This window comes from Staurois parvus, unplaced genomic scaffold (genome assembly GCF_062004578.1).
Source record: "Staurois parvus isolate SC_StPar_1 unplaced genomic scaffold, SC_StPar_1.0 ptg001008l, whole genome shotgun sequence".
Classification (NCBI taxonomy): Eukaryota; Metazoa; Chordata; class Amphibia; order Anura; family Ranidae; genus Staurois; species Staurois parvus.
This window is the reverse complement of record NW_028318804.1, coordinates 233,994-306,082: the sequence shown is the minus strand read 5'-3', so window position 1 is coordinate 306,082 and position 72,089 is coordinate 233,994. Positions and strand designations below refer to the sequence as shown.

At 47.1% G+C, this 72,089-nt stretch overlaps 1 protein-coding gene across 1 annotated transcript; it reads right to left on the bottom strand.

Annotated features, from left to right (window-relative positions):
• Nucleotides 1-22,352: 22,352 nt before the first annotated feature.
• PPP1R27 (protein phosphatase 1 regulatory subunit 27) lies at nt 22,353-71,208 on the bottom strand. The gene is made up of 3 exons (XM_089657511.1): nt 70,802-71,208; nt 65,706-65,856; nt 22,353-26,719 (listed from the first exon to the last, which is right to left on the bottom strand). The coding sequence occupies exons 1-3, from the start codon at nt 70,965-70,967 to the stop codon at nt 26,596-26,598; spliced, it is 441 nt and encodes a 146-aa protein (XP_089513637.1). The 5' UTR covers nt 70,968-71,208; the 3' UTR covers nt 22,353-26,595.
• Nucleotides 71,209-72,089: the final 881 nt, after the last annotated feature.

Genomic DNA, 72,089 nt, shown 5'->3' with positions numbered 1-72,089 from the left:
TCCATCCGTGACATTTCCTGGCTACTAAATATTCCACGCTCAACTGTTAGTGGGATTATAACAAAGTGGAAGCAACTGGGAACAACAGCCACTCAGCCACCAAGTGGTAGGCCACGTCACATGACAGAGCGGGGTCAGCGCATGCTGAAGCGCACAGTGCGCAGAAGTTGCCAACTGTCTGCAGAGTCAATAGCTAAAGACCTCCAAACTTGGTGTGGCCTTCAGATGAGCCCAACAACAGTGTGTAGAGAGCTTCATGGAATGGGTTTCCATGGCCGAGCAGCTGCATCCAAGCCTTACATCACCAAGTACAATGCAAAGCGTTGGATGCAGTGGTGTAAAGCACGCCGCCACTGGACTCTAGAGCAGAGGAGACGAGTTCTCTGGAGCTTCCTTTCATGCCATAAATTGTATGCAATTGTGTCACTAGCTGTGATTGGTCACAGTGATCACATGTACAGACTGGGCCAATCACAGCCCATCTGTGTCATGTAATTAGCCGTGGCCAATCACAGCTAATCACAACAAAAAAACCTGGTTGAATCGATTTTATTCAGTTAAATGCTTGCTTATAGCAAATAAATTATTGGGATAAAGGTTTTTCATAAATGAATAAAAGCTGATTATTGTGAGCACCCCTGTCAGTGGTTTGTCCCATACTTGTTAAAGTGTTACTAAACCCACAACAGTACAATCAGTCTGTAGATGCAGTAAAGCATGCTTGTTATACTCACTGTGGTACCTAAGGGGTTAATCCTCTGCATCCTCATGTGTAAAAAGGATGTTTGATCCTGTCTTCCTCCTGGACATCCATTGTAATAAGATATAGATTGAGTCTGTATCAGGAGGTCATTTCAACAAGAAGAGGAGCAGAGAAGTCAGGATCAAACAGCCTTTTTACACAATGCAGAGGATTAACCCCTTAGGTTCCACAGTGAGTATAACAAGCATGCTTTACTGCATCTACAGAGTGATTGTAATGTTGTGGGTTTAGTAACACTTTATCAGGGGCGGACTGACAACTCATGGGGCCCCCGGGCAATAGGGGATCATGGGGCCCCTGTATCCTCGCCCAAACTCAAACCACACCCAAAAAAGCCTATGAAAGGTACCAGGGGCATCTCATGGGGCCCCCTACTGACCCCAGGCCCTCGGGCAGTGCCCGAGTTCCCAAATGGTCAGTCCGCCCCTGCACTTTATGGATTAGTGAACTGCCACAGATTCTGTTTTTCTTTTCTGATTTAGATACGCTTTAATGGCAGACTTTCTCTTTGTTTTTATAGGGCCATTGGGCGAATCCACAGTGAAAGCAGTAGAACCTATTAATTAAAAACAGAAAAAAAAACTCCTTTTCATGTTCAGAACAGCATTTTATTACAATCGATGTCCAGGAGGAAGAACAGGTGTGTTAATCGGTGACATTTCAACAGAGACATATGTGTTACATTGTTACCCCTGTGATCCTGTTACATTGTTACCCCTGTGATCCTGTTACATTGTTATCCCTGTGATCCTTTTACATTGTTACCCCTGTGATCCTGTTACATTGTTACCCCTGTGATCCTTTTACATTGTTACCCCTGTGATCCTGTTACATTGTTACCCCTGTGATCCTGTTACATTGTTACCCCTGTGATCCTGTTACATTGTTACCCCTGTGATCCTTTTACATTGTTACCCCTGTGATCCTGTTACATTGTTACCCCTGTGATCCTGTTACATTGTTACCCCTGTGATCCTGTTACATTGTTACTCTGCACAAGCAATTACCGTACATGATATTTATCGCACAAGTCAAAATATTTCAAAGCCTACTTTACATATTCTGTATTCAGATGTGTCTTATGGTTTGTAATTTAAGCCCGGGTTCACACTGATGCGGTGCAGAATTCTCAGAGTTTTCAGTGCAAATTCCACGCCGCATCAGAATCGCACCCCGTTCGTGCGAACCGGTGCGGGTGTGTATGTTAAGTTAACAACACCCCGAAAGCGGTCCGCAAAACACGGTGCGATGTGCAGAATCGGATCGCATAGGTGTGAGTACCCATGCGATCCGATTCTAGTGCGGACCATAAAAAAGGGTTCTGTACCTTTTTGGTGCGGGTGCGGTGTGAATAGATCCATACAAAATGTACGGCTCCGATCGCACCACACACAGATCGCATGTGATTTGCGCAGGAATGTGGTGCGGTTCCTATGCGAATCACATGCGATATATCGCACCGCATATATATGAACCCAGGCTTAAGGTTTACCTTAAAGGCTTTACTGTAGTCTAAAAAGCATTCCATGGTGGATCACTTTTCAGGCAGTGGTTGACAGATTGAGTACAGCCATTCACGAGGAGATACTGCCGCCTCCTGAATGTCTATTTGTTTTTGTCGCTCACCAGGGGGATTTTTCTATCCCATTGAGTTTTAGTATTTGATTACCATGCTGCAACCGCCATAGCCGTGTTGTGGTGTGGTCCAAATAAACGTGGCGGGTTGAGATTGCTGCGATGTGAAGCCAAGTATTGCTGCTGCAAAAATGTGAGCTCACCTCTCCTGCTGCCATTTAAATTTGGAGGTGGGTGGTAAAAACATGGATCAACCTCCTGCTTTTATAGTCCTGCCGTTATAGTTTGCTGCCAGTGTGAAGTAAGCCTTAGGCACCTTGTACTGTTACCAAAATAATATCCCCCATTCTTAACCTGTTGCTAACACATATCTGCGGGGGGGGGGGTAAAAGTGTGAGCTTTAAGACTGACACGCCGCACATAGGCGTCACTGAGAGCGCGCTCACTGTGTGCTCCCAGTACAGAGACTGAGCTGTCAAGAACAGCTCTCAGGCCCCACTAACAATCAATAGCCAATGGGACCGGCTCCCGATCATGTGACCACTGTGACAGCCAACCAGGGACGGACTGACAATTCATGGGGCCCCCGGGCAACAGGGGATCATGGGGTCCCTGTGTCCTTGCCCAAACTCAAAAAAGCCTATGAAAAAGGTACCAGGGGCATCTCATGGGGCCCCCTACTGACCCCGGGCCCTCGGGCAGTGCCCAAGTTTCCAAATGGTCAGTCCGCCCCTGCAGCCAACCACAGCTGTCACATGATGGCCGAGGGACACCGGGGCTGGACAGGAAGGGGTTAAGCAGGCCATACACTAGTAGAAATTTCTCAGTACCTTCGATACATTTTTGAATGTCATTTGACAGTACTTCAGTTGCATTTAACATTTGATTTTGGAACAAATGGACTTTACCAAACGAAAGCCACATACACCGTTAGGCGCCTTTCACACAGGCGGTCCAGTCAGGTCCATTTTTCAAACAGACCTAACCAGACCCTCCATTCTCCTCTATGGGCAGTTGGATGTAAGCAGATCTAATCAATCAAAAACTGCGCAAATGCCCAAACCCGATTGTGTACAAAGCAGCAAACACACCAAGAGGATATCTTCTCTAAATCACAAATACAAATAAATCTCTGGTGTTGCGCTTAATTGAAAACAAAAACAAAATAATCCACAAATTGTGTACAGATATTACATAAAAAAAACAACAATGAACAGTGAATAAAGTGCTCAATAGTGAACCAATGGCAGAAATGAAAGTGCAAATAAAGTTAACATATGTGTAACAGTCCCTGTGGGGTATATAGAACAGTCCCCTTGTTTGGTGGTGAATAGTCGAAACTCTTCATTCCGATATAAACACCAACGTGAACACTGCACCACCATGATGACGTATTGGAGGCTTACCAGACCCCTTGACTATAGGGGGGGTCAACAAACGTCTTTTTTTTAAATTAGTTCCATCCAGACTCATGTATCCCAAGCCAGACCACATGTATCATCAAAGGCTCTTCAGACCTGCTCCCTTGTGACGTCATCGCGTAAGAATTGCCAGTTTTACTGTTCCTTGCTGTTTGAGGATTTTATGATTGCTGAAAAGTTCATGATGCTTGTAAGCGCGTTTCTCTCTGTTCAATAAATGGTTTTTTAAACTATCTGCACTATGAGAGGCACTTTTATATATATATATAAATATATATATATATATATATATGCCAACCCTATGAGATTGGGACGGTCAGAGGAGCCTTTGAAGATACATGTGGTCTGGCTTGGGATACATGAATCTGGATGGAACTAATTTACAAGAGGTCGTTTGTTGACCCCCTATAGTCAAGGGGTCAAAGGATCTGGTAAGTCTCCAGTTTGTCATCATGGTGGTGCAGTGTTCACGTTGGTGGTTATATTGGAATGAAGAGTTTCGATTCATCTATCCCAAGCCAGACCACCTGCATCATCAAAAGCTCCTCAGACCGTCTTGATCTCGTAGGGTTGCCTTATACTCATATAAAAAAAAGGTGCCTCTCATAGTGCAGATAGTTTAAAAAAACATTTATTGAACAGAGAGAAACGCGCTTACAAGCATCATGAACTTTACAGTGATCACAAAATCCTCAAACAGCAAGAAACAGTAAAACCGGCAATTCTTACGCGATGACGTCACAAGGGTCTGAAGAGCCTTTGATGATACCTGTGGTCTGGCTTGGGATACATGAGTCTGGATGGAACTAATTTTAAAAAAAGGTGTTTGTTGACCCCCTATAGTCAAGGGGTCAAAGGATCTGGTAAGCCTCCAATTTCTCATCACGGTGGTGCAGTATTCACGTTGGTGGTTATATCGGAATGAAGAGTTTCAACTATTCATCACAAAACAAGGGGACTGTTCTATATACCCCACAGGGACTGTTACACATATGTTAACTCTATTTGCACTTTCATTTCTGCCATTGGTTCACTTCCCTGCAGGAGCAAATTGGGTCGTGCTTTGCTGGGTTTTCTGCCTTCCTCTGGATCCAACTGTGGGTGTAGGATTATAACTTTTTTTTTTTTTTAATGGGTGAACTGGATGGACTTTTGTCTTTTTTCACCCAGACTAACTATGTAACTATGTAATTGAGCATTTTATTCACTGTTCATCATTGTTTTTATGTAATATCTGTACACAATTTGTGGATTATTTTGTTTTTGTTTAAATTTAGCGCAACACCAGATATTTATTTGGATGTAAACAGATCGCCTATCCATTTACATCGAGCTACCTCCGATCTGGTCCAAGAACCAACAAACGGAAGGGGATCCGTTCCACTCCGTCTGGCCGGATCGGATTGAATGGCAGTCGGGGGTAAATGGACAGGTGGCCTGTTTACATCCGACTGCCCATAGAGGAGAGTGGGCTTTGTCCCTGTCATTAGCCTGCTCAGTGGGGAATCAGAGGACAGATTCCCTGCCAAGCATGTGGATTGCAGGCAAAGTCCGCCCCATTGTAAAAGGGACCTTTAAAATTTGTTCGTTCTTGAAAGCGTTTCCATCCTGCTTCTATGGACTTCCTCATCACTGCAATTGAAAATGAATGTTGATTCGAATCCAGTAATGCTTAGAAAATCAAACGAACGTTCTTAACCTCTTGGCGCCAGTCGCATGAAAATGTGCGGCCTCCCGGTGTCTGGGCCTTGACGCCAAGCGGCCGCACATTTGCGGGCAATTAAGAAAAACATATGTGCTGAGAGTGCGCTCCGAACACACGTCTGGTACTCAAGGAAAGGTGCTGATCTCCTCTTTCGATCGGCACCTTTCCCAATCATGTGACTGCCGTGACAGCGAATCACGGCGGTCACATGACCCTAAAACCCCGCCCCGCCTCCCAGCTTCTGAAACCCTTAAAGGGCCGGGAGACGCCAGCGCCAAGGGGTTAAAATTAAAAATTCGGAATAAAATTTTACTAATGTATAACCAGCTGTACTTCTCCACCGGGGAAGTGTTTGTTGCCTGACTTCTGGAAGGATTCTCTGTGTGTTCTCCGGCATGCAGTACTGCAGCTCGTTAAGGACTTCTCTGTTACTTTAAAAAAATGAAAGCCAACCTATAAGAGAAGAGTAATAATACCTACCTGCCTACCTACCTGCCTTATCCAGTGCCAGGACAAGATCATCCAATGCCCAGGGTAGAGATGCCAAACTGCTATTGCAGGGAGGAGGGAGTAGAATCCTCTCTTCAGCAGCTATCATGACCCCCTGCTGTATGGTCTGTTCTCCAGCTGCCTTAATGACAGCAGTGACGGCTCACTCCTGTCATTCAGCCAGATGGAGAATGGGGTACTGACAAGCTCTCAATGCCTTCCCCTCCACATAACAACACTGCATCCAGGACAGGTGCCCTTCTGCCCCCCCCCCCACACACACACACACACACATGTTCCGGCCCTGTGCTCATCACCAGTGACTGCAACCTTCGCTCTCCTCAGTATCTGACACTTCCAGGTGTGTTGGATACCTGCACAATGTGGTTCCTCTCGCTAGATATTACAGCTCTATAGGGACATGGTAGTGACATGGCGTCTAGCAGGTGGAACTGCAGCAGGGGTCTGTTCTCCAGCTGCCTTAATGACAGCAGTGACGGCTCCCCCCTCCACATAACAACACTGCACCCAGGGCAGGTGCCCCTTCTGCCCCCCCACGTCCTGGCCCTGTGGCCATCACCAGCGACTGCAACCTTCACTCTCCTCAGTGTCTGACACTTCCAGGTGTGTTGGATACCTGCACCCTCCTCTGCACACTGTGGTTCCTCTCGCTAGATGTTACAGCTCTATAGGGACATGGTAGTGACATAGAGTCCAGCTCTATAGGGACATGGTAGTGACATAGAGTCCAGCTCTATAGGGACATGGTAGTGACATAGAGTCCAGCAGGTGGAACTGCAGCAGGGGAGTCAGACTTCCCATAGAAGTGTCAGATGATGAAGATTTGGTTGGAAGAAGATCGCAGTGAGGCAAATATTATTACTCATATTTTACAGGATGCTGTTTATTTAAAGAATATATCAACCAAACATTTCATATGCCTGATATGTGCCTGCTGTACTATGTACTTGTATGAAAAAGTATCCGGCTCTCTTTGTATTGCTTCCTTTGTGTGAAATCCCCAGTGTTCCTGCCAGTCCCTCTACTTTCCTATTCAAAGCTGACTACACTAGGCATGAGAGCACAGCGTGGTCAGTTCTCTTGTTATACTGGGAACTTGATGTGCTGTCCTGCAATGCTCAGACTTCTGCTCTCAACCTGCTCTCCCCCACCCCCCTCCCCGCACAACTATTCACTGAGAAGACCAGTGTCCTGCTGTTTCTCATGTCCCAGCTCTTTGTTCTCAGCTGCATAAGAATCTTAGAGGATGTTAGAAATGTGAACATTTATAACACAGAGGGAAACAATGTTATTTGTAATTTTTTTAATAGAGTAGCTATACACAAATGTTTTGCCTTTCGTTTCTTTCTAACTGAATGGGTTGTTTGACAAGGTGAGGGTTTACATCAGGGGTGCTCAACCCCTTGAAGAGCGAGGGCCACGTAAAGTGGAAGTAAAGTCAAAATTTTAAAAGTTGCTGACATGCAGGGTATTTATTATACAAGAGACCCTATTGGTCTCTTCTGCCATAAATGCATTCTCCTGCCTGTCAGCTGTCATGCGCAGCTCAGCAAACATTTACATCTCCGATCCAAAAGTCACATCCGCGCGGTGATGTGACTCCTGTGCGCATGTGCGCACTATCGGGGCCCGGCTATCACACCTGTTATGTTGGTTTGGCTTTATGGCCTTGTTCACACAGAGTGTAGTACAGGGGCAGACTGACAACTCATGGGGCCCCCGGGCAATAGGGGATCATGAGGCCTAAGCCTTAGGCACCTTGTACTGTTACCAAAATAATATCCCCCATTCTTAACCTGTTGCTAACACATATCTGCGGGGGGGGGGGGGCAAAAGTGTGAGCTTTAAGACTGACACACCGCACATAGGCGTCACTGAGAGCGCGCTCACTGTGTGCTCCCAGCACAGAGACTGAGCTGTCAAGAACAGCTCTCAGGTCCCACTAGCAATCAGTAGCCAACGGGATCGGCTCCCGATCATGTGACCACTGTGACAGCCAACCAGGGACGGACTGACAACTCATGGGGCCCCTGAGCAATAGGGGATCATGGGACCCCTGTGTCCTTGCCCAAGCTCAAAAAATCCTATGAAAAAGGTACCAGGGGCATCTCATGGGGCCCCCTACTGACCCCGGGCCCTCGGGCAGTGCCCGAGTTTCCAAATGGTCAGTCCACCCCTGGTGTACTAAAACATACGCCTGTGGAGGCCTGGGTTTACCCGCATGGGGATGCAGAGGTGTTCTGTGCTTTCCCCTGCAAGCAGTTCCATTGATGTCAGTGGGATGCAGCTGCTGCATGGATACAACCACAGCAACTACTCCCAACTTGACATCTGTTTAGTTGCGGGTACATGCAGGTGCGCGTTCCTGAACTCGCACAGTGTGCATTTGGGGAGACCAGGGGCGGACTGACAACTCATGGTGCCCCCGGGCAATAGGGGATCATTGGGCCCCTGTGTCCTTGCCCAAACTCAAAAAAGCCTATTATTATTATTATTACTACGAGTTTATATAGCGCCAAAGGGTTTGCTCAGCGCTGTACAATAGGGGGGACAATACATGGCACAGTACAACAACAACAAACAACGTACGAGGGGTAAGAGGGCCCTACTCTTACGAGCTTACAATCTAGGAGGGAGGGGGTAAAGGTACAGTAGGAAGTGGCTGAGGGGGATGAAGTGGTGGGAGGAATGAGGGAGGATGGCCGTTAGGTGAGGGTGGGGTAGGCTTCCCTGAAGAGATGGGTTTTGAGGCAGCGCCTGAATGTGAATAGGGAAGGCGACAGTCTGATGGATTGGGGCAGTGAGTTCCAGAGGATGGGGGAGGACCTGGAGAAGTCCTGCAGTTGTGCATGGGAGGAGGATCCAGGGAGCAAGATAGAAGGAGGTCCTGTGAGGAGCAAAGGGTACGGGTAGGGTGGTACTTGGTGATCAGGTTGGTGAGGTAGTCAGGGGCAGTGTTGTGAATGGCTTTGTAGGTCAGGGTTAGGAGTTTAAATTTGATGCGTTGGGCAATCGGGAGCCAGTAGAGGGAGAGGCAGAGGGGGGTGGCAGAGGTGGAGCGGGTGGTGAGGTGGATGAGTCTGGCAGCTGAGTTCAGGATGGTCTGGAGCGGGGAGAGCCTGCACTTGGGTAGGCCAGTGAGGAGGGAGTTGCAGTAGTCAGTAGTCAGTTGCAAAGCCTATGAAAAAGGTACCAGGGGCATCTCATGGGGCCCCTTACTGACCCCGGGCCCACGGGCAGTGCCCGAGTTTCCAAATGGTCAGTCTGCCTCTGGGGGACACGCGGCAGCACACATTCACACAGATGTCAAACTGAGAGCAGTGGCTGTGTCCGTGCAGCTGCTGCATCACAATTGACATCAATGGGACTGCCTGCAAGGGGATGCACAGAAGACCACCACACTCCCGTACGGGCACACACGGCCGTCCACAGGCATATGCTTTAGTATGCTCAGTGTGAACAAACCCTAATACTATCTGGGACACTGACCAGACAAAGGTATAGGGGTAGAGACTTCTATATTTTCTTTGGCTTGGATCTGTAAATCAGAAGTTTTAAAGCCAGACACAGCCAGGCTACTAGCATTATCAGATGGCAGCCAGCTATAGCAGCTTCCATTTTCTCCCCTGACAGTTGTACTTTAGGGTTTGTTCATACAGCCGTTTAGGGCCATACAAGAAGAGTAATAATAATTAGATAAGAGAGAGAGTCTTTGTATATCGGGGATCACCAGTGACTGCAATCAGCTGCGGCTGTGTGAATGAGCCCTTAAAGTGAATGTGTGTTCACTTTAATGAATCCATGTAATCCATGTAAGTAATCCATGTGTTAAACATAAGGCCTGCGGGCTGAATCTGGTCCTCTAGGCCATTTCATGTGGCCCTCGCACCTCTACTGCAGCTGTGGCACCCCCTCATCCCTGTCCGAACCTTGTCTCAGCAGTCAGCAGCAGAGAGGAGGACAGAACTCCTCTGCCAGTTCCTGCACTTCTCTGTGCATCTGCGGAGAGGCTCGTCTCTGCCCCCGCCTGTCAGGGATCCCCTCGATCCCCGCCGCGTTGGTCCCGGCGCAGGCGCAGTATGCCGCCCGGCGCAGGGACTCGAGCACTGGTTCCGGGCCGGCCGCGGCGTTCGAGTTCGCGCATGCGCAGTAGAAGCCGCGGCCGCCCGCTGGGCACCAATGGCAGCGCAGGGCGGGATATTTAAACGACCCTGAGCTGTCATTCAGTGCCTTCTGGTCTTTCCTGCATTCTGAATCCTGTGAACCTGTACCCTGTAAGTTATTGACCCGGATTGAACCTGACCTTGCTGTTTTCGCCTGTTCTGACCCTTGCTTTGCCTGACCTCTCTCCTGAATGCCCCCTATTGGATTTGACCTGCTGTTGCTGACCTGGCGTGTGACCCGACCATTCTATGCCCGCTGCCTTGTACCTTGCCGCCCTCTCTGTTACCGACCCGGCCCGTCTGACCCTGCTCATCCATCCATCCATCCCGTGCAGTGGGGTCTTCTGACCTCCTCACATCAGACTCTTCCCCGTGGGAGCCCCTTGCGCATACTACTACCACTGACGGACGCACCCGGTAGTCACGACCTGGTCTCAGGGAGCTCCAAGTCCATCCCCACCATCAGGGGCCCTGGTGAACAAGCACCCTGGGACTTAGACTCCGTGCGCTGGGGACGCCTATTCAGTGGAGTGCTAGTAGTACCGCCGGGCGGTCCATTACAGTACCAGAAGGCCATGACTGAGTCTAGAGGAGGTCCCTCGCCGCTGGAGGAGATCTGCAGGCACCTATCCAATTTGACACAGGCCGTATCGGCCCTGCAGGATAGATGTCAGCAGATTGAAACTCAATTCCAGGCCTGCACTATATCCGTTCCTGCCCCACAGGCCGCGGTCCCCACACCTCCAGCAGCCCCTGTGCTGGTGTCTGGGGCACTCGCACCACTCCCGGCGGCCGACCCCCGAGTACCCTTACCAGAACGTTTCCACGGGGACCGCACACGGTTCAGAGCATTCCGCGAGTCCTGCCTCCTCTATTTTGAGCTACAACCCCGAACCTTCGTGACTGAATCCGTGAAGGTGGGGTTCGTCATATCCCTCCTGCAGGGTGAACCCCAAGACTGGGCCCATCGATTACGGGGAAAAAATGACCCTCACCTTGGTTCGGTTGACAGTTTTTTTGATGCTATGGCCATCCTTTATGATGACCCGCAGCGGGCAGCTTCTGCTGAAGCTACTCTGTACACACTCCGGCAAGGCCGCCGAGCGGCGGAGGAGTACGCATCTGAATTTAGGCGGTGGATGGGGGATACTCGCTGGAACGAGTTCGCACTCCTGCATCAGTTCCGTGTTGGCCTATCAGACGGCCTGAAAGACGAGCTCGCCCGGGTGGAGGTACCTGAGACTTTAGAGGACCTAATAGCACTGACCATTAAAATTGACCGTAGACTGCGGGAACGCAGGTTTGAGAGGTCCGGCCAGGGTCATGGAAATCCCTGGGGATCATTTCAGGGTCCCAGTCAAACACCTAGGCCAGTCATCCAAAACCGGCCACCTGGAGACAACCCCGAACCCATGCAGCTCGGCCTGGCACGGCCTAAACTATCCCCAGAGGAACATCTGCGCAGACGATCCCAGAACCTGTGCCTCTATTGTGGAGAAGCTGGTCATATGGCGCGTTCCTGCCCGCAGAAACTGAGTAAGTGCACCTCTTCTTCCTTATCCCTTGGCAATGTTGGTCCATCCCAATACTTAGTGGTGCCCCTTTCCTTTCAGCTTCCAGAAAGGACCGTGGAAGTATCGGCCATAATTGACTCTGGGGCATGCAGCTGCTTCATGGATATTAATTTTGCTCACCAGCAGGGTATTCCCCTTCAATTGAAACAAAAGGGGTTCAATATTTATTTGGCCGACGGTTCCCGAATAAAATCGGGGGTAGTGAACCAGGAAACCCCCTCCATCACCACTGTCATTGCCGGCCAGCACCAGGAACTCCTCCGCCTGGATGCTATAGCTTCACCCCTCTTCCCAGTCATTCTGGGGCTCCCATGGTTACGGGCCCATAACCCCCAGATTGACTGGGAAACCGGAGTAATCACGTTCCCTTCCCCATACTGTCGGATATACTGCCGCACTTCGGGCCCGGGGACCCCCCAAATCCTCCTGTGCTCTGAGGTGGAAGCTGAATTAAAACAAGTAATCCCTGCGGCCTACCATGGGTTTCTAGATGTGTTCAGCAAACGGGGAGCTGATACTCTACCCCCCCACCGCCCTTATGACTGCCCCATTGACCTGTTACCCGGCTCAGAAATTCCTTTTGGGCGAATCTTCCCCCTTTCAGAGCCCGAATTGGGGGCCCTAAAGGAATATATCGAGGACAGCCTCCAGAAGGGGTTCATCCGCCACTCCACTTCACCGGCGGGGGCGGGAATCTTCTTTGTTGAAAAGAAGGACAAAACCTTAAGGCCATGTATCGATTACAGGGAATTGAACAGGGTCACGATAAAAAACCGTTACCCACTACCGTTAGTACCTGAACTGTTCCAAAGTTTAAAGTCAGCAGTAGTTTTTACCAAGCTGGATCTGAGGGGGGCGTACAACTTGATTCGCATAAGGGAGGGGGACGAGTGGAAGACGGCCTTCCGCACCCGCTTCGGTCATTTTGAATATCTGGTCATGCCGTTCGGGTTGTGTAATGCTCCGGCCACGTTTCAACATTTTGTAAATGATATTTTTAGAGATTTTCTGGATGTCTTTGTGATCGTTTATTTAGACGACATTCTGATTTTTTCCCCGTCTCTGGGGGAACACAGAATACATGTAGCAAAAGTATTGGGGCGGCTGCGGCAGCATGGGTTGTACGCCAAGGCAGAAAAATGTTGTTTTGAACAATCCAGCATTGCCTTCTTGGGCCTGATTATCTCCACCGCGGGGGTCGCGATGGATCCCCAGAAGGTCGCTGCAATACTGGATTGGCCTGAACCCACAGACAGGAAAGGCGTCCAGCGATTCATCGGCTTTGCAAATTTTTACCGGAAGTTCATCAAGAACTTCTCGGGTCTGGTCTCCCCCATTACTCAGCTAACCAAGCTGGGGACCCGATTCAGATGGACACCAGAAGCGCAGGAAGCTTTCGATGCCTTAAAGAAGCTGTTCACTTCGGCACCCATTTTGGGTCACCCAGACGCCGCTCTGCCCTACATCTTGGAGGTAGATGCATCGGAGAATGCGGTAGGCTCCATCCTCTCCCAACGAAAAGGCACCAAGGAACTGCTCCACCCGGTAGCGTTCTTCTCACGGAAACTGACCCCAGCGGAGAGGAACTATGATATCGGTGACCGTGAGCTACTAGCGATCAAAACGGCGTTAGAGGAATGGAGGTACCTGCTGGAAGGTGCGGTGCACCCCATCTTAATATTTACTGACCATAAGAACTTAGAGTATCTGAGAACTGCCAAGCGTCTACGCCCGCGACAGGCGAGATGGGCACTATTCTTTTCAAGATTCAACTTCCATATTACGTACCGGCCGGGATCAAAGAACACTAAGCCGGATGCGTTATCACGGATGTACGAAGACGCCAAGGAGACCCCAGTACCTGACACCATCCTATCCTCGGGTAACTTCTTGGTCCTTCAGTCGGACCTTCGTTCCAGGCTAATGGAGGCATCCACAAACTTCTCTACCCCAGGCGGAGGGCCACTCCAGAACAAGGGGGGACTCCTATGGAGGGAAGATCGAATTGTGGTGCCGGAAGAAGCTCGAACCCTGGTCTTGGGGCATTGCCACGACCACCCAATGGCGGGGCACTTTGGCCCAGAAAAGACCCTGGAACTTCTCCGACGCTCATTCTGGTGGCCAGACATGGCTAAAGATTGTAAGGGCTATGTCAGGTCCTGTGTCACCTGCCAGAAGAACAAGCCCTCAAGAAACAAGGTTTGGGGTCTGCTGCGACCCTTACCTATTCCTGAACGGCCTTGGCAAAAGATCTCACTAGACTTTATAGTCGAGCTTCCGCCATCCCGAGACCACACGGCAATCCTGGTAGTCGTGGACCGCTTGTCCAAGATGGCCCACTTCATCCCGTTGAAGAAGACCCCCTCGGCGGCCGAGACCGCGCGAGTCTTCATTCGTGAGGTAGTCAGGTTGCATGGGGTCCCCGAAGACATTGTCTCGGACCGAGGGGTCCAGTTCACGTCCAGATTCTGGAGAGCACTGTGCAAAGCCCTGGACATCAAATTATCTCTCTCTTCTGCGTTCCACCCTCAAACTAACGGTCAAACCGAAAGGACCAATCAGACCTTAGAGCAATATTTGAGATGCTATACCTCATTTACTCAAGATGACTGGCTGCCACTTCTTCCTTTAGCGGAATTTGCGTATAACAACGCCCGCCACTCAGCAACAGGGCAGTCCCCGTTCTTCGCCAACTATGGCTTTCACCCAGTCTTCCTCCCGGATTTGGTGTCGGAATGCCCAGTACCAGCAACACAAGATGTGGTAACGTTCTTCGCTGCGAACAATGAGAAGCTTCAAGTGGCCATCAGTCGGGCCCAGGAAGACTACAGGAAAGCATTCAACAGGAAACGGAGAGGAGATCTGGTATTGCAGCCTGGGGAGAAGGTTTGGCTGGCGACGTCCAATCTAAAGATGCTTTGCCCATCGAAGAAATTGGGACCCAAATTTATAGGCCCCTTCTGCATTAAACGGATGGTTAACGAAGTAGCCTATGAACTCGCCCTCCCTGACACGCTCAAGATCCACCCGGTCTTTCATGTGTCCCTTCTGAAGCCTGTGGTCCCAGATGCCTTCCCTGACCGGGAATCTAGACCCCCGGAAGCGGTAACGGTCGAAGGAGAAGAAGAATTTGAGGTTGAAACAATCCTGAAGTGTCGAAGGAGGGGAGGCCAGACCCAATTCCTTATCAAATGGAAGGGCTATGGTCCTGAGGACAATTCTTGGGAACCAGCCCATAATGTCCATGCACCCAGACTTGTCCGGAGGTTCTTTCGCGATCACCCGTGGTGGAGAGATCGGATGGGCATCCGGAGGTTGCCCGTAGGGGGGGGGCAATGTCAGGGATCCCCTCGATCCCCGCCGCGTTGGTCCCGGCGCAGGCGCAGTATGCCGCCCGGCGCAGGGACTCGAGCACTGGTTCCGGGCCGGCCGCGGCGTTCGAGTTCGCGCATGCGCAGTAGAAGCCGCGGCCGCCCGCTGGGCACCAATGGCAGCGCAGGGCGGGATATTTAAACGACCCTGAGCTGTCATTCAGTGCCTTCTGGTCTTTCCTGCATTCTGAATCCTGTGAACCTGTACCCTGTAAGTTATTGACCCGGATTGAACCTGACCTTGCTGTTTTCGCCTGTTCTGACCCTTGCTTTGCCTGACCTCTCTCCTGAATGCCCCCTATTGGATTTGACCTGCTGTTGCTGACCTGGCGTGTGACCCGACCATTCTATGCCCGCTGCCTTGTACCTTGCCGCCCTCTCTGTTACCGACCCGGCCCGTCTGACCCTGCTCATCCATCCATCCATCCCGTGCAGTGGGGTCTTCTGACCTCCTCACATCAGACTCTTCCCCGTGGGAGCCCCTTGCGCATACTACTACCACTGACGGACGCACCCGGTAGTCACGACCTGGTCTCAGGGAGCTCCAAGTCCATCCCCACCATCAGGGGCCCTGGTGAACAAGCACCCTGGGACTTAGACTCCGTGCGCTGGGGACGCCTATTCAGTGGAGTGCTAGTAGTACCGCCGGGCGGTCCATTACAGTACCAGAAGGCCATGACTGAGTCTAGAGGAGGTCCCTCGCCGCTGGAGGAGATCTGCAGGCACCTATCCAATTTGACACAGGCCGTATCGGCCCTGCAGGATAGATGTCAGCAGATTGAAACTCAATTCCAGGCCTGCACTATATCCGTTCCTGCCCCACAGGCCGCGGTCCCCACACCTCCAGCAGCCCCTGTGCTGGTGTCTGGGGCACTCGCACCACTCCCGGCGGCCGACCCCCGAGTACCCTTACCAGAACGTTTCCACGGGGACCGCACACGGTTCAGAGCATTCCGCGAGTCCTGCCTCCTCTATTTTGAGCTACAACCCCGAACCTTCGTGACTGAATCCGTGAAGGTGGGGTTCGTCATATCCCTCCTGCAGGGTGAACCCCAAGACTGGGCCCATCGATTACGGGGAAAAAATGACCCTCACCTTGGTTCGGTTGACAGTTTTTTTGATGCTATGGCCATCCTTTATGATGACCCGCAGCGGGCAGCTTCTGCTGAAGCTACTCTGTACACACTCCGGCAAGGCCGCCGAGCGGCGGAGGAGTACGCATCTGAATTTAGGCGGTGGATGGGGGATACTCGCTGGAACGAGTTCGCACTCCTGCATCAGTTCCGTGTTGGCCTATCAGACGGCCTGAAAGACGAGCTCGCCCGGGTGGAGGTACCTGAGACTTTAGAGGACCTAATAGCACTGACCATTAAAATTGACCGTAGACTGCGGGAACGCAGGTTTGAGAGGTCCGGCCAGGGTCATGGAAATCCCTGGGGATCATTTCAGGGTCCCAGTCAAACACCTAGGCCAGTCATCCAAAACCGGCCACCTGGAGACAACCCCGAACCCATGCAGCTCGGCCTGGCACGGCCTAAACTATCCCCAGAGGAACATCTGCGCAGACGATCCCAGAACCTGTGCCTCTATTGTGGAGAAGCTGGTCATATGGCGCGTTCCTGCCCGCAGAAACTGAGTAAGTGCACCTCTTCTTCCTTATCCCTTGGCAATGTTGGTCCATCCCAATACTTAGTGGTGCCCCTTTCCTTTCAGCTTCCAGAAAGGACCGTGGAAGTATCGGCCATAATTGACTCTGGGGCATGCAGCTGCTTCATGGATATTAATTTTGCTCACCAGCAGGGTATTCCCCTTCAATTGAAACAAAAGGGGTTCAATATTTATTTGGCCGACGGTTCCCGAATAAAATCGGGGGTAGTGAACCAGGAAACCCCCTCCATCACCACTGTCATTGCCGGCCAGCACCAGGAACTCCTCCGCCTGGATGCTATAGCTTCACCCCTCTTCCCAGTCATTCTGGGGCTCCCATGGTTACGGGCCCATAACCCCCAGATTGACTGGGAAACCGGAGTAATCACGTTCCCTTCCCCATACTGTCGGATATACTGCCGCACTTCGGGCCCGGGGACCCCCCAAATCCTCCTGTGCTCTGAGGTGGAAGCTGAATTAAAACAAGTAATCCCTGCGGCCTACCATGGGTTTCTAGATGTGTTCAGCAAACGGGGAGCTGATACTCTACCCCCCCACCGCCCTTATGACTGCCCCATTGACCTGTTACCCGGCTCAGAAATTCCTTTTGGGCGAATCTTCCCCCTTTCAGAGCCCGAATTGGGGGCCCTAAAGGAATATATCGAGGACAGCCTCCAGAAGGGGTTCATCCGCCACTCCACTTCACCGGCGGGGGCGGGAATCTTCTTTGTTGAAAAGAAGGACAAAACCTTAAGGCCATGTATCGATTACAGGGAATTGAACAGGGTCACGATAAAAAACCGTTACCCACTACCGTTAGTACCTGAACTGTTCCAAAGTTTAAAGTCAGCAGTAGTTTTTACCAAGCTGGATCTGAGGGGGGCGTACAACTTGATTCGCATAAGGGAGGGGGACGAGTGGAAGACGGCCTTCCGCACCCGCTTCGGTCATTTTGAATATCTTGTCATGCTGTTCGGGTTGTGTAATGCTCCGGCCACGTTTCAACATTTTGTAAATGATATTTTTAGAGATTTTCTGGATGTCTTTGTGATCGTTTATTTAGACGACATTCTGATTTTTTCCCCGTCTCTGGGGGAACACAGAATACATGTAGCAAAAGTATTGGGGCGGCTGCGGCAGCATGGGTTGTACGCCAAGGCAGAAAAATGTTGTTTTGAACAATCCAGCATTGCCTTCTTGGGCCTGATTATCTCCACCGCGGGGGTCGCGATGGATCCCCAGAAGGTCGCTGCAATACTGGATTGGCCTGAACCCACAGACAGGAAAGGCGTCCAGCGATTCATCGGCTTTGCAAATTTTTACCGGAAGTTCATCAAGAACTTCTCGGGTCTGGTCTCCCCCATTACTCAGCTAACCAAGCTGGGGACCCGATTCAGATGGACACCAGAAGCGCAGGAAGCTTTCGATGCCTTAAAGAAGCTGTTCACTTCGGCACCCATTTTGGGTCACCCAGACGCCGCTCTGCCCTACATCTTGGAGGTAGATGCATCGGAGAATGCGGTAGGCTCCATCCTCTCCCAACGAAAAGGCACCAAGGAACTGCTCCACCCGGTAGCGTTCTTCTCACGGAAACTGACCCCAGCGGAGAGGAACTATGATATCGGTGACCGTGAGCTACTAGCGATCAAAACGGCGTTAGAGGAATGGAGGTACCTGCTGGAAGGTGCGGTGCACCCCATCTTAATATTTACTGACCATAAGAACTTAGAGTATCTGAGAACTGCCAAGCGTCTACGCCCGCGACAGGCGAGATGGGCACTATTCTTTTCAAGATTCAACTTCCATATTACGTACCGGCCGGGATCAAAGAACACTAAGCCGGATGCGTTATCACGGATGTACGAAGACGCCAAGGAGACCCCAGTACCTGACACCATCCTATCCTCGGGTAACTTCTTGGTCCTTCAGTCGGACCTTCGTTCCAGGCTAATGGAGGCATCCACAAACTTCTCTACCCCAGGCGGAGGGCCACTCCAGAACAAGGGGGGACTCCTATGGAGGGAAGATCGAATTGTGGTGCCGGAAGAAGCTCGAACCCTGGTCTTGGGGCATTGCCACGACCACCCAATGGCGGGGCACTTTGGCCCAGAAAAGACCCTGGAACTTCTCCGACGCTCATTCTGGTGGCCAGACATGGCTAAAGATTGTAAGGGCTATGTCAGGTCCTGTGTCACCTGCCAGAAGAACAAGCCCTCAAGAAACAAGGTTTGGGGTCTGCTGCGACCCTTACCTATTCCTGAACGGCCTTGGCAAAAGATCTCACTAGACTTTATAGTCGAGCTTCCGCCATCCCGAGACCACACGGCAATCCTGGTAGTCGTGGACCGCTTGTCCAAGATGGCCCACTTCATCCCGTTGAAGAAGACCCCCTCGGCGGCCGAGACCGCGCGAGTCTTCATTCGTGAGGTAGTCAGGTTGCATGGGGTCCCCGAAGACATTGTCTCGGACCGAGGGGTCCAGTTCACGTCCAGATTCTGGAGAGCACTGTGCAAAGCCCTGGACATCAAATTATCTCTCTCTTCTGCGTTCCACCCTCAAACTAACGGTCAAACCGAAAGGACCAATCAGACCTTAGAGCAATATTTGAGATGCTATACCTCATTTACTCAAGATGACTGGCTGCCACTTCTTCCTTTAGCGGAATTTGCGTATAACAACGCCCGCCACTCAGCAACAGGGCAGTCCCCGTTCTTCGCCAACTATGGCTTTCACCCAGTCTTCCTCCCGGATTTGGTGTCGGAATGCCCAGTACCAGCAACACAAGATGTGGTAACGTTCTTCGCTGCGAACAATGAGAAGCTTCAAGTGGCCATCAGTCGGGCCCAGGAAGACTACAGGAAAGCATTCAACAGGAAACGGAGAGGAGATCTGGTATTGCAGCCTGGGGAGAAGGTTTGGCTGGCGACGTCCAATCTAAAGATGCTTTGCCCATCGAAGAAATTGGGACCCAAATTTATAGGCCCCTTCTGCATTAAACGGATGGTTAACGAAGTAGCCTATGAACTCGCCCTCCCTGACACGCTCAAGATCCACCCGGTCTTTCATGTGTCCCTTCTGAAGCCTGTGGTCCCAGATGCCTTCCCTGACCGGGAATCTAGACCCCCGGAAGCGGTAACGGTCGAAGGAGAAGAAGAATTTGAGGTTGAAACAATCCTGAAGTGTCGAAGGAGGGGAGGCCAGACCCAATTCCTTATCAAATGGAAGGGCTATGGTCCTGAGGACAATTCTTGGGAACCAGCCCATAATGTCCATGCACCCAGACTTGTCCGGAGGTTCTTTCGCGATCACCCGTGGTGGAGAGATCGGATGGGCATCCGGAGGTTGCCCGTAGGGGGGGGGGCAATGTCAGGGATCCCCTCGATCCCCGCCGCGTTGGTCCCGGCGCAGGCGCAGTATGCCGCCCGGCGCAGGGACTCGAGCACTGGTTCCGGGCCGGCCGCGGCGTTCGAGTTCGCGCATGCGCAGTAGAAGCCGCGGCCGCCCGCTGGGCACCAATGGCAGCGCAGGGCGGGATATTTAAACGACCCTGAGCTGTCATTCAGTGCCTTCTGGTCTTTCCTGCATTCTGAATCCTGTGAACCTGTACCCTGTAAGTTATTGACCCGGATTGAACCTGACCTTGCTGTTTTCGCCTGTTCTGACCCTTGCTTTGCCTGACCTCTCTCCTGAATGCCCCCTATTGGATTTGACCTGCTGTTGCTGACCTGGCGTGTGACCCGACCATTCTATGCCCGCTGCCTTGTACCTTGCCGCCCTCTCTGTTACCGACCCGGCCCGTCTGACCCTGCTCATCCATCCATCCATCCCGTGCAGTGGGGTCTTCTGACCTCCTCACATCAGACTCTTCCCCGTGGGAGCCCCTTGCGCATACTACTACCACTGACGGACGCACCCGGTAGTCACGACCTGGTCTCAGGGAGCTCCAAGTCCATCCCCACCATCAGGGGCCCTGGTGAACAAGCACCCTGGGACTTAGACTCCGTGCGCTGGGGACGCCTATTCAGTGGAGTGCTAGTAGTACCGCCGGGCGGTCCATTACACCGCCTCAATAGTTTGCAGCCGAAAGGAGGACAGAACTCCTTCTAAAGATCCTGTGCCTCTCTGTGCAGCTGCAGCACCCTCTCATCTCCACATCTCCTGGTCTCAGAATTCAGCTGACTCCAGCCCTCCTCTGGTCCTCCTCCACTTTCTGCTTCCCTGCTACACCTCCAGTTTCTTCCCAGCAGCAGCACAAGGTAAGGGGGCGCACTGTACTGTAAGGGAGGGTGGACCAGCTACACCTCCAGCCAGGGGCGGACTGACAACCCATGGAGCCCCCGGGCAATAGGGGATCATGGGGCCCCTGTGTCCTTGCCCAAATTCAAAAAAGCCTATGAAAAAGGTACCAGGGGCATCTCATGGGGCCCCTACTGACCCCGGGCCCTTGGGCAGCGCCCGAGTTTCCAAATGGTCAGTCCGCCCCTGCCTCCAGCTTCTTCCCAGCAGCAGCACAAGGTAAGGGGGCGCACTGTACTGTAAGGGAGGGTGGGCCAGCTACACCACCAGCTTCTTCCCAGCAGCAGCACAAGGTAAGGGGGCGCACTGTACTGTAAGGGAGGGTGGACCAACTACACCACCAGCTTCTTCCTAGCAGCAGCACAAGGTAAGGGGGTGCACTGTAATGTAAGGGAGGGTGGACCAGCTACACCTCCAGCTTCTTCCTAGCAGCAGCACAAGGTAAGGGGGCGCACTGTAATGTAAGAGAGGGTGGGCCAGCTACACCACCAGCTTCTTCCCAGCAGCAGCACAAGGTAAGGGGGCGCACTGTAATGTAAGGGAGGGTGGACCAGCTACAGCTTCTTCCCAGCAGCAGCACAAGGTAAGGGGGCGCACTGTAATGTAAGAGAGGGTGGGCCAGCTACACCACCAGCTTCTTCCCAGCAGCAGCACAAGGTAAGGGGGCGCACTGTAATGTAAGAGAGGGTGGGCCAGCTACACCACCAGCTTCTTCCCAGCAGCAGCACAAGGTAAGGGGACGCACTGTACTGTAAGGGAGGGTGGACCAGCTACACCTCCAGCTTCTTCCCAGCAGCAGCACAAGGTAAGGGGGTGCACTGTAATGTAAGGGAAGGTGGGGATTCTTGACTTCTGATGGTGGGGGGCTCTTGATATCTGAAGGGGGGGTGTGGAGTGCTCTGGACATCTAGTCTTACAGATACAACCACAGCCATAATGCTGATGTGGCCCATGATGCAGTTGAGTTTGACACCCGTGCTCTAATCTATTAAAGTAGGCACTATTAAAGTCCATCTCTGGGCTGTACCTATAATTGACCCCCATGGCACTATTTTTTCCTTTGTTTCTTTCTAAACCTACCTCTTTCAGGTGCCTTCAGGCCAACCATGTGCCAAGCAGGTTCTTCCTCCACCCCTTCTCCAGCGCTGGGTGGTCAGCAATGAAGCAGACGTGACATCAATGCTGCTCTCTGCACTGTTACACTGTAAGTACACAGTGCCTTGGTGACTGCACTCACAGTATGTCCTCAGTGGATCAAATCAGATGCTTCATGGACTGTCTCTCAGTTTTTGGGCACCCCTTGAACACAAAAGAAGCTTTTGACAAATTTAAAGGTAGTAGCAAACACCTAGTATTACCTGTTTTGCTGGGATCGTGTCAGTTTAATCGTTTTGGGGATGCCACAGGTTTACATTTGTACAACTTTTTTTGTTTAACATTGTCACGGCAAAAAACATAAGAAAACAAACAGTAGGAAACAATGTCTATGATTTGTAGCAACAAAATGTATTAAAGAATAATTCCAGGCATTGGCATGTTATATATAGTTACACTGGTCCAGATTGAATCAATAGAACTATATATATGACATATCAATTCAATCCGCCTGGAAGCTGAAAATCACTGAAATAGATAGACACCGTTACTCCAGTGATCTCCGCTTGCTTCCTGCACCAAGTGGTCACTCTCTTTCATTGTGAACACTGCTGGTGAGCCGCTCAGCACAGACAATTTTGCATTTTCTGAATGGATGCTAAGCATTCTCTAATCTATGTAGAGAGGCGGGGCGATGATGTATGCTCCCCTCCTCATCCAATCAGAAAATGCTTTGCATCCATTCAGAGGATGCAAAGCATTCTCTGAATTGCACCCATGTGGAGCTGCCAACCTTCTATATTCACAATGCATTAGGCCAACTGCTCAGCAAGGGACCCAGAATCAAGTGGAGATCACTGGAACAGTGGTGTCCTCTTCCAGGGACATTGGCCAAGTATTTCATATACATGCAGGGGCTGGACAAAAATATGAAAACACTACATGATTTGCAGGCGTGAAAGTGACAACATGTATAGCATTGAAAGTGATGTAACATTCTTTTGCTTCCGCTGTGTGATGAGACACCTAGCTAACAGGTGGGAAGCCTCACTTTCATCATTCACTGCGTGTGCTGCTAGTAATACAGAGTCATGTCAGAGCTTACTGAGCTTCAAAGAGGGCAAATTCTTGGTGCCGCATAGCTGGTGCCTCTGTGACTGTAGTTGCCAATTTATTTGCCGTGTTGCAAGGTACAGGATCAAAGATTATGAGGGCATATACAGATTCTGGGAAAACTTTGTCTGATATGCATAAGTGCGGTCAACATGGTCAATTGACCGAAAGAGAGAGAAGGAAGAAGGACATTGTGCAGAATTGTGACCCAGGATAAGAAAACAAGTGCTGCAAAAGTGTAACTGCAGAGCTCAATCTCAGTCTTCCAAAGCCTGTGTCCACAAAAACTGCGGAGGAAACCCCATAACAAAAATATTCACAGACAAGCTGCAATTGCCAAACCACTAGTGACCGATATTAATGCTCGGAAGAGGAGAGAGTGGTGCAACACCCATAAATCATAGATTATCGAACAATGGAAGACTGTAATATGGTCCCAACCACCGGACGTGTTTATTTGTGAGGAACGTCATCCCAAGTTTACAACCAGGACTATTTTGTGCCAATTGAAAAGCAAGGTGGTGGCACAATCATGGTTTGGGCAGCCATATCTTGGTATTCTACAGGCCCCATCATCACCTTGAAAGGTAGAGTCACTGCCAGCAACTATGTACAAATTTTGGCCAACCACCTGAACCCCATGATGCAGACATTGTTTCCCGAAGACAGCGGCATTTGTCAAGATGATAATGCTCCGACTCACACAGCTGGTGTTTCCAAATTATGACGAGCAAGCAGACGAAGTCTCCCACCTTTCCCGGGTGCCACAGTTGCCGGATCTCAATATCACTGTGTCAATTTTGGAGAATGAGGTTCAGGTTCATTTTCTGCCTCCGCAATCTCTGCAAAACCTGGAACAATTTTTGCATGAAGAGTGTATCAGATCCCATTTTCCATCATCCAAGACTTATATTTGTCAATTCCCAGGAGAATTCAGGCCGTCTTGGAAGCCAAAGGTTCAAAGTCCAACACCATATTAATAAAATAGATAACAATTATAGATAATGATTATTTCAAGCAGCTAGCATTAAGGATGAACCCTTATATCCTCAAATGTGACAAAATAAATAAATAATTCAGCACTTAATTTTTGAAAGTGACAAATGCATATAAGGTGAAGCACAAAATTATTGAGTGCTAAAGTGACCACAACACATATAGTGTATCGTCAAATGTTGATGAGATTATTAGTGACTGGAATTTCCAATAGTGATAGTGGTGAATAATTTCAAACAAATAATTGCAGTGATACATTTGTAAATATTGATGAATAAATCTGAATAAATATAAAGATGAATAAATATAAGTCCAAAGCAGGGGCGGACTGACCATTTGGAAACTCGGGCACTGCCCGAGGGCCCGGGGTCCGTAGGGGGCCCCATGAGATGCCCCTGGTACCTTTTTCATAGGCTTTTTTGAGTTTGGGCAAGGACACAGGGGCCCCATGATCCCCTATTGCCCGGGGGGCCCCATGAGTTGTCAGTCCACCCCTGGTCCAAAGTGTTCCGTTAAATCTCCGTGCTTGTGACTCCATGATAAGGGTTTGTAGTATGATTGCACTCACCAGAAGTGCAATGATATTGCGCATGTAATCATATCCAATTTATCCCCGGCGAACATCTGGGCTCAGGAAAGGAACTCCGCTGGCACACTGACAGCATACAGGGAATAACTCCAGACCTCACTCACTGGACCCTCACAGCACACAGGAACAGCTCCGCTAGTACCTCTCCACCAAGGATAAAGGGTGCCAAAAAGGATATGCTCCACCTTGAAATGAAATGGCTCGCAAATACAAACCACAAACGGGAGTACTGATAGTGTAGTATTTTTATTTAAGAGAAGAAACATCCACGTGGGTACATCAGTATTGGTAGCACACTTACAAAGATGGCCGCCGGCCTTCCATGTGGCCTCGGCGCCGTGACGTCGGAGCGGCAAGGCTCCTCCCTTAGGAGTGCAATCATACTACAAACCCTTATCATGGAGTCACATGCACGGAGATTTAACGGAACACTTTTATTTATATTTATATAAATTTATTATATATTTTAATTTATATCTATTTTTATTTATATATTTATTTTTTTATTTATATTATATTTATATTTATTCATCTTTATATTTATTCAGATTTATTCATCAATATTTACAAGTGTATCACTGCAATTATTTGTTTGAAATTATTCACTACTGTCACTATTGAAATTCCAGTCACTAACAGGACTGATAACTCATGGGGCCCCCGGGCAATAGGGGATCATGGGGCCCCTGTGTCCTTGTCCAAACTGAAAAAAGCCTATGAAAAAGGTACCAGGGGCATTTCATGAGGCCCCCTACTGACCCGGGCCCTCGGGCAGTGTCCGAGTTTCCAAATGGTCAGTTCTCCCCTGGTCACTAATTACCTCGTCAACATTTGACGATACACTCTATGTGTTGTGGTCACTTTAGCGCTCAATAATTTTGCGCTTCACCTTATATGCATTTGTCACTTTCAAAAATTAAGCGCTCCAACACCATATTAGGTAACATTTTTTTTTCTTTTTCTTGGTGTGTCTGTAATTTTGTCTAACCCCTGTAGTTACTTTGATTCAAGCTGGACCAATATAACTATGTATAACATGCCAATGCCTAGAATTATTCTTTAAAACCAAGTAAGCTCATTGAAACTTGTCAGTCTAGTGCGTAGTAACTGCACAAAGTTGTCACCATCAAAAGATAAAATAAGTGCCACATAGGCACATAAACCACCATTTTAGTCAGCATTTATATTTCAATTCTGCAGGGTTTTTTTGGTTTTTATAATTTTTTTTTCATTATGCATGTATTTTATCTAACAAAAGCTGTTCTGTAAATGTACAGTTATAAAATAATACACTGCTTAGTTACACCCACAATTTTGTATAAAGATATGTACATTCGGAAAAAAAAAACCTTAGTAGACAAAACTACATTGCCTCATTTACAGGGAAATCAGTTAACACTTTTCCCTTCTTTGGTAACTTATTGTCCTCTTTCAGACAGGGCTTCTTGACTGCACAGTCACAAACCAGTTATACCAATGAGTGGGTCACTGGCGGGGTCACCCCCGGCTGCCATAATGAATCCACACATGCTTTTATTTACTTAAAGACTTTTGAAGACTTATGATACACACACTCTTGCTGCTGGGTCACCTTCCCCATCCTAGGTGGCACGTTTGTGGTTGTAGCAGACGTGTCTGCTGGGGAGTGAGTTGGGTTAAGTGGGCAAGAGCTCTGGAAGAAACCGCTGCAGTCTGTGTGCTCACCAGCTCCCACCAGGGGGCAGCACGATTCAAAAATGCACCCCTGCTGGGGTTGGCAGTCAGCTGTAAGGGTTCATCAGTCGCCCTCCTTCGTCGAGAAGATCTGCACTAACTCCTCACAGTCAGAGTCTATGAGCTCGGATGGCGTCTCCCCTTCACTGTTCACAACATCTTTTTGCGCTCCAAGGGACAGAAGATACCTGGGAGGGGAGAAAAATAATGGATTAGCGCAGTGTGGAAGAAAATATAGGGGAAGGACCCAGGGGCGGAATGACAACTCATGGGGCCCCCGGGCAATAGGGGATCATGGCCCCTGTGTCCTTGCCCAAACTCAAAAAAGCCTATGAAAAAGGTACCAGGGGCATCTCATGGGGCCCCCTACTGACCCTGGGCCCTCGGGCAATGCCCGAGTTTCCAAATGGTCAGTCCGCCCCTGGATGGACCAATCCCAGGAGCCAGATGGCCTATGTACTTCAAATTTTCAAATAGTTGCTTACGTTTATGATCATGCTCTGTTGTGAGTGGATGTATATTTTCCCTAGGGAGTCTATAATTTAACAAAAAGAAAACTAGATACAATATGTTGCCAAACGTATTGCCCTACCCCCTCTAAATCATTGGATTCAGGTGTTCCAATCACCTCCATGGCCACAGGTGTATAAAATCATCCCCTAGGCATGCAGACTGCTTCTACAAACATTTGTGAAAGAATGGGTCGCTCTCAGGAGCTCAATGACTCAAAGCGTGGTCCCGCACGGGGGCGGACTGAAAACTCATGGGACCCGGGCAATAGGGGATCATGGGGCCCCTGTGTCCACACCCACACTCAAACCATACCCAAAAATTCCTATGAAAGGTACCAGGGGCATCTCATGGGGCCACCTACTGACCCTGGGCCCTCGGGCAATGCCCGAGTTTCCAAATGGTCAGTCCGCCCCTGGATGGACCAATCCCAGGAGCCAGATGGCCTATGTACTTCAAATTTTCAAATAGTTGCTTACGTTTATGATCATGCTCTGTTGTGAGTGGATGTATATTTTCCCTAGGGAGTCTATAATTTAACAAAAAGAAAACTAGATACAATATGTTGCCAAACGTATTGCCCTACCCCCTCTAAATCATTGGATTCAGGTGTTCCAATCACCTCCATGGCCACAGGTGTATAAAATCATCCCCTAGGCATGCAGACTGCTTCTACAAACATTTGTGAAAGAATGGGTCGCTCTCAGGAGCTCAATGACTCAAAGCGTGGTCCCGCACGGGGGCGGACTGAAAACTCATGGGACCCGGGCAATAGGGGATCATGGGGCCCCTGTGTCCACGCCCACACTCAAACCATACCCAAAAATTCCTATGAAAGGTACCAGGGGCATCTCATGGGGCCACCTACTGACCCCGGGCCCTCGGGCAGTGCCTGAGTTTCCAAATGGTCAGTCCGCCCCTGGTCCCGTGATAGGTTGCCACCTGTGCAATAAGTCCATCCGTGACATTTCCTGGCTACTAAATATTCCACGCTCAACTATTAGTGGGATTATAACAAAGTGGAAGCAACTGGGAACAACAGCAACTCAGCCACCAAGTGGTAGGCCACGTCACATGACAGAGCGAGGTCAGCGCATGCTGAAGCGCACAGTGTGCAGGAGTCTCCAGGGCTTCTTGCCCGATATCAGTGCCTGACCTCACAAATGTGCTTCTGGAAGAATGGTCCAACCTTCCCATAGACACCCTCCTAAACCTTGTGGACGGCCTTCCCAGAAGAGTTGAAGCTGTTATAGCTGCAAAGGGCGGGGCCAACACAATATTGAACCCTACGGACTAAGGCCGGCCATACATGGGTCAAAATTCAACCAATTTTTTGTCCGAAAAGCGGACCTAAGAATAATCGTCCGATTTTTGCTCTGTCAGTGGGTCACTGGCACCGGCCGATTTTTATGGTTCCTCCCCTTTTCGGTGATCGGGCATGTTTGAAAATTCGTGAAAAACGACTGAAGCAATGATGGTCAAATCGTACGATCGTTTTTACAAAAAGAATATGCGCATGAGCCATGACCTGGAAGAAACAGAAGTTTCGCCTGTTAAATGCGGTGAACTTTATGACTTGGTAGGCCGATTTTTGAAATCATTGATGGCCCCATTGGATTATCGAGGGAACAAAGTTTTTGTTTTTTCGGACAAAAAATTGTTTGGAATTCGAACCATGTATGACCGGCATTAGACTGGGATGCCATTAAAGTTCATGTGCGTGTAAAGGCAGGCGGCCCAATACTTTTGGCAATATAGTGTGTGTCTGTGTATATATATATATATATATATATATATACTGTATATAGACAGAGAGAGAGACCAAAGAACAAAAATGAAAAACTGCAGCTTACCAGCCTTTAGATTTAGTGGCGGCATTAGTTTTCTTTTTTATAGGCTTTATTCCCTTTATTTTCAATGGGTGATCCTGCCAGAAACACCCTTCCAATCCTAGGATGGCAACACTTACTCACTGTACTGTGGAGAAGCAGCATTGTCACCCAAGGACATATCTACAATAACCTCCCCCTCTCCTCTTCTGAAGGGGTTCTGTAGTCCTTAGAGATAGCTAAACAATAAAAAAGAGTACAGCAAAGGCAGAGAGCGCAGGACGCTATCAGCTCACTAGATTTCTGGCAGGATCATTTTTTTGCATTTGTTAACAAAACAATTTCAATTGCATTTTGACAACACCAAACAGGACAAAAAAAACAAGAAGTTCATTCTTATGGTTTACATACACTTTAATTTTATCCTGCTCCTGGCCAGACATTGGGGGGAATGTACTTTCAGCCAGTGCAGAATAAATGGACCTCGTTCATTAAAGTGACACCTAATCCTTATTCTCCAGAACAGGGGCGGACTGACCATTTGGAAACTCGGGCACTGCCCGAGGGCCCGGGGTCAGTAGGGGGCCCCATGAGATGCCCCTGGTACCTTTTTCATAGGCTTTTTTGAGTTTGGGCAAGGACACAGGGGCCCCATGATCCCCTATTGCCCGGGGGCCCCATGAGTTGTCAGTCCGCCCCTGCTCCAGAATAATCCATGCACATCCAATATTTAATGGCACTGTAATCTATTTTTCATTACATTGTTGATTTCTGTATTTTACAGCCTCCTAGTAATATCTGTGAGCTCTTGAATCTCTCCTTTTCCCTTTCACTTGCATTTGTTTGGAACAAGCAGTGCACATTATTTGCGGTCATGTTCACTACCCTATACCTTCTACAAATCCCAGTCCATAGGCCATCTCGGGAGTGAGCAAAAGAGGGTGGCTATCTTCCTACACACAGTGAGACAATGGAGAACGAACATAGCCACCCTCTCAGCGCAGCAAAAGATTTGGAGAGAGGCTGAGAGCAATTGAAGGGACTTTTTACATTAAAAGTACATACAATTTAAAAAAAAAAAGAGTTTATTGTCACTTTACTCGTGACTTATATTGTACATCTTAGACTGGAATCACACCTTGGCCTAGTGGGAACTCACATTCCCACGGTTAACCGCGTTTATAAGCGTTTTTTAACTGTTCCATATCCAGATGCTCTCCAGAGCCTTTTTTCATCATCAGAAATGCATGCAAAGCGTTTTCCATGTGTTTAAATGGACCCGGTACACCAGCGCACTCAGTTGCAGGTTTCATGTGAAGGAATAAATGGTAGAACGCGCCGCATTATGCTCATGATGGGATCCATAGTGAATACAACCAGAAAAGACAGGTCATCTCAACACATACTGCTCTCTCTGCTTCTGCTCTCTCTATTTCTCTAAAAATGTCTGAAATAGTTAATTATTTAATATTTTTTAGTGCATTCTGGGCATTTTGGAAGGTCTCCTGAGGTTATTGTTTAAAAACACTTCTGAATGCAAATGCTTCTAAACGCGCATAAACGCGGTATGCAAACTGACGTTTTTTAACCTGCGTTTTCCAGCAGTCAGTTTCCATTGTTCAGAAGAGTTTTACAAACGCCCCGTGTACATAAGCCCTTAGTAAATGCTAATTGCCTGGCCATCATGTTGTAAGCTCCCAGGATCAGGGCCCACCTAACCATCTTGTATTGAACTGTATTGTTGCTGTATTTTCTCGCGTTATATTGTAAAGCGCTGAGCAAACTGTTGGCGTCATATAAATCCTGTATAATAATAATATATAAATCCTGTATAATAATAATAATATATAAATCCTGTATAATAATAATATATAAATCCTGTATAATAATAATAATAATAATAATAATAATGCAGAGCTCACACTGAGACTCTGACCAAATGTACAACAGATTTAAGTCAGAGCAATGCTTAGGTCTCGCTATGCTATGAAAACTATTAGATCAGCGTTGCATCCAGGCAACTGGCATTTTCAGAAGGAAAGGTCCACAGTAGTCTTAAACCTAAAAGAAGTTCTAATTTTCCCAAAAAAGTTTTGTCCGGAGTTATTTTTTAACATTCATAGGGAACTAATAACATGCACGCTTCTCATTTGTGAAGCTGGCTGGCCTCGAAGGATGGCCGTGGTAAGCTGAAGGGGGAGAAAAGGCTAAACTGGTCCCAACACATGTCTTGGGAATGTGACTTGCCCTCTCCTCCCCCAGCACTAAATGGCAAGGCACTGCCCAAGATCAACTTGAAAGGGATTGTCTTAAATGCCAGTCGATGTATTTCACAGCACTCATACAGCCAGGGACAAGGGGAGGAGGGCTCCATGCCATAGCGTACCACCCGACATGGGAAAGAAGGGCGCAAAGTCCAAATATATCAACGGAAGGCATGTCCTTGCTGCAACCCCAATCCTACTTCTGTCATTTCACATGAAATAAAAACACAGACCACTGAGACTCCGGAGGTAAAGGACATATTTTAATTTAAAAAAATGTTGCAACAAGTAGCATCAGTACACTATGATATAAAAAGAATAATACATGTATACATTTTCTATACTGCCTATATATTTTATGAATATTAAAAATGATTTAAACCCAAGAACCAAAATGTAATAAATTTCAGCTTACCAGACCTTACATGTGGTGGCTGTATTTGTTTTCTTTTTTGTTCAGCCTTTTTTTTTCTTTATTTTCACCTGGTAATCCTGCCAGTAACACGCTTCCTGTGCTGGGCTGACAATGCACACTCGCTGTACTCAGCAGCAGGGGCGGACTGACCATTTGGAAACTCGGGAACTGCCCGCGGGCCCGGGGTATGTAGGGGGCCCCATGCAATGGCCTTGGTACCTTTTTTCATAGGCTTTTTTTAGTTTGGGCAAGGACACAGGGGCCTCATGATCCCCTATTGCCCCTATTGCCCGAGGGCCCCATGATCCCCTATTGTCTGGGGGCCCCATGAGTTGTCAGTCCGCCCCTGCTCAGCAGTATTGTCATCCTAGGACAGGGCTACAAAACACATCCAATTATCCTTTTCTCCATAGCATTGTAATTGACAGGAGTACAGCAAGGGCAGAAAGCACAGGACGTTATCAGCATAAAGGATTTATGGCAGGATCAACAGGTGTATTTTTGCAGTTATCAGATATAACAAAATACTTTCAATGGTATATTTAACAGGCCAAAAGGGAGCTTTTATGTTAGGATTTATACTTAAACCGAAGCTCCACCCAAAAGGGGAAGTCCCGCTTTCAGGGACTGCTCCCCCCGCTCTCCATTAAGGATTGGCACCTTTGGGTGGTGGGAGGAGCGGGTACCCAAATTTGACAGGTACCCGCTCCTATTTCCGGTCTGATCGCCTAAGTGATCGGAAACGGAAGGTGTCCTCCCTTCCTCCCTCCCTGTAGTCTTTTGGGACACGTGACAGGTCCCAGAAGACTACAGGGCCATTCATGAAGTGCAGCACTACTCGTGCATGCGCAGTGGTTACCCGGCTGTGAAGCCGCAAGCTGTCACAGCCGGGTGCCCACACTGAAGATGCCGGCCTCCTGGAATGCAGGACGGCTGGTGAAACAAGCTGCAGGGGACACACTACGGGACCGAGGGACAGCTAAGTGGCTGTTTTTTAAAAGTCAGCAGCTACAGTTTTTGTAGCTGCTGACTTTTATTTTTTGACAGGTGAGTGGAACTCCGCTTTAAGGCCCTTTGCACACTGAGCATTTAGCCCCTGTGCATGAGGCTCTGATGGATTGCACACCTAACTGTACAAACGTTTAGGGTAGTATGGGCCAGAGATGAATTCCCAAAATGCAAGAAGTCTGCATTCTAGGCATTGGTCATTTGTACAGCTGGGTGCCCTATCCAGCCCCGTACAGCAGCTGTCAGACTCTCAAAGAGTTTGACAGATTGGAGAAGAAACACATTCTCCCTCTGCCCACAGCTAAACCCCAGAGTCCCCCGCACCAGGAGTAAATGGTCAGTGTGCATGGAGCCGAAAGGGCCCATTCAGATTGGCATGTTACAGTAAAGCATGCAAAAATGTGTGAATGGCAACCAGGGGCGTCCCTAGGGTTGGTGTCATCCGGTGCGATAACACTTGATGACACTCCCTCCGACGATCCCCGCAGAATGGATCGGATCTGCAGATTGAGCATAATGGATCTGACTCCGATCCATTATGCTCCCCAATCCACAGATTGGATCCATCCTGTGGGGATCGTCGGCTTTCTTTACAACTTAACTTTTTGTGGAGCAGGTCCGGTGTCACCCCGTATAGGTTGCATGCCGACAATCCCCGCAGGATGGTTTGGATCTGCGGATCCATCCTGCGGGGATCATCGACATGCAACCTATATGGGGTGACCAGGGGCAGACTGACAACTCATGGGGCCTCTGGGCAATAGGAGATCATGGGGCCCCTGTGTCATCGCCCACACTCAAACCACACCCAGAAAAGCTTATGAAAAGTACCAGAGGCATCTCATGGGGCCCCCTACTGACCCCGGGCCCTCGGACAGTGCCTCAGTTCCCAAATGGTCAGTCCACCCCTGGGGGTGACACCGGACCCACTCCACGAAAAGGTAAGTTGTACAGCATGCCGGCGATCCATCCTGCGGGGATTGCCGGCTTGCTGTACAACTTACCTTTTCATAGAGCGGGTCCGGTGTCACCCCGTGCGGTAGGTGTCACCCAGTATGGTGCGCACGCCCTGCACCTGCCTCGGAACACCACTGCTGACAACCCAACTTATTGTACAGTAATGGCCGGGAACGTGCACCACTATACACAGGATGTGTGCTAGGTTAAAAAAAAGTTTTTCATTTGTCAAGGTGTGCTGCCAGTCTATTCAAAATTAAGGGTTCCAACACTTGTCTTGGGAATGTGATTTGCCCTCTTTTCCCCCCAGCGATAGGTTCTCTTGTAAGAACACCCTACTACATGGACTACACCGTCCATAACAGGGATCTTTGACAAGCACTGCATCTCTGTATCCTTGAAGTCCTGCAGTACACTGGAGAGACAGAAGCTTGTATATCCAACATATCCAATGCCCAAACAAAAACAAAGTAACCTAGTATATGCAGCCCAGTGTAGCGAGGTCGAGGAAGCAAAGACCTGTACATTGGGGGGATGTAGCAACCTCTTGCCAAATGAATGGCCCAGCATAGGAGGGAAAATTCTACAGGTCAAGACCAGGGGCGGACTGACAACTCATGGGGCCCCCGGGCAATAGGGGATCATGGGGCCCCTGTATCCTTCCCCACACTCAAAGTACACCCAAAAAAGCCTATAAAAGGTACCAGGGGCATTTCATGGGACCCCCTACTGACCTCGGGTGCTCGAATGGTCAGTCCGCCCCTGGTCAAGACTCAGCAGTCTTCCTATACCTTAAAGCTGAATTCCAGTTATAGATATTTTTACATATTTCTATTTCTATTTTGGTCAAGCTTGGACCAATGTAGCTATACCCTTGGGATCCCTTAAGAAGCTGGAAATCACTCTAGTTGGCGCTGCTACTACACTGATCTCCACTAGTTTCCGGGACTTGTGCCGGGCAGCTTCCCTGCACAGCTGCACTGTGAACAATGGAGGTGGAGAGCATGATGTCACTGCCCCACCTCTCCATTTCGTCCAATCAGGGAATGCTTTGCAAGTTCTCTGAACGGTGCTAATGCCCAGCAGCTGACCTCCTGTGTTCAGAATGAGGAAGGGCAGCCGTTCAACACTGTTGCCTTTAGAGACATTATCTCTTATCCGGGTCACGGCACCAATGTTGTCTTATTATAATGATGCTTCATATCAAGCATGGAGATCCAGCCCTTCCCGAATGACCAGGGTGTATTTATATATGTACTATTCCCACAGCAACCAATAGTCCTTTTCCAGAGAGATGCATTTATTCAGATAAAGATATTTGTTACAGATGACAGAAATTCAGTTGAATACTTGTAAATGTTACAACGAACAACAGCTCTCAAAGTCCTATTCAAGATACCTCATATCAAGCATAGAGATACTACACCATCCAGCATATGTCCAATCTATAATATGAAACTAGGTAGCTTCCATGCAACCTGTACTCTGTCCCATGTATCCTGACCTGTGCTCTATCCCAAGTATACTATCCTGTGTTCTGTGTCCTGTGTTAATATACACATTTTCCCCATTCAGTACAATGGCAAGCACTCTGATTGGCCACTTTTATTAGCTTGTTTGATCTTATGTGTCTTTTAATTAAAAAGTTAAATAGATACTACTTGTCTTGTTTATGGCAAATCTTCTCTCTTCACCATAAACAAGCACATAATGAATATTTAAGACTTTTCCCAATCTATTTGCAACTAACCTGTTCTTAAACTTTCCCCGACTCTCCATATATTTACCCAAAATAGGTTAACCCAACACAACAAAGGGAAGGTAATTACCTCCTGCATACATTAACATAGTAAGGTGTCCTTTTGGTGTGTAAAGTGGTCTTATCACTGGCCTGTCAGTATGTGTTTCAATGTCTTCAATATATATATTACACACAATATACTACAGACACGGGACCCAGAAGCTAGCGGAGATCACTGTAGTAGCGGTATCTGCTTCAGTAATTTCAAGCTTCCAGGGGGATTCCAGAGGTATGGTATATGCTGGATCCAATGTAACTATGTAAATATCCATACCTGGAATTCTTCTTTAAGGAAAAGGGTCTTTCTTTTGAGGACAGTGAGGTTTACCTTTAGGACATTTAGGACAATTGATTCACAAGAGACATGAAAGAGATTATCTACATCAAACTGGAAGGACCATCATTGAACAGGGGTACATTTGACGCCATCTGTCTTCCACATATAATGTGGTCTTAGCTCTACCCTGGCTATTTGACAACAATTCACACCTTAGCCATGTGCAATGAACAATTAACATGTATGCAAACCAGGGGCGGACTGACAACTCATGGGGCCCCCAGGCAATAGGGGATCATGGGGCCCCTGTGTCCTTGCCCAAACTCAAAAAAGCCTATTAAAAAGGTACCAGGGGCATCTCATGGGGCCCCTACTGACCCCGGGCCCTCGGGCAGTTTCCAAATGGTCAGTCTGTCCCTGATGCAGACTTGAGGACACCAAGGATTATAGAATTATGTAACTAGAACAGAGTGGTTCAGAACTTTCACACCTCCCTTCCTGTTCTTGGACAATTAACATCTTCACATTCCATAGTGACTGGATCAAGGTGTCTGTACTACCAGTGTACATTGCTGGGACAAGGTCAACCAGTTCCCAGGGCAAAGGTGTCAAACTGCGCCCCCCTTCCCCATTCATTATGTGCAAGCTTAGTGGATCCTATGCCCAGCAGTTACTTTCTTGTCAAAATCACTGCTGCTGTCACAGAAGTTAGGTGCCCTCATCCTAAAGTAAAGTAAACCATTGCATCCTGGGCAGCCGCCCCTCCCACCCACCCCTTGTCCCGGCCCTGCCAGTGTGGATGTATATGCTGGGGTAGAACTGAAGAAGTGGCTTGGAGAAGCTACAAGAAGTCTTTAACATTACAGAACATGTCCTGTTGACTTGATTAACTACTACAAGCCCTACTAAAAAATGTGTTCCTTGTGTGACCTTGTTGGATAGATTTCCATCCAATTCTTGTCTCACGGACACAGCTGAAGATCTGCTCCAAGGAATGGCAATAAAACAAGCTACAGAGGTTCTAAACCTTCTCCATGTAATCTAGAGCCAAAGAAAGAGACTTTCGGATTGAGTTCTTTTTTAACCCCTTGATGCCGACGTCACACAAATATGCGGCCTCAAAGAACTGGGCTTTTTTCTGTGGGGCCGCATATGTGCATACCTGTCTTTGTGCTGGGAGTGCGCAGCACGGCGTGCTCCCAGCACAAAGACCAGGGTGTCAATGAGAGCCCCAGGTTCTGTTCTAACGATCTGGACTCGGGACTCCTAATTCCGGGCCACATGATTGCTGTGATAGCCTCTGATTGGCTATCACAGTGATCAGTCACTGTAAAGCCTGCCCCCCTTGGTTTTTTCTCTCTGAATGGAGGAGAGAGATACATTGCAGAGAGAAAAAAAAAACCACAACTGTTTGTAAAAAATTGTTTGATCTAGTGTTTGATCTAGTTCAGTTCCAGGGTTATTGGTTGGGTCAAGGTCAGGGTCAAAGGTCAAGATTTTTTTTTTTACATTGGTATCAGTGTCAGTTAAGCCCCGTACACACGATGAGAATATCAGACAAACGATCGCCTGTTTTTTTTTTCACCTGCTAGTCCCACATTGAAAGTGAAAAGGTTACTAAAGATATGAAAATTCTCCTATGAAAGAAAATAATTTCGAAAGTGATGTCATGTCATGTATTGTATTGAATTTATATTGTATTTTCGGAGGACTACTGTACTAATTAAACGAAAATCGTACGATCTGGTATCGTACGAGAAAAAGTTTTGCTCTTGTCCCTTCGGATATTGTTGCAAGAATTGTTGTGATCGGCTCTCAAAAGCTGTGTACTAACGATCCCATTATTGGACGATCGGTCCTCGTACGAAAATTTTCGTACAATTTTCTTATAGTGTGTACGGGGCATTATTGTCAGCGTCAATGTGTTTTAGGTAAAAAAAACAAAACAAAATGCGCACTATTGTTTCTGGGCTGTAGTATAGGTACAAACGACAAATAACATACACATACATGGTAACACTGCGATCGTCAAGAGCTGGAAAATGTATTTTGGGTTGTTCTTTGATGGTAGGTTATGGTAGTAACAAGAAACACACAGCTAATTTAAAAAAAAAAATGGCGGACTGACCATTTGGAAACTCGGGCACTGCCCGGGGGCCCGGGGTCACTAGGGGGCCCCATGAGATGCCCCTGGTACCTTTTTCATAGGCTTTTTTGAGTTTGGGCAAAGACACAGGGGCCCCATGATCCCCTATTGCCTGGGGGCCCCATGAGTTGTCAGTCCGCCCCTGCTTCTGAATGAGGCTGTGAATATGTGGGATTCAAGGAGAGCACTCACCTCCCCTATAATAAATCAGCGCTCCTCCAGCCAGGCTCAAAACAATGATGGTGCACAAAGAGCAACACCTTTATGAAAGATCACATGACTAAACGCCTAGGCTTTGGTCACAAGACCAGTAGTGGAAGTATCCTGATTTACAGATTGGTCTATAAGGTGTGAATGTGCAATATATATGTAAAGTGCTGTGTAAATTGACAGCGCTATATAAGTACCTGAAATAAATAAATAAATAAGGTCATAGTTACATAGTTAGTCTGGCTGAAAAAAGACAAAAGTCCATCCAGTTCAACCGTTAAAATAAAGGTCAATAAAGGATTTCAACTCCCAACTGTATACCCTGCTTATGGTGACGAGTCACTGCTGCATTCAATTATGAGCAAGTCTGAGCATGTGGAACTTATTCCTAAAGTGTTTGTAAACTCTTAATCAGGGGTGTCAATCTCCATTTCATTGCGGGCCGTATCAGCATTATGGTTGCCCTCAAAGGGCCAGTTGTATCAGTAAGACTAGATGCCCAGAGCACCCCACCCCCATTACATCAGATGTCAAGAATCCCACACCCTCCCTAACATCATTGTGCATCCCAGAGCGGGAAAGCAGAAAGTGCAGGGTCTGGAGGAGGACCAGAGGAGGAGTGGAGTCAGTTACCAGAGTCTGCTAAATTCTGAGACCAGGGGAGGCAGAGATGAGGGGATGCTGCAGCTGCACTCAGAGGTGCAGGATTTGACAGAGGAGTTCTATTCTCCTTTTGCTGCCGATTGCTGAGAAAAGGTGGGGGTGGAGACAAGGGGGTACCTGCAGAAGAGGTGCAAGGGCCACATGAAATGGCCTGGAGAGCCAGATTCGGCCCGCAGGCCCTGTGTTTGACACCTGTGATCTAAATGTAGTAAGCACAATACCAATACCCCTTGGGACTTTGAGGCGGCAAACAAACATCAAACATCCTTAAACTAATATAATGGTTAAAAGCAATTAACATGGCATAGCCTAAAATGTATGGTTCCAGCCAGGGGCGGACTGACCATTTGGAAACTCGGGCACTGCCCGAGGGCCCGGGGTCAGTTGGGGGTCCCCATGAGATGCCCCTGGTACCTTTTTCATAGGCTTTTTTGAGTTTGGGCAAGGGCACAGGGGCCCCATGATCCCCTATTGCCCGGGGGCCCCATGAGTTGTCAGTCTGCCCCGGTTCCAGCATGATATATTCATCATGCAATATAAATCAATCATTATAAAATATTCTTGATCATAGTTTCAAAACTAATTCTCAAGCAATATCCAGGTGGAAACCCCATCGCTTTTTAATCAAAAGAGTCCATATCTTCTTCAGGGGGCATGGCAGGATATTATAGTCCACATAAATAATGAATGAACATGACTGGAACCATTAAAAGAACAGATACTCCGTCCGGACCACCAAGCGCCAAAATGGACCAGAATATTCAACAAGGAACCTTCCAGGAGGCATGCGGACCCAAGATGATAATGGGGGAGGGACAAAAAGGGCCACCATCCCTACACAAAAAATACAGAAGACAACACAGTGAGGACATCAGGGAGTCAAACCTCCATGTTGAAAGGTTCTAATAATCTTGGAAATCCCTCATACTCTTGTCCAAAAGTATGTGCCCTGGTAGTGTGGATCCCATGGAGAGAGTGTCATCATTTACGTGGACCACATATTGTAGGGTATCCCACGTTAAGTGCTTTTAACCTTGTAAAAATCAAATTATTTTCTTTTAACCTCTTCACGCCTTCCTCACGCAAATGTGCGGCCTCTCAGTGTCGCCGAGTGGCCGCACATTTGCGTGCAATTAACAAAAACATATGTGCTGAGAGCGCATGCCCTGCGCACTCCGAGCACACATGTCCGATAGTCATGGAAAGGTCCCGATCTCCTCTTTCGATCGGGACCTTTCCGTGAGTACCGGACATGTGTGCTGGGAGCGCGCATGGCATGCGCTCTCAGCACATATGTTTTTGTTAATTGCACGCAAATGTAATGGATATAATGGAAGGTTATGGATATAATCTCCTCTTTCGATCGGGACCTTTCCCGATCATGTGACCACCGTAACGGCGAATCACGGCGGTCACATGACTATAAAACCCTGCACCGCCTCCCGACTTCTGAAACCCTTAAAGGGCCGGGAGGCACCAAGGGGTTAAAGATGTTGAATGTGTGGTTGCTGCCTCAAAGGGGTATTGGTAGTGTGATTTGATATCAATTCAGGGATATAGCAGCTCCATGCTCTTCCAGGGGGTTCTTTTTCTAGTTTTTTTTTTAACTTTCAATGTATTTTTCAGTATGTTTGGCATCCGGCCTCACTATATACAGTTTTCTTAAGCAAATATTTTTTGTGAATCTAAATACGGGAGTTCTCCTTTAAGGGACAAGTTGCCCCTGTTTTTGTAGATGACTTGGAATACAAATATCTTAGGTTAGTGCTAAAGGATTACAATTTTGTAAATTCTTCACCCTTCTAAACCCCTTTGTGAAGCCGCCTTCCATATACGCCAAGGCAGGGGCGGACTGACCATTTGGAAACTCGGGCACTGCCCGAGGGCCCCGGGTCAGTAGGGGGCCCCATGAGATGCCCCTGGTACCTTTTTCATAAGCTTTTTTGAGTTTGGGCAAGGACACAGGGGCCCCATGATCCCCTATTGCCCGGGGGCCCCATGAGTTGTCAGTCCGCCCCTGCGCCAAGGGCCTTTCCACATTGGCAGCAAATGGGAGGCAAAAACAGACAAGTGACCTGCACTTTTACTGCACCATACCCCCCCCCCCCTCCGCAGCCACCCACCTTAATCCTATATTCCTATATTGTACCCAGACGGTGTACTACTTATACCGTGGCTGCAGTGGCTTTGCTTCATGGCTGCTTGACAGGTGGCACCACCTGTTAAACGTGTCCACTGAAGTCAATGGAACTGTGAGACAACTGTGAGCCAGCCACTTGGTCACGGTTGTGGCGCAGTCAGGGGTGTATTTAGGCAACACAAAAATTGTCTGCCCCCCTCAGACACCAACCATCACCACCCCCACTTCCCCCTCCAGCAGAGAGAGCCTGACATTGCTGACATTGACCAGCAACACCCCTGCCCCCCACCCGGGAGAGCCTTCCACTACCCCCCCCCACCCCCCCAGAGAAAAAGACACTCATCTTCACAGCTCCGGACACGAGAGTGCGTGCCCATTCTTCCATCCCTTCTTCTGGGGGGAGGTGCTGCCCCCCTGAAAACTGCCACCCTAGGCAAGTGCCTTGTTTGCCTTGTGGTAAACACGCCCCTGGGCTCAGTATTTCAATACAAAATCCCCCTTGGCGGTATCACCTTCTGAATGCCTTGCAGCCACTGCTCTACCACCCTCTGAAAAGTGATCCAATGCAGATTGCTTTTCAGACAGCCGCCCACTGGAAACAGCTCTAAACACAGCTCACTAGTATTAGAGGCATTAAGATCCTGATGTCTGAACTAATAATATAGTATTATTATAGTAATCGTATTTCAGGCACTGATTTCATATCATATTTTTTTCATGTACATATTTTAGCTATGAGCAGAGCAAACAGCAGCAGCAGGGGAGTACTAATACATGGATGGTGGATTTCTATTAAAATTGAGATCTAATGTAACAGCCCATGCTGCAGTTTTTTCATAGCATCCAACCAGTCCGGATCACAGTTAGGCTCCATGTACACTGCAGCTGACAAACGGACATTCAGGAGCTTTTCTGCATTTTTTTCAGCAGCCCCTGAACCCTCCCTAATGTTTTCCTATGTGTCCATGTACACATTGTCGTTTACAGGCAGTTGAGTTTACAGTCGTTTTTTTGAACGCACCAAATTTGCGTTCAGGAGTAGATTTTATCAGCGTTTCAAACGCCAAACACTTGTAAATGTGGCAAACCGCGTTTATAAGCGTTTGTGTTTATAAGCGTTTTTTAACTTCCATATTCAGATGCTGTCCAGAGCCTTTTTTCATCATCAGAAATGCATGCAAAGCGTTTTCCATGTATTCAAATGGAGCCGGTACACCAGCGCAGTCAGTTCCAGGTTTGGCGTGAAGGAAACAATGGTAGAACGCGCCGCATTATGCTCATGATGGGATCCATAGTGAATACAACCAGAAAAGACCGGTCATCTCAACACATACTGCTCTCTCTGCTTCTGCTCTCTCTATTTCTCTCAAAATGTCTGAAATAGTTAATTTGTTTACTGTTTTTCAGTACATTCTGGGCATTTTGGAAGGTCTCCTGAGGTTATCGTTTAAAAACACTTCTGAATGAACTTTAAAAATGCTTCTAAATGCAAACGCTCATAAATGTGCATAAACGCAGCTAAACAGATGTTTTTTAACCTACATTTTCCAGCAGTCAGTTTCCATCATTCAAAAGTGTTTTCCAAACGTCCCGTGGACATGGAGCCTTATAAGCTTTCCTTTTTGGCTTCTTGGAAGCTCCAGTTGGGCAGTTCCTGTGTGAGGTTTTAGATGGATTAAGGGATCGCTTTATGGTTACACAGTGACACCATGCCAATGTCCCGTATTGTTCACCCCATGTTATTTTTAAAGGGGATTTCCATCTTCAGACAACTTTAATCTGCTAGCTTGAACAAGCTTTTCTGTAACATTTAATACATACATCACTTCTTCGTTCTAACGTCCTACCTCCTCTCCCTGGCATTGTCCCAATATTCTCAGACAAAGGTCCTTATTTTCGTTGCGGCGGGAGTTAACACAGAGCTGGATGGAAAAGATCGTCCATGCAGAGAGTCAGTCAACTATGTGGATTCAAACATGCATGGGACGAACATAGGTCTAGTGCATAGATATATATACAGTTGTGTTCAAAATAATAGCAGTCAGACATCACTAACCGGATCAATCACTGTTTTTGGTAGAAATGATATTTCTACATGGCAAATAATTTACAGCAGGTGTAGTAGAGTAATAGAAATCCAACAGACCCAACAGTCATGACATGCATGCTGCTGATTCTGTGTCATTGGATCACTAATTGAACGGGGCATGTTCACAATAATAGCAATGTGGAGGTCTATTAGTGAGGTCATTCATTCTTTGAAAAACAGGTGGCAATTATTGCCCTTATTTAAGGAAGGAAGGCAGCAAATGTTGTACATGCTGGTTACAGTGCATTTCTCTCTGAAATTCTGAGGAAAATGGGTTGTTCCAGACATTGTTCAGAAGAACAGCGTACCTTGATTAAAAAGTTGATTAGAGAGGGGAAAACATATAAAGAAGTGCAGAAAATGATCGGCTGCTCAGCTAAAATGATCGCAAATGCTTTAAAATGGCAACCAAAACCTGAAAGACGTGGAAGAAAGCGAAAAACTACCATTGGAATGGATAGAAGAATAGCCAAAATGGCAAGGACTCAGCCAACAATCAGCTCCAGGAAGATGAAAGAAGGTGTGACGTTCCCTGTGAGGACTGTTACAATTAGAAGACGCCTATGTGAAGCCAAGCTATCTGCAAGAAGCCCCCGCAAAGTCCCACTGTTGGAAAAAAGACATGTGCTGAAGAGGTTACAATTTACCAAAGAGCACATTGACTGGCCTAAAGAGAAATGGCGCAACATTTTGTGGACTGATGAAAGTAAGATTGTTCTTTTTGGGTCTAGTGGCCAGAGACAGTTTGTCAGACGACCCCCAAACACTGAATTCAAGCCACAGTACACTGTGAAGACAGTGAAGCATGGTGGTGCAAGCATCATGATATGGGGATGTTTCTCATACTACGGTGTTGGGCCTATTTATCGCATACCAGGGATCATGGATCAGTTTGAATACATCAGAATACTTGAAGAGGTCATGCTGCCTTATGCTGAAGAGGAAATGCCCTTGAAATGGGTGTTCCAACAAGACAACGACCCCAAACACACCAGTAAACGTGCAACATCTTGGTTCCAGACCAACAAGATTGACGTTATGGAGTGGCCAGCCCAATCCCCGGATCTTCATCCAATAGAAAACTTGTGGGGTGACATAGAAAATGCCGTATCTGAGGCCAAACCAAGAAATAGAGAAGAGCTGTGGAATGTAGTCCAATCATCCTGGGCTGGAATACCTGATCACAGGGGCCAGAAGTTGGGTGACTCCATGCAACACAGATGTACAGCAGTTCTCAGAAACAGTGCGACTACAACCAAATATTCATGAAGTCATTCAAAGGAAAGCAAAATCTTCAAACATTTCTCAGTTTATATAGTGAATGTTTGAGTTTGTAAAGAAGAATACAAACACTGCTATTTTTTGAACCGTCTAATATTCACTTTTCTTCAATTTTTTAGAGGAACAACACAAATTTGATCTATTTTTCTTCATGTTTTGATTTGGAATAGAATGTGTCGTGTTCCCAATGCATTTGTGTGGATGGAAATAAAAGCTATTAGAAGGATTTTCAGCTTTATTCACTTTTTTCAACACACTGCTATTATTTTGAACACAACTGTGTGTGTATGTATATATATATATATATATATATATATATATACACAGTTGTGTTCAAAATAATAGCAATGTGTTGAAAAAAGTGAATAAAGCTCAAAATCCTTCTAAATATATCCTAGATTGTATGAAAGTACAATTGCCCATTCATTGCAAAATTACATACTCATTTACAGCAGTATTAAACCCAAAAGCAAACATTTATAGTATTGCAGCTTACTAATTCTTCTATATGATGTCTGCATTAGTTTTCTTTTTTTTTTCTGTATTCTATTTTCACCTTGTGATTCAGCCAGTAAGTCTGTTTTTTTTTAACAGAAAAGCTCTCCAGCAGAATGCATCAGTTACAGGGATGAGTTAAACCATTTAATGCTAGCAGCGATGCTTACAATGATCAGCTTTTATTTATTTATGTCAATTCTATATACCAAGGAGGGAAAAAAAACAGCTGTAACTACTTATAAAGTATTAGCTGGGATTTAGCTTCAATTTGTTAGTGTATTTCAATTTGCTAGTACATCTAACACTCCTCTCCACCCAGACTGACAATGCTCCAGTCCAAATGTGCCCCTGTGCTCCTTTGTCCAGAGTGGGGGTACTTTAATAAGGATGTGTTTTAATGGCCAGATCACCAGATAAAAACAGAGGGGGGGGGGGGGGTCTAAGAAAAGGAAATTGATGCAGCCACCCAGGGGTGGACTGACAACTCGTGGGGCCCCCGGGCAATAGGGGATCATGGGGCCCCTGTGTCCTTGCCCAAACTCAAATAAGCCTATGAAAAAGGTACCAGGGGCATCTCATGGGGCCCCCTACTGACCCCGGGCCCTTGGGCAGTGCCCGAGTTTCCAAATGGTCAGTCTGCCCCTGCAGCCACCATATCTGATGACTGGTAAGCTGCAACATATTACTGCAATATAATACCACTTTACCCCCGGTTCACATATATGTAGCTATGCGGGCCGCATTTTGCACGGGCACGAGAGCCCATTCATTTGAATGGACTCCCGTGCCCGTGACACGCAGGGAAGAAGACCCTGCACTTCTTCCGAAACGCAGTCCACACGGGAACCTCGGTTCCCAGTACACCCGCCCGCGGGTCCGCATTTCTCTGTGCAGGTGGTGCGGCTGCACAGATCTTCGTGTGGATCCGCAGCCACACCACCCACACAGATGTGAACCTAGCCTAAGTGAGGGCTAAATTCACCTTTTGGAGAAAAATTACACATTATGCCCAATTATAATGTGGGACATGCTTTAGACCTGACCCCCCCCCCCCCACCGGCACCTCTGATTTCCCAGACCAGCACACTCATAGCCCATTCACACTGCCTACAGCTCTGTAACAGTGGTATGGGTAACAGAGCTGAAGGCAGTGTGTGCAGGAGCCTGCATTGCACCCATTATCCACTGATCGCGGGTGCAATGCTCTGCAGACTCCTGTGAAAAAAATAAATGCACATTTTGTTCGTGCAAACATAGGTGCATTATTTTTTCAAACAAGTTAAATCTATCCTTTAATGTAGGCCCAGTTCAAACCTATGTGTTGAAACATGCATGTTACAATGCAGTAAAACACATTACTTGGCATCCTATTGCTTTCAATGGGTCTGTCTGTCCGCATATATGCAGTGCAATATACCACTAAGCAACTTATTCACTCCCTGGTTATCTCTCGCCTTGACTATTGTAACTCCCTCCTCATTGGCCGACCTCATCGCAGGCTATCTCCTCTTCAGTCTATCATGAATTCTGCTGCCAGACTCATCCACCTTACTGACCGTTCTGTATCTGCCACCCCTCTCTGCCAATCCCTCCACTGGCCTCCAATCAGTGTTCTCCACCCCTCTCTGCCAATCCCTCCACTGGCCTCCACTCGGTGTCCTCCACTACTCTCTGCCAATCCCTCCACGGGCCTTTACTCAGTGTCCTCCATCCCTCTCTGCCAATCCCTCCACTGGCCTCCACTCGGTGTCCTCCACCCCTCTCTGCCAATCCCTCCACTGGCCTCCACTCGGTGTCCTCCACTCCTCTCTGCCAATCCCTCCACGGGCCTTTACTCAGTGTCCTCCACCCCTCTCTGCCAATCCCTCCACTGGCTTCCCATTGCCCAACAGATAAAATTCAAAACATTAACAATATCGTATAAAGCCATTTATAACACTGCCCCAAATTACATCAACGATCTTGTCTCTAAATATCACCCAAACTGTCCTCTCCGCTCCTCCCATGACCTCCTGCTCTCTAGCTCCCTTGTCTTCTCCTCCCATGCTCGTCTCCAGGACTTCTCCAGAGCTTACCCCATCCTCTGGAACTCTAGCTCCCTTGTCTGCTCCTCCCATGCTCATCTCCAGGACTTCTCCAGAGCTTTCCCCATCCTCTGGAACTCTCTAGCTCCCTTGTCTCCTCCTCCCATGCTCGTCTCCAGGACTTCTCCAGAGCTTTCCCCATCCTCTGGAACTCTCTAGCTCCCTTGTCTCCTCCTCCCATGCTCGTCTCCAGGACTTCTCCAGAGCTTCCCCCATCCTCTGGAACTTTCTACCCCAATCTATCAGGCTATCGCCTACTCTGCTCACTTTCAGGCGATCTCTGAAAACCTATCTCTTCAGGGAAGCCTATCCTGCCCTCAGCTAATACTGGAATCTTCTACTCCTCCTACCAGTCCATCCCCCACAGTTACTACCTTTTGTACCACTAGCCTCTCCCCCTAGATTGTAAGCTCCCAGGATCAGGGCCCTCCATTCCCTCTTGTATTGAACTGTATTGTTGCTGTATTGTCTCCCGTTCTATTGTTAAGTGCTGAGCAAACTGTTGGCGCTATGTAAATCCTGTATAATAATAATAATAAAGTGCAGTGCGTCACGGAAAATAGTTCAGGCAGATTTTTTTTTTTTTAAAGGCCCATAGAAGTCAATAGAAGTGCATGAAAACACATGCATTTTCATGCTCTACAGACACATGAGGCCCGCCCCTGGCAACAAGCCATGTGCATCTGGCCTAAGTACATTTGGAAAATAGCAGAACTTTCTTACACCTCCCTAGATGCTGAGCATGGAAGTCGAGAAAATGCATGATGAGAACACATTTTTTGCAAGAAAATGCATACAAACGAAGGTGCATAGATGAACCCAGCCTCACCCCAGGTTCACACCTAAGAGGTTTCCGCAGCATTTTGCAGAAACGCATTACAGTCCAATTAACATGATTTCCTATGTGACAGGTTCACACCTCTGTGTTTTCACCCGGTGCGTTTTTTAGATAGGGTCAGGGACTTTTTTGAATGCAAAAAGGTGCGTTTCTGTTTCTATAGACTTCAATGGAAATGCTGTAGAAAAGCATGTAGTGCATTTTTGCTGTGTTTTTGCCACGTTTTTGATGCGTTTGTTTTCTAAATCTGCCTAGCAACAAGAAAAAAAAGCAAAACGCATCAAAAATGCGGAAAAAACACAAAACGCAATGCAGAAACGGGTCAAACACAAACTGCATAACTGTGAACCTAGCCATAGGGTTGGGATAAATTAGGTGTTAAGGAATAGACTGCGAGGTGTTAAGTATTAAGTATAAAGGTGCCGTTTAACCCCTCGCCTACCGGGTCGTTATACCCCCTTCCTGCCCAGGCCAATTTTCAGCTTTCAGCGCTGTTGCACTTTGAATGACAATTGCGCGGTCATGCAACACTGCACCCAAATGAAGTTTTTATCTTATTATTTCACACAAATAGAGCTTTCTTTTTGTGGTATTTTCTCGCCGCTGGGGTTTTATTTTATGTGCTATAAACAAAAAAAGAACAAACATTTTCTGTTATAAAATTTTGCTAACAGGTAATTTTTCTCCTTCACTGATGTGCGTTGATGAGGCTGCACTGATGGGCACTGATAGGCATCACTGATGGGCCCTGATAGGCAGCACTGATGGGCATCGATAGGCGGCATTGATGGGCATCGATAGGCGGCATTGATGAGGTGGCACAGATAAGCAGCACTGATAGGCAGCACTGATGAACTGGCACTGATGAGGTGGCACTGATGATGCTGCACTGATATGCAGCAATGATGGGCACTGATAGGCAGCACTGATGGGTGGCACTGACTGACAGCACTGACTGGCAGCACTGATGGGCACTGATGGGTGGCACTGCTGGGCACAGATGGGTGGCACTGCTGGGCACAGGTGGGTGGCACTGCTGGGCAAAGATGGGTGGCACTGGTGGGTGGCACTGCTGGGCACTGATCATCTGGGCACTGATCATCTGGGCACTGATGATCAATGCCGACCCGTCCTCTGACAGTTGCCGGTTATCGGCAGTACTTTCCTCATGCTGTGACAGCGTGAGGAAAGTGCAGCAGATCATCTAACTGCATTTACCGGTGATCTGCCATGTCATATGACACCCTCCCAGAACTGGGAGAACCGCAGTGAAGCCGTCATTTGGCTATCTGCGGTCAGCAAGTGGTTAAAAGGCACAACACAGTGGCTAAGTGGTTAGCCTGGCAGCACTACAGTCGTTGATTTGGATCCCAACCAAGGCACTACCTGCCTGGAGTTTGCATGTTCTTGCCTGTGCCTGCATGGGTTTACTCCAAAGACATGCTGGTAGGTTAAATGGCTCCTTGTTGGCAAGGACTAATGTAAATGTACAATATGAAGGTAAAGTACTGCATAATTTGACAGCTCTATATAAGTACCGGTAATAAATAAAGCAGAGCCAAAGGCTTATGTTAATTTTGGATAGAGTGGGGAAGGGTTACAACCCCTGTCAAATTTTGTTTTGCCCTCTGTGTCCCATTGGGGAAATTTCACTTCACTTACTGTCATAGCCAAAAAAGGAAGTAAGAGGAAATCCCTCCAAAGTGAGGGAATTCCATGGTCTCCAGAACTAGTGTCTCCATACAAAGAGTTCCCTTCTATTCCTGATGGCAATCCAAAATGTAGGATTTTCTTTCACTTTCACTCTTAGTAACAGGGGCAGACTGACCATTTGGAGACTCGGGCACTGCCCGAGGGCCCGGGGTCAGTAGGGGGCCCCATGAGATGCCCCTGGCACCTTTATCATAGGCTTTTTTGAGTTTGGGCAAGGATACAGGGGCCCCATGATCCCTATTGCCCAGGGGCCCCATGAGTTGTCAGTCCGCCCCTGCTTAGTAATAATGGTAAACAGGACAAATAGAGAGAATGAATGGCCTCAATGGGAGCACAGACAACAATACAAGATGACATGTGTTCTAATCCTTCTCTGAAGCACCCTCTTAGTTTAGCTATAGGGAGCTAGAGTCTTGATTGTCAGTAAGGAAGGCTGAGTAGCAGCCTGGGTGTAATAGCCAGAAGATCAAATCTTGGTCAGGAGTTGAGAGGTTCTGCAGGCCCCTCTGGAATTTTTGGAGGAAGGCTCTAGAGGCAGTGGGTGGATCTGAGAAGTGGTTGCCTGCACTCTTGAGGAGTCCTCGTTGATCCTCAACAGGAGGTTGGCAAGGGGCTGGACACCCCTAAAAGTATTAGAGCCTGCTCAGCTGAAGGAGAGTGGAGAGTTGGAGGGATAGTTCAGGTGGAAGATGTGAGGCTGAAGGAGAGAGGCTGCGAAGAAGTCCAATGGGATGGGGCCTACCTGCGGGCCTGGAGCTGGAAAGGAGGAAAGCTCAGAACCCCCTGACAGACGACCACCTGTATGGCAGGGAAGGAGCAGCCCATCTGATAGGCCTGGTAGTGGCCACCAACCCACAAGTGGTGCAGGAGAGGATCTGAGTGAGTACACCGACATCCCCTTTGCGAATAGTGGAAGGAGCACTCTGGTGGGAAACCAGATTAGCCACCTGCCAGTGACTGTTCATCTCTTAAAATGATGGGAACTGGATCCCCTGTTCAGGGATACCTCCAGATTGCTGAGTGAAGAGGAGAACTGTGCTGCAGTAAATAGTTCCAGGAAGTTGTCCTCAGTTTATCAGTACCCTTGGCCATCCTGTACACCCCTAACCCTATCCCAGTTCAAAATCCCCTAACTAAAACAATACAACCAAAGTTCAAGCACTGATTTCTCACTCTGGATGCAAGTCTTGGTGAAGTTGAGTGATGTCTGCCTGTGCAGGACTCTAGGGTGACCCAAATCTTCTAGCAACTCCTAAGGGGGTAGTGCTACATCTCCATTCTACCAGGACCTAGAGTTGGGCTTAAAAGAGGTCCCTTTATTGCAGGGATTCTCAACCTTTTGAAGAGCGAGGGCCACTTAAGTGACTTGATAACCTGTCGCGGGCCACATAATAAAATGAAATGCTTCAGAATTCTGAAACTTGAATTTTTTAATTTTGAAAATCACAAACATTTTCCTTCTGCAGCTTCTGAATGCTGGTAGGAGGGAGAGAAGGATAAGCCGTCTTTCAGTTGTTGCAGGAGGAAAATGGTAAGGATTAGTTCCTGTATATGCCCCCCCCGCCACCCCTCCTGTCAAAATGTAAAAAAGAATGTGAAAGGGAGGCCACACAGGCCCCCTGGAGAATTGCGTGGGGTTACCATTGCAAACACTGAAACTACACCAGTGGTTGGGGGGAAAGGGGGGTAAAACAATGTCTCAATGATGGGGTCTCACCATCCCCTAAACCGCAAATGTAAACAAGACTTGTCATGGACTTCTATTATATCTTGTGGGTGTGGTGCACTTTCTGAAAGCTCACCAAAACTCCTGCATTCATACATTCAAACCCGCAGGATATAATAGAAGTGTGCTTCCCTAGTTTGAGTTCCAGGGCCACATCAAAGGGCTCCGAGGGCCACAGGTAAAACTTTTATCTGTCATTGCTATTGCCTTTCTCATGTTACTTTCTGGGGAGTATTTCCCAAAGTAAGACCTCTTTGGCGTGTAAGACAGTTTGGCATTGCCAGAAGGGTCATTGTCATCCAGAATCAGGGGACCCATGTATTAGCGGCTCCTTTTGGGGGAAGCGCTAAACTCAGTTTTAGTGTAATTCCAATGGGGGGGGAGGTAAGGGGTTTGCTTTTTGGAGGAGGTAAACCCATGAAAACAGCCGTGCGTAGACATGGTTAGGGTCCTAGGCTGCTGCTTCATAATTGCTTACCAACAGGTTAGTGCTTTTTTGGAACCTCCTTTCCACCACAGTGTTCCAACCCATTTGACTCATTACCTCTCCATTACCCTTTGCACAGGGTCCACATAATTGTTCATCATTTTTCATAGGGGTTCATGCACATTTTTTATTTATTTATTTATCTTTTCATTTATTAATTTATGTATTTATGAGAAGATATTTTTATATATGCATTTGCTTGGATATCATCTATATAATTTTTAATTATGATGACAATTCTATACGTATATTCGATTCAATTTATTTCTCATATTGAATTTGTCATATTGAATATTCTTGTAATGAAAATGTTTTTATATTGAATTTTTATTTTTAGACTTATTACTTTCTTTAAAGAATACTGATTGTATACTTTTATGTTTGTACGTTAGCCCTGAAGAAGGGGGAGGCAATCCTCCAAAAACGCGTTGGCTCAATCTGTGTGTTTTAATACTGTCAAAAAACAACTGCAATCTCATATCAAAAGTTGCATCATTCTGGACATGTGGCGCTCCTCCCTCCGCAATCAAAGGACTGGTTTACTGCTCTGTCCTGCAAGTAGGGTAGCAGCCCAAACCCTCAAAGGGGGTCCAGTCACCACCACTTACCCATTGAACCACCTAATAACTACCAGTGACCATTTGAATTAGTTTAGTCTCTAGGTAAAATCCTGGATGTTTGGTTAGGAGCACCAAGTGAAGAACATCTTGCCCCCCCCCCTTTTGTTTTCTTCTCCCTCTTTTCCTTTCCCTTCTTTCTTGTCATCTTCCTGCCTAATTTCTTGTCCATTCTTCCAGACCTTGTCTAAGAAAAGAGAAAACCTTCACAACAATGTCCTTCACTGTTATCAATCCCTAAGATGTATTCAATCTGATGTGGTTCTCTGGACTCCCATCTTCTGGGGACTCTGGATATCTTGAGGGACTTTAGGGTGTCTAACATAACTTCTGCGGGGGCTACAGATCACTTTTGTACTCTGGTTGTACTGTATTTGTCTTGATGTAATGTTTTTTAATGTTGGAAACTGCTGTCTTCAAATTAAAGAAATTGAAAAAAAAAAACCATCTCGCTTGGAGGTTCACCTCAAATGGTCATTTCAAAAGAAATATCTGATACGCATTTTAGGGAAACTAGACTTCCCCTTCTTCAGGGCTTGGCCTATATAGTGTAAAGGTTTTAGGAAGAAATTATCTTTGTATCCTGAACTATTATTTATTTATTTCAGGTACTTATATTATTATTATTATACAGGCAGGGGCGGACTGACCATTTGGAAACTCGGGCATTGCCCGAGGGCCCGGGGTCAGTAGGGGGCCCTATGAGATGCCCCTGGTACCTTTTTCATAGGCTTTTTTAAGTTTGGGCAAGGACACAGGGGCCCCATGATCCCCTATTGCTCGGGGGCCCCATGAGTTGTCAGTCCACCCCTGTATACAGGATTTATATAGCGCCAACAGTTTGCTCAGCACTTTACAAAATAACGGGAGACAATACAGCAACAATACAGTTCAATACAAGAGGGAAAGGAGGGCCCTGATCCTTGGAGCTTACAATCTAGGAGGGAGGGGCTAGTGGTACAAAAGGTAGTAACTGTGGGGGATGGACTGGTAGGAGGAGTAGAAGATTCCATTATTAGCTAAGGGCAAGATAGGCTTCCCTGAAGAGATAGGTTTTCAGAGATCGCCTAAAAGTGAGCAGAGTAGGCGATAGTCTGATAAATTGGGGTGGAGAGTTCCAGAGGATGGAGGAAGCTCTGGAGAAGTCCTGGAGACGAGCAGACGAGGAGTGGAGAATACGGTTTGGGTGATATAGCGCCATCAATTTACGCAGCGCTTTACAAACATATATTGTACATTCACATCAATCCCTATCTCTCAAGGGGTGTACAATCTAAGTTCCCTAACTCACATTCATACATACACATACTAGGGCCAATTTAGACAGGAGCCAATTCACCTACCAACATGTCTTTGGAGTAGGGGAGGAAACTGGAGTACCCGGAGGAAACCCACACAGGCACAGGGAGAACATGCAAACTCCAGGTAGGTGGCTCTGTGGTTGGGATTTGAACCGACGAGACGACACTAGTACTGCCAGGTGGAAGTGCTAACCACTCTGCTGCCCAAACTAGAGCTGACATTTCTGTTCAAATAAACATTTCAAATGAACCTCCACGTGAGATGACCATTTTTTACTAGGTGCTCTTAACCACATATTCAGGATATGAGATAACAGACAGGCTTGGCGCGCCAAGATCCAAGTGTACACTGATCCAAGTCTAAGCTTACAGTAAATAAAATGCAAATGTTAAAGTGATCATAACGGAGTCACATAAAATATTTGCACGTCAAGCTGTTATGGAGCTTCTCTTGAATTTCCCTCATTTCCAATTACAGCACTCCTGTAAACCTTTCTAAGACGTGATAATCAAATTATGAGGGCTCAGAGGTGTGTTCCAGGGGCAGAGGGCATGCTCAGTTGTTACTAATAGTAGGCGCCACGCAGAAGAAAGCATGACCAAGCAGAAACTGGAAACACCGCCATCCTCCTGAATTTGCCCATAAACTGCCTAGCAGATGGAATGTGGAAGCTGATATAGTATGTCCAATATTCCGTGTCTTCCTCCCCAGTCGCATTATACAGGGAGGCAGTAGTAGAGGTTGTGTTACTGTTTCATTTTGGTTACTAGATAACACAGAGCAGAAATTCGCAGCTGCTGATAGCGGAACCAAACACCGAAGGACTGAAACTTTCTGTTTATGCCAAATAAGACAGGAGCAAAGGAGAAACACAGGCAGTCAATGATGCCACTTGCTTGGGTGCAGAGAGGTTTTCAGCAAAGTGGAGCACCAGCACCTATGATAGTTACTGGAATGATACATTGTGGGGTTGAATGTCAGATATATTCATGTAGCACCAGGGGCGGACTGACAACTCATGGGGCCCCCAGCAATAGGGGATCATGGGGCCCCTGTGCCCTTGCCCAAACTCAAAAAAACCTATGAAAAAGGTACCAGGGGCATCTCATGGGGCCCCCTACTGACCTCGGGCCCTCGGGCAGTGCCCGAGTTTCCAAATGGTCACCCTGTGCAGCACTAAACCCTTAGGACAGCGGTTCTCAACCTGTGGGTCGCAACCCCTTTGGGGGTCGAACGACCCTTTCACAAGGGTCACCTAAGACCATCGGAAAACACATATTTCCGATGGTCTTAGGAACCGAGACACCTCTCCTCTATCCGTCTCCAGGCAGGTCCACCCACATGCAGATAGACTCTATGAGGTTGTGGTGGGGGCGGCCGGAGGGGCTCGGCAGGGTGTCCCGCACTCCCGGATTGCTGCGCGCCTCTCACGCTGAACACCAGCACACTGACTGGCCCGCTCCCTCTTTCCTGTGCGTTATGAGCGGCCGGCCAGGCTAGAGGATCCTCCCCTGCAAGGGGCAGGTTGGAGGTGCCCCGCCGCCCATTGGCTGCCCTAGCACCTGCTGCATGTTTCCCCGGGCGGGCAGCTGCTCACAACAGCTGGACAGATGTGAGCCGGGCCCCCCTTTGTCTCCGGGGAGGGGGAATCTGGTTACCCGCACAGCTTATGCCCTACAGCAGCTCACCTCCCACGGAGGCTTCTCCTCACAGCACTTGTACGAGGGCTGGCACCGGGGCACACGGCCCGCTAGACTCTACATGCTACATACATTTTGTTGCTACATGAAGTAGCAACGAAAATAATTTTATGGTTGGGGGTCACCACAACATGAGGAACTGTATTAAAGGGTCGCGGCATTAGGAAGGTTGAGAACCACTGCCTTAGGGATTGCTCATGAATTGAGTCCCCCTATAGTCTTGCACAGCCAGGCAAGCTGAATTCTTTACACAAACTTGCATTTGGAGTCAGAAATCAGTCTTTCAGTGTTAGTTTTGCTATTTTATTGAGGGAATTAGAACTTGGATAGGGTAAGGGTGGTACAGGATGCCCAAGGGAATCGATAACTGAGGACAAACTTTCTGAAACTATTCACAAACTCCTCTTCTGTGACCCAGTCTCTGTTGGTGTGCTAGCCAGCATCTCCTAGTTGTACCACCCCAGACCCCCTAGATGCACTCCTCTTCGCCCAGCAATCTGGAGTCATTCTTCCTGAGCAGGGGATCTGGTTCCTTTAAATGAGGTGAACAGTCACTAGTAGGGGGCTAATCTGGTTTCCCACCAGAGTGCTCCTTCCCCTACCCACTCACTCCTTTCCTGTACCGCTTGTGGGTTGGCTGCTGCTACCAGGCCTATCAGCTGGGCTGCTCCTTACCTGCCATACAGGTGGTCCTCTCTCAAGGGGCCAGTGAATGCTGAGTTTTCCTCCTTTCTGGCTTCAGGCTCACAGGCAGGCCCCATCTCACTAGGCCTCCTAGCAGCCACACATCTTCATCCAACTCTCTACACCTCTGCCACCACCACAATGCTGCTGCTGAGCAGGCTCCAACACTTTTTAAGGGAGTCCAGCCCCTTGCCAAGCCTTCTGTTGGGGATTGGGGATCAAGAGTGCAGACAACCACTCCTCAGATCCAACCACTGCCTCCAAAACCCTCCTCCAAAAGCCTCAGAGCAGGGGGATATTCCAAAGGGGTTGACCTGCAGAGCCTCTCAGCCCTGTCCACAATGTGACCCCTCTGGCTATTACGCCTGAGCTACTAACCAGCTATCCATTAGGATCTAGCTCCCCCTGACTAAACTAGTAGGGTGTTACATTCATATATAAAGAGATAAATTGCCAATTCACGGCAAAACGACAAAGGCTCTTGACACCACCCATCAATCTGCCAAACCATGCTCTCTCACTGCCTCCCCACTCCATTGCTTTAATAGAGCTTGGTTTTCAGGTACAGAGGAACATGTGAAATCCCATATGTGATGGTATTTAGGTCTGAGCATTTAATCGCTAAGCCCAAACATTGTCCCATGGGAAGGGGGCTAGTGACTGAAAATTCTTTCATCATCCACCAGGATAGGCTCTGACACTAACCATACTTACTTGGAGTGGTCTCCTGCAGTGTGTGTGGGGGGGGGGGGGCTATTCAGAGGAACTTTCACTCTAAATAGGCATGTGCCTTACACACAACAAGAACCAGGAAGATTTTTAAAATCTTCAGAATCCCACTGAATTTTATGAGAAAGTTAATTGGTGGTTAAAGAGAACTTATCAGGATGCAAACATGGTAGCCGTGAATGTTGACCTTTTTTTTTTTAACGGTGCGGAGTCAGGGGCTGTACATACTCTGATAAAACCAATGGCAGTAAGAAATGCAGTGTACACTATATGGCCAAATGTTTGTGTACACCTGACCATCACACCAACTATATGGCCAAAAGTATTATGAGTGACAAAACCAGAGATTGCTTATCCATGGAATATCTGATTACTTTGGGGATCAGGAAGGAATCGTATTCTTGGGGTATTCTTAAAATCATAAAATGCTGTGACAGCAGGCAGCCCAGCCCACACACACAGAGAGAACACCTGAACTGAGCGATCCCACACAGTGACAGATCCGACACAATACATGACCACTGACACAGATCAGCAGGCCCAGCAAGCACTAGAAGAGCAGGCTGTGGGATCGTGATGATGTCATCACTCACTGACACATTGCACATGTTATAGATGGCTGGCTGGGTCACACTCACACAGTGTACTCCGCAGGTGCAGCTCCGCTTCCAATGATGAATAAGAAGAGAAGGGCTGGAACTCCACAGAGATCACCAGCCGGCTTGCAGTAAGGGACTGAGTCTGAGAGGATCACTGGAAGGAGTGGCAGCTCAGCTGCTACACTGGCCCAAGACACCCAGCATCTACCTCTGTCCATTCTTCCCCCCCGCCGCCCCTCCTCTCAGCTGAAGAATCGATCATGATGTGATGACATCCCACACAGAGTGAGTGCCAGGCAACCCTAGATGGCAGTGCGCCCTAGGCGGCTGCCTAGTTTGCCTAGTGGAAGCACTGGCCCAGGTTCTAGGTTTTAATTAATTAGGTTATTTTTCTATTGGTTGAACTTGGACATATGCCCTTTTTTTTCAACCCAACCATACAAATATCCCTCCAAGTGTTTTAGTTCAGGAATTTCCATATAAGAGCATGGTTAATGGTCCCATAATCCCCTGTAAGTAGTCCCTATCTCTAACCCATCAAGCTGCCACTCCTACTTCTGCTGCAAGCCTGAGTTCAATTTTTAGCTAGTATAAACAGTAGCATATGAGCACTGGGTAGTATAGAGAAAGGAAGCAGCCAGCATAGAAGAAGAAAAACCTAAAATCCTCCAAAGTATGCAAATACTGTTTTATTCACATTTTTACTGTTCAATTTTTAGCTAGTTTGTGCTGATTTTAAAGATCTTAAGATATTACATAGGCTGATCTGAAAATAATTGTAAAACTTTTGAGCAAATGTACTAAAATAATTTTTCAATGACTTCTTGGAGTTCTTTTTTGTTTTTTAATTTGGTCCCACATTAAGAAATCTGTCATCTGGAAATTCACGAGAAATCCTCTGGCCTTATCCCAAAAGGTGACCTGCTGTTGTTCTTGAGTGATCACTTGGAAAAAATGTCATGGGGTCTTATGTCACAGACTCTCAAGATGTGACAGGCCAGTCTCCTTCAGGGGTTGTTGCAGACTGAAGAACACATGGCTGCTGTCAAAGACGGGCCAGGTTAGGTGTGTAGCACCCTACTACATAGGTGCTAGGTTGAGCATCATTTATTTATTACAGGTACTTATATAGCACCATCAATTTACACAGCGCTTTACATATATTGTATATTCCCATCAGTCCCTAACCCTCAAAGAGCCCCTAGCTCACATTCAAACACTAGGGCCAATTTAGACAGGAGCCAATTAACCTACCAGCATGTCTTTAGAGCGTGGGAGGAAACCAGAGTATCCAGAGGAAACCCACGCAAGCACAGGGAGAACATGCAAACTCCAGGCAGGCTGTGCTGTGGTTGAGATTTGAACTGACAACCCTAGTGCTTCTAGGCAGAAGTGCTAACCACATATCCACTGTGCTGCCCATAGTATGTGTTTTGATAATTAAATTTAGTTGCCACATTGTAGTTAGTGTGGTTGTGATTGTTGTTAGATAAAAGCATAGTTGCACACTGTGATGGGTATTGCTGTGTTCTGCTAGTCAGGTCTGCTAAGTGAGTTCCGCTTCAACCAGCCTGATAGCTTCCTCTGCATCCAGAAAACTTGAGAAGTTTCTGGATGATAGGTGTGGAGCTAGGAGATTGGTAGCATGAATATTGATACAGCCCTGGCCTATCCCAGAGAGGCAGGCTCTGAAGGCATGCTGGGAAACTGTATATATTCAGCACACTGGGCTCTGGGTCTTTTCCTCTATAGGACTGGTCCAGCATGGAGGGGGCATTAGGTAACATATTGGCACTGGAGAGGTGGGGTTAAATATTACAGTCCCATAGGTAGTCAGGAGGTATTCAGCTATTAAAATAGATAAAGGCTCTCCGTAGCACAATGAAGGCTTGAGTGTGTAACAATAGGTGATATATTGGAGAGATGGGGTTAAATAATACAGTCCCATTCCTATGTGTTGGCTATCTTCTATACCTCCTTCGATGTCCATGTTGGTTAAAACTATTGCTGATGTGCGACAGATGGAGTACCTGACTTCTATACACGCCTGTTCGATTCCTGTGTTCGAGGCAGTGTGGCACCCATGGGACAATTTCTCCTCCTCCCGCCTTTCTACAGATGCTTAGTTTTGAGAGCCTCCTCAGTGTAACTATATGTCATTATTATGTTTGTATCCATGCAGATTTCTCCATTGATGTGCTTCTTTTTTCTCCTGTGATGTTTTATATATATGTGGAAAATCAATAAAAATTGTTAATATTAAAAAAAAAAAATAATAATACAGTCCCATAGGTAGTCGGGAGGTATTCAGCTATTAGAATAGATAAAGGCTCTCCGTAGCACAATGAAGGCTTGAGTGTGTAACAATAGGTGATATATTGGCGCTGGAGAGATGGGTTTAAATAATACAGTCCCATAGGTAGTAGGGAGGTATTCAGCTATTAGAATACTGTAGATAAAGGCTCTCCATAGCACAATGAAGGCTTCAGTGTGTAACAATAGGTGATATATTGGCGCTGGAGAGATGGGGTTAAATAATACAGTCCCATAGGTAGTAGGGAGGTATTCAGCTATTAGGATAGCACAGTCATGAGGCAGCACCATATAGAGTTAAGCTGGACTCTGTAGTGGAAGATAAAAGGAGAGAGAGGGGCACCAGACTAAGTGCAGTATTTGACAGTCATTTATTGCACACAATGGTATGTAACTCACAAGAGGTAAGTAGTTAGCATGCTGCAGAGGACTTGATGTGAGTCAGGAGGCCTGGCTCTCACCACAGCCGTGGCCCCCAGTTGTCCATCTACCCCCTCTCTTCTCTGCCTCTGGAACCTCTTCTGGATGACGTCCCTATGTACCCATGCTTGCTAACTACTTACCTCTTGTCAGGAGAACTGGCTTTCACCACAGTCGTGGCCCCCAGATGTCCATCTACCCTCTCTCTTCTCTGCCTCTGGAACCTCTTCTGGATGACGTCCCTATGTACCCATGCTTGCTAACTACTTCCCTCTTGCGAGGTACATACCATTGTGTGCAATAAATGATTGTCAAATACTGCACTTAGTCTGGCGCCCCTCTCTCTCCTTTTATGGAGATGGCATGCTGTCCTCCCAGGCAATGATACTGCATCTGTTGTCATAGGCCTCAGGTCTGCTAAGAGCTGACTGAGGGGCCATCTACTGAAGGTCTGGTCTGGTGTCACCGAGGAGGGCAACCGGCTGTCCTAGGGCCTTTTGTACAGACACTTCTGAAGGATCATAGAGACTTTGTGCTGCTAATACCTTTCTGGTGCTAGGGAGTCAGCTGCAGGTCCAGTTAAAGGAGATACCTTCTGGTGTCTGGAAGAGCTTTGTCCACCTAAGTAGTAGGTTAGGTGGACAAAGCTCTTCCGGAGGGGGCCCCATGAGATGCCCCTGGTACCTTTTCATAGGCTTTTTTGAGTTTGGGCAAGGACACAGGGGCCCCATGATCCCCTATTGCCCGGGGGCCCCATGAGTTGTCAGTCCGCCCCTGACTACTACTTTTAGGTTCTCTGCTCTTAAGGCTCTAAGAAACATATTTCTACCTATTGCTACTACTGCCACTACTACCTTAAAGCTAAAGTCTACTGTTTGCTGCAAATACCAACGTTATCATAGCTAGTCTTGAAGAATACTTAAGTCCTCAAGTGTACAAAGTTCTCATTTTTTAAGTATCCCACATAACGCCCTCAACCCCATCCAAGTTCTCCAGGAAATAAAAGCAATAAAAACAACAGCCCTAGACTGGTCATTGAAGAAACGTTTGAACGAGCCTAGGTATCTGGCTGCAGAGTGAAGACTGTTGGAAATCTGGACAGTATTACTGCGGCTTCTACAGGAGTAGCGCTACATGTGATTTTTTTGTTTGGTTGAAGGCCAATTGAACTCTCGTGTACAACACTATGGATAGACTCTAGGTGCAGTATAGTGATGGCCTTACAGTTCATTCAGCTGGTAAAGCAGTACAATAGTCTGCCTCCTGCTGTCATGCTTCAGGCTAGGTTGACATATGTGCGGGTGGTGCCGCTGCGGATCCGCACAAAAATCCGTGCAACCGCACCACCCACACAGAAGAATGCGGACCCGCAGGTGGGTGCCATTAATTCTCATGGCATGCCGCCCACACTGGAAATGGCAACCGTACTGGGAACCGAGGTTCCCGTGCGGGCTGCGTTTTCAGAAATGCAGGGACTTCTTCCCTGCATGTCCTGGGGCACAGGAATCTATTCAAATGAATGGGCTCTCGTGCCTGCGCAAAACGCAGCCCACAAGAACGTGGATATGTGAACCAGGGATCAGAGATGAATTGCTGCTCTCTGTATGGATCAGGGGCGGACTGACCATTTGAAAACTCGGGCACTGCCCGAGGGCCCGGGGTCAGTAGGGGGCCCCATGAGATGCCCCTGGTACCTTTTTCATAGGCTTTTTTGAGTTTGGGCAAGGACACATGGGCCCCGTGATCCCCTATTGCCCGGGGGGCCCCATGAGTTGTCAGCCCGCCCCTGATATGGATGCAGTGGTCACTCTGCAGTGGTCCAACATGCCACCTGTGACTCACAGCTAGTGCTTTCCAATCAACAGATCATCTTCTGTACAACCAGCTAGTCCATACATTGATCAAACTTTGGCCAGTCACCGCTGAACCAGCTGAATTTCGATCCCCATGTATGGTCAGCTTAACATTGAAGATATGTGTTCTGCTTCGAGCAATGTTTGGATCCAATGTTTTCTGTTCATAATAGAAACAACTGCAGGTACTGTATGTGTCCTTTTAGACAGTACATAGTCAATACTATGCAATTGTTCTATTGTCTTCAAAGGGTTGCTTGCAAACACTGCTTGATTAAAGATCATTTGTTTAAGAGACACAAGTCTGAATGTTGTATACCAGACAAATAGATACTTTGCTGTCCTTCCTATCTGTTATTATCAGTGATCTATTTATAAATAATGTAGAAAACTCCGGCCACACTTGTATTTAAACCGGAAATATTATATTTACTGATGTTTGAATCTGGTGTAAAATATTTCCCATGTAATTGCATTCATGGGCGTCTTTCCCTAGGAAGAACAGGACGTTAACCGAATGTTCACATATATGCGGTGCGGTATATCGCATGTGATTCGCACAGGAACCGCACTGCATTCCTGTGCAAATCACATGCGATTTGTGTGCGCTGCGATTGGATGCGATCTATTTGCAACACACCCTCACCAAAAATGTGCAGGACCCTTTTTTTGGTCTGCACTAGAATCAGAACGCATGGGTATTCACACCTATGCGACCCGATTCTGCACATCGCACCGCGTTTTGCAGACCACTTTCAAGGTGTTGTTAACTTTACTTACACATCCGCAGCGGTTCGCATGAACGGGGTGTGATTCTGCTGCGGTGCGGAATTCGCACTGAAAACACCGCATCAGTGTGAACCAGGGCTAAAATTTCTACAGTAAGAGGATGAGGTCTGTTAGAACTATTAAAATGAGGTGACAGCAGGATTGTACAGTCAAAAACAATACATGGACCCAAAGTAGGAACAGACAAAGATTATAGCTAATGCCAAAAGAGATTTATAGGATTATATTTGAAAAGCTGACTCATAATTAGATGACAAGGCACATGAAAAGGATCTATTTTAGTATCTGTTAGTGCAGAGCTTTCCAACCATTTTGCAGTTGTGGCACCCTAAAAAATTATACAAAATCTTGAGGCACCCCAGTCTAGAATGTAAACAACATAAATGTTATTAATCATTGGGAAACCTGAGCCTGGGACAATGAACACAACTACCTTGATGAAATTAACTTCACCCCGTCACACCAAAGACCCCCCATTACATCAAAGGAGCTCCTCCACATATCAGATGTTCACCAAACATATCATAGGTTCACCCATCACATCAGAGGTTCCCCCATCACATCAGAGGTCCCCTATCACAGGTCCTCCCATCGCATCAGAGGTCCCTCTATCACATCAGAGGTCTTCCCATAACATTGGAGGTCCTCCCATCACAACAGAGGTTCCCCATGACATCAGAGGTGGCCCCATCACATCAGAGGTCCCACCATCACATCAGAGGTCTTCCCATCACATTGGAGGTCCTCCCATCACAACAGAGGTTCCCCATGACATCAGAGGTGGCCCCATCACATCAGAAGTCCCTCCATTACATCAGAGGTCTTCCCATCACATTGGAGGTCCTCCCATCACAACAGAGGTTCCCCATCACATCAGAGGTGGCCCCATCACATCAGAGGTCCCTATAACATAAGTGGTTCCCCCATCAAATCAGAGGTTCATCCATCACATCAGAGGTTCCCCCAGCACATCAGACGACTCTGATCACATCAGAGGTTCTCCCCCTCACATATGAGGTCTTCCCTTCATATCAGAGGTTCCTCCATCACATCAGAGGTTCCACCATCACATCAAAGGTTCACCCATCACATCAGAGGTCCCCCCATCATGTCAGAGGTTGACCCATCACATCATGGGTCCCCCACCACACCAAAGACCCCCCCTTCTCATCAGAGCCCCCCCCCCTTCACATCAGAGGTTCACCCACCATTGATGAGCGCATACTGCCCTGAATATACAACGTAAGTACTGCTCAGTGCATAGTCCAGCCGCAGCAGTCAGTGAAATTCTGCAGGTGTAGGTTTTTTTATATTACACCAAATAATATTCCCTTATTTTTATTATAGGTAGGCTTTACAATAGATTCTGGGTATATAATCTATCATTCAGGACATATGGATGGTAGGCAATGAACAGGAAAATTGGAAAAGGTGATTAAACTAGAGAAATTGAGGGGAGGAGGAATTTTTGTAGGGACCATTTGAGGAAATGCAATACCCATTGAGACAAACATTATTTGTTGTAGTATAACAAAGATGTTGAGCTCCTGGGGTGCTCTTGCGGTTCTTCAAATACATTTTCCCTGGGTTAGCCCCTGCTGGTTGAACAAAGCCAAAGGTTTTATTGATATGTAAGTTAGTTGTATGGATACATGATGAAAGCTGAAAAATGTTAGGGACCATATTTCAGAACTGAATTTATCCATCTTCTGAAGATGTGGATGTATGCACCATGAAACACTTTGAAACTACAAAAATCCTGCATGATATGAGTTGGTTGCAACAGACACATGAGAGATGAATAAATTTATATTTGATCAATTACAAAAATGTGTATAGTTGTTTGACCAACGATATACATTTAGTGTGAAAAATCTTGTTGGGGAGTATATTGGCCTGTACAATTGAAGTACCATAAAAAGTCCCTTGATTGCAATTTTTCTGGTTGTGTCCACTGATGGCCTTCAGGCTCAGCTTTTACTAGACCAGACTTGGGTTCCAACTCTGCCTTTAACTAAACTAGGCACATCCTCAGTGTACTACCAAGTCCAAGTTCCAGTCTATAGTGTCAGCACCCTGGCACTTATGCCTTTCCACCTCCCTTGCAGACCCTGTCTTGACTTCTAGAGGTGTTTGAATGGGACTGTCAAAGGACCACCCTCAGCGTCTCAGGCTCTGCATACAGGCACTGCCAGGGTCCAGAATTGAACTCGCAACATCTGCCGTGCCTGGCTATGACTCTTTATGCTGTGTCACCTGAGATGCTGGACCTTGCCTCGTCTGACCCCTTGGACAATCTTGCCTTGTCTCTGGTTTCTGGTGAACCTTGCACTCTTTGTTCCTCCCATGAACTTCCTGATTTAAGTCATGTCTCTGCTCTTCCTATTTGCCCGATTACTATGCTCTCCCCAGCCGATAACTTGTTCCTTTGCATACCTGCAACTGTCCTTATCTTTACTACTACCTGTTACTGACCTTTGATTCCAACCTGCAGCAATTCATTATTGACTTTTGGCTTGTTCCTCAACTATGCCTCAGCTTGATCCCAATCTGCACCCATTTGTTATTGACTCTTGACTTGCTCCTCAACTATGCTTCTGCTTGATTCAAACCTGAAACCATATGTTATTGACTTTTGGCATGTTCCTCAACTACGCTTCTGCTTGATCCCAACATGCAATTACTTGTTACCAACCTTTGGCTTGCTTACTGTTACTGACTGCGCTTCTGCTTGATCCCTACCTGCTATAATTGCTACTGGACCCTGGCTTGCTCACCTCCTGGTGGGGTGATCTTAAGGACTGCAACCTGGTACTAACATGCAGCAAAACCCACCTCTACCATTGAAAGCTCAATACCCATTAGTGCATAGACCCTGCTCCTTGGTTGAGTCCGCGTCATCCGCCAGGGTGACCGGCTTGTGTACTTATCCAGCTGGTCAGTGGGAGCCTCTCTACTGCTAGAGCTATTGGTTTCTGAGCCTGACTTCTGACCCTGAGAGGTCACCAGTCCTCCATGTTCCGTGGTTATTGCTGAAGCAGCTCCTGTAAACAGAATGATATCTGAAGCCCTTGAGAAGGAGCATTTGGAATCTCCCAAAACCAGTTGGTTACCACCTCTCACTAAAAACAAATCATTTATTTCCAACCACCTTATTAATTCATCTTTCTGCCCATTTTTCTTTACAATACATACTGTAAGAGGTTAGTCTTGGTCCCATCACAGCGCTCACCTGGCAATGTGCGGATGTGCGTCACTACACGCCATGTGCAGAGGGGTCCAGCCGTTTTCATCTCTTTGCTCAATGTCCGCTCCATATTTTACCAACAGCTTGACGCATTCCAGATTCCCAGAGAGGACGGCTTCGTGCAAAGCACCCATGCCTGGGAGACAAAATTTAGTGGTCACAGTTCATATTCTACTTTTTTAGGATACTTTAGGATTTCCCTATTTCTATTTTTTTCTTCTGGAGAATTTGTATCCAACGTAACCTATTGCAACAGAACTCCAGGACAGGGGCGGACTGGGTCAACACCGTGCTGAGTAACAGTCAGCTTCCTCAGAGCTGAAGAAGAGGCAAGTCCTCGAAATGCGTCAGCCTATTGGATGTCTACACTCCCTATTGTGGACTGTTACTCAGCGCGGTGTTGACCCAGCTGTTCTTTATGATGTGCCTTGACTATATCGTCATTTGTGAGTACAACACCTACTTTATTTTTTATTAAACATTTTTTATGGTAATGCACTAGGCCCGTGCGCCCTCTCTTTGTTCTTTCCTCATTGGCCTTCCATTGTACTTGATCATGCCAAAGTGCCAGCGACCCCGAGTGCCTAAGAAAAGAGGCTGAGTTGGGTACACCTTAAGCAAGGAGGAAACCTGCAGGAGCAAGGGATAAGGTAAGTATTTGGCCTTTTTACTGGTATCAAATGCATGAACAACCATTTAACTCTTGAAACATCACTCAATGTATTTTTTAAACGCAAGCAGTTTAAGCACCTGAAATTGACCTGATATCAGCGTCTTGCAGCTTCTGTATAGCAGGGCTGGTGAGTCAGAGGAAGAAGCAGCACAAGAAGCCAATTAATTCATGTGCCCGACAAGAAGCATGCTGATAGGAGTAGAGAGAGCTCCTCACGGTGCCGATTCTCTTTCATTGTCTGTTCACAGGCTGGGAACGGGTCCTTGTCTATATAAACTATTTGTAGCACCCTCTAGTGTGCTACTAGAACTATGTAGTGAATGATAAGTAAAATCATTGTGTGACTCGCGATTAAGGTCCGGTTATTGCAGGTCTGCTGGATGACTCTACAGGTTGTGGCTCTTTCACCTCCTCCTGGCTCTGGAGGATCATAGAACCTTCCAGAGGTTGGTAAGAAGAAGGGGTGGAGGCCTAATCTGCATATTCATGGGGGGTCCGGCCAATCCCAGGCTTGGAGGCCCTGGTAGAGTGGTGGACTGGCCTATAAGTATAGGAGAGTCAGGCTGACAGGGGAGTCGGGTGGAAGATGGAGTGCTGGGGAGACTGAGGAGTCTAGGAGGGGCCCCCTAGGTCTGGGGGGGCAGCCTCTAGGCTGGGCTCGGTCTGGCCCAGGAGGATACATTCTCTAGAGAGATGCAGATGGGATCAGGCCTGGAGCACCAGGGAACAAAGAGGACCGTGTGAGTACAGCACACTTTGGGATCTACAAGGGGAAAGATTGCCACACATAGCAAGCTTTCCAAGGACAGCATTGAGCTCAATCCTTTTATTCTTGATCCGGGAGATCTTCCGAGAAGCCAGGAGGGTTGGTAGTTTCTCTAGGCGCCAAGGAGCTGGGAGTAGCTCCAAAGGGGGAAGGAATCTCTGCATATATCTACAGAAAGCAAAGTGATTTTTGAAGAGCTGCTAGTCCATCGCCCATAAGGGGCAGCTGCTACTGATCCATAACGACCGACAGCTTTCAGGAAAAGGAAAGTTCAGGATCTGCTTTGTTCATAAGAAAGATGTGTCCCCCTTCCATTATTTCAAGTCGAATTGGGCATCCCATAATCCCAATTTCCCTGTCCAAGTTGAATTCCCCTAATAAACCAACAAAACCAAGTTCATGGACTGGTCACTGTCTCTGGATACAAGTCTGTGTGAAGAATACCAGTTGTCTGGCTGTGTGGAGGGAAGCTTAGAGATACCCACAACACAGTGACACTCAAGAGGGTAGCGCTACATATTACTATAAAATGATTAAATATTGTCTATGTATTGAGAGACTGACATATTTCTGTATAAGACATACCTGGAGAGGTATAGACATGATAATATCAGCTATGATATAGGGATACATAGTTATATTTGTAGTATTATGTTTATTCTTCATCTGATTAGTCCATCTTGTACTCCAAGGCTTACCATGCCCGAGTTTGTCCATTACGCTGGCTTTATTATGCCCCATATAAGCTTTTATTAAATAAATATTTCTATAATTTTTTATTCGATTTGCGGAAATATTTTTCTTTTATCTGTGGGGACAAAATCAGCTTCTACTTTTCTTTATCCCTATTTCCGTGTCTATTAAAAAATGTTAAAGTTGACTTTGTTGGCTAACTTTATAGAGAAATGCTGACCATATGGTCAACTGAGCATTCAAAAACAAATTCTGAAGATAACAATAGACATAAGGCAGGGTTCAAGAAATCTGACTGTTGTACAATCGTTCAGCGATAATGATTCTGACTAGGAAAAGGCAAAACTGAATGGTTTCATTTCTCCCAAATTTTATGGGAATGCATTGGAGTCAATTAGGAAGGCAACATTAGGGTGGCTTGGTAATTTTGAAAGGTGCAATTGGCTCCTCAGGGTATATGAAAGCTTCTTTTACTGATTCTGGACCTGTTCCAGAGCCAAAAAGGGCCCTTTTGATACCCTCATTATATTACTGTTCTTTTTTTCACAGAAAGAGTGAATGGACAAAAGTTACATTTATAGCGACAGTACCAAATAGAGATCAAATACATAAAAAAACACAAATACCAGGAATGCTAAATCAAATAAACTAAATGATCTTAAAGGATAAGTTCACCTTTTGCAACATGTTACATTGTTACCATATTCAGGATGTAACATGTTACGAATGGACCCCCCCTCTTATTGATCGCTGGTGCAATGCTTTAGAGACTCTAGAAACAAAAAATAACAAATGCACTTTTTTTTACCTGCAAAAAAATGTGCATTTATAATTTTTTTAGAAGGTGAACTTATCCTTTAAATACACAAAAAAAAACATCCTGTAAAAAAAGAAAAGAGTGGATTTTACATCGGCAGTTCAGTATGCAAAATTGTACCATTGGTGAAATCAGTATTTTTGCTAAAATCAACCCCCTAATACAATGGTCTCCAAACTGGAGGGGCCAAAACAGCCCTTTGCTTGCTTTAATTCCGCCCTTGGGGCACTTTTTCACTCACTGATACCAACAATGGGGTATAAGCCCCCCTACTGACACCAATGAAGGGGCACAATTCCTTCCAATGACAACAGCAAATGGGGCCCACTGACACCAACGATGGGAAACAGTTCCTCCCAATAACACCAACAATGGGGTCCAATGATGCCAATGAAAAGGCACAATTTCTCTCAATGACACCAATGATGTGGAACAATTTCTCCAATCCTACCAACAATGGGTCCAATGACACCAATGATGGGGCACAATTCCTCCCACTTACACCAAAGAAGGTGCTAATTTTTTCCCATTGATGTTTTCTACTCCCATTGACCATAGTCTGGCCCCCATAAATTCTAAAGGATGGTAAATTTGCCCTTTGTTTAGAAAGTTTGGAGACCCCTGCTCTAAAACTGATTGGTCTTAAAATGACACTAAACTCTAGTTTTTACAAAAATCCTGTCTATATGCCCAACTTGTACATTCTTCTGGATATATTATGCCTTATTTGAGCCTTTAGAATTTTTTAATACAATTTCCTCCAATTTCTAGTTAATATAATGACTGATATTATCATGTCTATATCTCTCCAGATATGTCTTAGATAGACATATAGAAATACCTCAATCTCTCAATATATAAAGACAATATTTAAGCTGTACATTCTTCTAGTCATATTACTCCTTATTTGTGCTTTCAGAATTATTGAATACAATTCTCTTAAATTTTTAACCAACAAATATATTGACTGATATTATCATATCTATAGTTCTCCAGATATTTATTTATTTATTTCAGGTACTTATATTGCGCCGTCAATTTACACAGCACTTTATATATATATTGTACATTCACATCAGTCCCTAACCCTCAAGGGGTGTACAATCTAAGGTCCCTAACTCACATTCATACATACACATACTAGGGCCAATTTGGACAGGAATCAATTCACCTTCAGATATGTCTTATAAAGACATATAGAAATATATCAAATATGTCAATCTCTCAACATATAGACAATATATATAATGCCCACGTTTGTACATTAGTCTATATTACGCCCCATATGAGCTTTAGAATTATTTAATACAATTTTCTACAATTTTTAGTGCGTTTGTCGAAAAAATATTTTTCTTTGGGTCAAAATAAGCCTCTACTTTTCTTTATCACTTTATCACATTGTATTGGTCGAGGTTGTCCGAAGACCAATAATCATCACCGGGGCGGACTGACAACTCATGGGGCCCCCGGGCAATAGGGGATCATGAGACCCCTGTGTCCTTGCCCAAACTCAAAAAAGCCTATGAAAAAGGTACCAGGGGCATCTCATGGGGCCCCCTACTGACCCCGGGCCCTCGAGCAGTGCCCGAGTTTCCAAATGGTCAGTCCACCCCTGAATCATCACGTAAGTATATAGAGTTCTTGATGTTATAGTATGTTCATGCTTTATTAGAATTTTCTCCCCTATTAGTTGCCAACCAATGAAAATTTGTTTCTAGTATTTTTGAATATCTACAGAAATGCTTTATTCTGCATCTGGTACCACCAGTCTTTTTGGGTCAACATCTACAGATGTTCTTCATCAAAACTTAAAAAAAAAATAGCTAAAAAGTACAAGCCCTGCATTAGACGTTGTACCTCGTTGAAAGTAAACATCTCCCGAGCAGCAAACAAACAAGTGCCACCTACAAACTCATGCCATTGGTGGAGAGGGTCCAACTCGTTGGAGCTTACAATTATGACCAAGAGTGGGCAAACCCCCGGAGGCAGAGAGCCATGGTGCGCAACATTTGTGGCTATTTTTAAAGATCTTCAGCAAGGCTTCCTTTACCTGCTGGAACAGTTTGACCAAATCCCCCCCAAAAAGTCATTATTCTGTCAGCTCCTTATCTATTGACTATTGATGCCCTCACCTGTTAAGTAGATTTTATCCAGTGTCACTTTTCTAGCACGTATAAACCTCCCAACTTGCTCCAGGTCACCCTGTCGAATGTGATCCAAGAAGACAACTTCGTTTGGAAAACGCACTGACCGCGTCGACCTCAGGCTCCGCGACTGCCGGGTAGGGTACAACTTCATCTTGAGGATGCCGTGATCGGGGGTGGCGGAAGGTGAACTTAGCGCCAGCGCTGTCTGATAGATTGTCTCCACAAAAAGTAGAATCGGGTTTTGGGTACTGCTCCACCGACCGTGGCAAATCCTTAGGCCACTTTTGAAAAAAAGTTTGTTTTTAAGGGTCCGTCGCCCTGAGACACAGATCTGAAGGCTGATGACCAATTCCACAGGAGCAAAAGCGGCACACAAAACCCCCCTTTTTATAGCTCTGCCTTCCTATCTATTTAAGGGACACTCATCTCATCTCACTGTAAGGCAAACGACCGATGCAGACGCCCACTGCAGTTCATGGAAAAGCTCATCTTACCAGGTCAACTGATCGAGAGAGCAGCTGCTACTCAGAGCTTTGCAGGGTCACAAGCAAGAAACAAAAATTGGCTGCAAGTTTGGGGTGGGGAAAGAGCGCTCGCACGGCCATCCCTGACAAGCCCTGTCGACGTGATCAGACAGCTATCTGTCCACACACATAAGGAGGAAACTAGGACACCACTCGCTAAATGGGGGTCAACCACGCTAGGTCAGTCTGTCTAGCCATGTCCAAAATTATAGGCAACTGCAGAAAGGAAGGCTTTAATGCTACAGAAAATGGCTGCACTGATGCCAAGATAATAGCTCCCCCCATCCTTTCCCAAAGCTACATAGTTTAAATTGCAAGACAGATTAAGAAAATAATTATTATTATTATTATACAGGATTTATATGGCGCTAAAAGGTTTGCTCAGCGCTGTACATTATAGTGGGGGACAGTACATGAGACAATACAGTAACAATACAATACACAAGGGGTTCGAGGGCCCTGCTCTTTCGAACTTACAATCTAGGAGGGAGGGGATAGTGGTACAGGAGGAAGTGGCTGTGGGGGATGGAGTGGTAGGAGGAGATCGGCTGTTAGGTGAGGGCGGGGTAGACTTCCCTGAAGAGATGGGTTTTCAGGGTGCGCCTAAAGGTGAGGAGGGTAGGCGACAGTCTGATGGATTGGGGTAGTGAGTTCCAGAGGATGGGGGAAGTCCTGGAGAAGTCCTGCAGTCGGGCGTGAGAGGTGGAGACCAGGGAGCTAGAAAGTAGGAGGTCTTGTGAGGAGCGAAG

Excerpts from the sequence above, each read along its gene's own strand:
- PPP1R27 (XM_089657511.1), bottom strand. The coding sequence starts at position 70,967 with ATGAAGTTGTACCCTACCCGGCAGTCGCGGAGCCTGAGGTCGACGCGG. Across the intron at positions 65,857-70,801 it reads GGATAAAATCTACTTAACAG|GCATGGGTGCTTTGCACGAA; the intron begins GTGAGGGCATCA and ends TTTGTCTCCCAG. Across the intron at positions 26,720-65,705 it reads GCACATCCGCACATTGCCAG|GTATCTTCTGTCCCTTGGAG; the intron begins GTGAGCGCTGTG and ends CTCCCCTCCCAG.